At 37.6% G+C, this 72,089-nt stretch overlaps 3 protein-coding genes across 7 annotated transcripts; 2 read left to right on the forward strand and 1 right to left on the reverse strand.

Moving 5' to 3' along the window:
• Positions 1-6,398: 6,398 nt before the first annotated feature.
• Positions 6,399-14,990, forward strand: LOC110788372 (pentatricopeptide repeat-containing protein At1g06710, mitochondrial). 5 transcript variants are annotated; one of them, XM_021993041.2, is made up of 5 exons: positions 6,399-6,595; positions 7,634-10,701; positions 12,586-13,206; positions 13,963-14,195; positions 14,393-14,990. In XM_021993041.2, exons 2-3 carry the CDS (start codon positions 7,735-7,737, stop codon positions 12,619-12,621), a joined length of 3,003 nt encoding a protein of 1,000 aa, XP_021848733.1. In that variant the 5' UTR covers positions 6,399-6,595; positions 7,634-7,734; the 3' UTR covers positions 12,622-13,206; positions 13,963-14,195; positions 14,393-14,990. The 5 variants fall into 5 exon arrangements, with proteins under 5 accessions (XP_021848733.1, XP_021848739.1, XP_056697772.1 ...); XM_021993047.2 differs by having other exon boundaries at positions 14,016-14,195; XM_056841794.1 differs by having other exon boundaries at positions 6,399-6,587; positions 14,027-14,195.
• Positions 14,991-29,958: 14,968 nt separating this feature from the next.
• Positions 29,959-32,614, reverse strand: LOC110787758 (uncharacterized). The gene is made up of 2 exons (XM_056841582.1): positions 31,416-32,614; positions 29,959-31,156 (listed from the first exon to the last, which is right to left on the reverse strand). The coding sequence occupies exons 1-2, from the start codon at positions 32,612-32,614 to the stop codon at positions 29,959-29,961; spliced, it is 2,397 nt and encodes a 798-aa protein (XP_056697560.1).
• An 11,907-nt stretch (positions 32,615-44,521) lies between these two features.
• On the forward strand, positions 44,522-51,508 carry LOC110788364 (uncharacterized). The gene is made up of 6 exons (XM_021992996.2): positions 44,522-45,376; positions 46,240-46,342; positions 47,171-47,226; positions 48,845-49,009; positions 50,932-51,045; positions 51,201-51,508. The coding sequence occupies exons 1-6, from the start codon at positions 44,708-44,710 to the stop codon at positions 51,291-51,293; spliced, it is 1,200 nt and encodes a 399-aa protein (XP_021848688.1). The 5' UTR covers positions 44,522-44,707; the 3' UTR covers positions 51,294-51,508.
• The last annotated feature ends 20,581 nt before the right edge of the window (positions 51,509-72,089 follow it).

Consider the following 72,089-nt stretch of genomic DNA (forward strand, 5'->3'; position numbering starts at 1 on the left):
ATTGTCAGAATCGGAAATATTATCAGAATCGGAAAATAATTCCGGAAACGGAAATATTAAATATTTGTTCGAAACGGAAATTAATTCCGGAATCGGAAATATTAAATATTGTTCGTATCGGAAATGAATTCCGGAATCGGGAAATTAATCGGAAGCGTATCGTACGAATTAGCATCGGACGAGGCCTGCCAGACGAAGGCCCGGCACGAAGCCGGGCCATCGCCCAGCAAGCCAGCGCGCCACAAACGCACCAGCCAAGGCTGCGCCAGGCCCACCGCAAGGCAGGCCCAGCGCGCCAAGGCTGCGGCAGCGTGTGGGCTTGTGGCAGTGGGCTGCGAGCTCGCGGGCTGCGCGCGCGCGCATGGCGCCCCTCGTGGGCTGCTGTGCGTGCGTGTGTGTTTGTGTGCTATACGAATCCTAAAGCAATCAGGTTTCGACATATGATTAAATTCCTAAACCTAAAAGGATAAATTAATTAAGTAAGAATTCTATTAGGATTCTAGTTTAATTAATTCGTATCCTAATAGGATTACGATTCCCTTTCCATACCTCTATAAATAAAGGCCTAGGGTCATTATTTTGTATAGATAATTCAAGTATTCAAAGTGATTTTTTGAGAGCAAAAATTCAGTCATACAATTGCCTATATGTGCCGAAAATTCTAAGTACCTTAAGGGCGATCCTAGTTGGTCAAGCTTAAGGCGGATCCGGTCGTGCTGTGGACTATCTACGGAGGGACGACACTTGGAGTCCTAAAGAATTGTTCTTGTTCGGTTCGGGCGCAGCTAGGGAAGGCACGCAACAAAGTGTATGCATCTAAACTATGCTAAATGATTATGTGTAAATAATATGTTTTCCTGACTTTATGGTTTTTCCGCATGATTTATGAATTGTTATATGTATCATAACCTAACAGAAGTCCTACTGGACAAATGCTTATTTTCTTCACGTCAAACAAGTTTTTGAAAGTTCCTGTTACATGGTGAGTTGCCCCTGTATCTACAATCCACAAACACTCACCATTCAAACGATCACGAGGCTTAGGTAAGTTGAGAAGGTCCAATAGATTTTGCCATTGAGCTGGGGTTATGCCCGCTAAGCCTGTTGTCTCCGGAGAGTCTGGTTGTGCCTGTGAAGTACTCATCTGCCCCGAACCTGCTGTAGTTTTGTTGGCACGAACAGAAGACTCCCCCTTCCATGCATTACTCCCAACCGTTCCTCCACCACGTCCTCTTCCAGTAGAAGCTCCACCTCGGCCCCCACCACGGCCAGAAGCTGGTCCACCGCGACCATACCCCTGACAGGCTTAAGTCGTATCACCTTATCAAAGATAAACCTAAATCACTAGCTAAGTAGCCAGGGAAGTCAAGATCGAATCCACAAGGAAACAGTGTTCTTTCTACTATTAATTAACTACTCTAGACTACTGGTAACAAAGGGTTGGATTGGTTTGTATACTAAACTAAGGCGATTAATCAAATTGGAATGTAACAATATTAAGGGAATCTAGGGCAGCAGTTCACCATAAATGCAGACCGGGATTGGACAACGGACAATAACAATCAATTAACAATCATAACTAGGAAAACATGCATCTCTCGAATCTTATGAATTCCTTAGGATAGAATAACTAGTAGGCTCTCGCTATGTACTAGAAATAATTCCTATCTAATAGCCAGAGACCAAAAACATCAGATTTATACCTCTCGTCGCATAATCTAAGGTTAATCGAACTCAAATCAAAATAGTCCGGCCGAACAGAATTGACGAGCAATAATAATAAGCTATAGAAATTATAAGCAATCAATCAATAATCAAGTCCACATATAATCCCAATCATGCATTCATGGATCCCCTAAACCCTAGAAATTAAACTACTAACTCATGATGATAAATAACAAAGCAATTAATATGATTGGAAACATGATTAAAGCAATAAGATAAATTAAAGTAAGAAATATACCAAATTGAAGGGCAATGAAATAATAAAGCTTGAATTTTTGATTGGAAATAAAAACTAAGTGTTTGAACAAATTAGAGAGAAACTAAAACAAACTAAGTTGTTAATACTAGAATGAAAGATGTCTCTAAAAATAATGGGGCTTAGTATTTATAGTTTGACCAAAATAACACTCAAAACGGAAAATTAAACTCGCGAAAAACTGCAGGAGGTTGGCGTCGCCCGATCGGGCGTCGCTTCGCCAGATCGGGCGTTGTGCTCGATAGTCAGCCCGATCGAGCCAAATTTCTCCCGATCGGGCGGTCTGTGAAGGTCTCACAGCAGCTCCCAGATGGTCGCCCGATCCAGACCGGGCGACGTGTGCCCGATCGGGCGCGCACGGAAGGCTTCAAATCCCTTTTCCTTTCGCCCGATCTTCGCGTTTTGCCCTCAGCTCAAAGGGCGATTTGCAATTATCAATATCCTTCGCCCATATCACCGAGTCTAACTCTCGGGGCTCAACCATAAGCATCTAAGGCTCACGAAAGTCGACGATAATGGTCCCGAACTTCCTCGGGCTCGTGTAGTGGCCTAAATCACCATGAAATGGGTCTAAAAAGACCAATTTCTCACTAATCAAACCTGAAACTCAAGGCACACTCAATAACACATATTAGTACTAAAAACGGCTCCTAAGAGCTCATTTGATGCATAAAAGTACTAAGGGACGGGGGTAAAACTCTATATAAAACACACATACCAACCCCCTCCCACCTTTAGGTCTATCTCCCCACCATTCCGGGAAGCCATGAATTTGGAAACATGTACCCTGGTCATGACCTTCACGGTTGCAATGGGTACAAAAATTGTCAGAATTATCAACATGCTTAGATTTACCTCGTGTATCAGATTGTACCTTAAAAGTCATAATATTGTCACGATCATCTTTTTCTAATGTCGAGCTTCCACCACGCAACCTTTCTTCTTGAATCAAGCTTTGATAAGCACGATTTAATGATGGAAGTGGTTCTTGAGACAAAAGATTTCACCTTGCACACCCATATGCACCATCAAGTCCAATTAAAAATCAATGCAATTTGTCTTCTTCCACCATTTGTGTGTATTGAGCACCAAAGCCACATGTGCAGTTGCTACAACCTCCACACGTGCATGCCGGAACAACCACATAGGTAGTTAAGTCATCCCATATTTTGCTTAAGCGGCAAAATACATCGCCACAGACTCTGTTTTCCCTTGCTTACAGTCAACCAATGAAGATTTGAGTTGACAAATCCGAGTCCCATTCACCACACAATATCTCTCCTTCAAAACCTTCCATAATTCACTTGCATCTTCATAATAAGATAACGTCGAACGTAGAGTTGGTTCGACAGTGTTTGATAGCCAAGCGACCAACATAAAGTGCAATGTGTTCCAATCTTCTAATTTCTCCTCTTCTGTAGGTTTTGGGACAATCCCTTCCAAAAACCCAAACTTACGATTTGCCTTCAACGCAGTTCGTATAGGTCTCGCCCATTCATCATAATTATCTCCGTGTAATTGGACTGGTGTGATTATGTTTCCTGGGTTATCATTTGAACCCAGAAAAAATAAGTCAATATTCTTGGTTTTTCCTTCATCGTCTCCTGCCATCTCTTAGGAATTGTGATTCTTTTTTTTCTTTCTTTTTTTTTTGTGTAAAAAATAATTTTTCTAAGGTTGTAACCTTACGCTCTTGATACCATTTTAAGATTCAACTTAATCTTGTGTTTTCTTTCATTCATTATGTACAATTCCTTTTATATGCAAATACAAAGAAAGTTACAATTTCCCAAAGGCAATGAAACTACCGTACTAATACCTCCTAATTAAGTAGGTAACTTCTATAATAACACCTCCTAGTTAAGTACAAGAAACTCACCATATAACTCCCCTAATAATTTCTAATTAATCAAGGATCATAAACATCTCAATACTTTTATATATATAAATGTAACTTTTAAACATTTTGAGTCAATTTGTACTCAGGTGTAAATTTTTTATTGTACACCACTTATAAATAAGAACTTGTGATAACTAATTTACACACCTGATTATGTATGGTACATGTACTGACATTTGAAGATGGTTAATTGTATTAAGAGAATTTCTTGCTGGAACCATTCGATGGGTTGGCAAGTGTCTTAACCGGAGGTCGTCTACATCGCTGGTAATCAGCGAAATAAGTACCCCATACCCACTTTAAAAATAAAAAAATTTGGAAACATAGCCCACCTTCAAATAAATGTGTAAAAGTGTTGTGAACTTGTTATATACTGTCATTTCTAATATAAATATTGTCATTGTTGTATATATACTGTCATTGTTGTATTAAAATACTGTCACAATCACCCAAAAAAGGGAAATTATGTATACAACTGTAATGAAATATAAAAAGTAAAGAGACCATTTAAATGAATGGATAAAAGTGTTGCATATTAAATGAATGGGTAAAAGTATGTATACAAGTGTTATATAAGTTTTGTCATCGTTTGCATAAATACTGTCATTGTTGTATTAAAATACTGTCATTGTTGTACTAATTACAGTCATTTTTGCTCATATGTAGTACTTTGTTTGACTTTTCAACTCATGAGATGAAATTACCATTTTACCCCGGGTATGGAGTAATTGTGCTGCTGGTTACCAGCGATGTAGCCTCCCTCGTCTTAACTGTGATCATTCCATGGGTAGTAGACTAGTAGTAATAGTATAAAGTAAATTGATGCTACTAAAGTTGGTGTAAAGGATTGTCATACAATTTATGTTAAAGCTTAAAGAGAGTATTGGTACGCCGTAATAGCTTGATTAATGGAGAGAAAAATAACTAACCTATTTTGCTTGCAAGTACGTATAGCTAAATCTGTCAAACAAGTTGGGTGAGTCGGGTTTGGGATTGAGTTCGGTAAATACGAAATCGAGTTGAATACGGGTCAAATGTTTTTCGCGTCGGTAAATATGAGTTGAATATATTCAGGTTTCAAGTATAAGCATAAATGAACTACTTCCCCGTCTCGGAATACTCGTACCGGTTTGACCGTCACATAGTTTAAGACAATTTAATTGACTTACTCCCTCCGTTCCAGATTAGTTGTTACACTTACATTTGCACAAAGTTTTAGGTGATAAGTGGTTGTTTGGTTATCAATTGTTATTTTATTGAAAAAGTAGATGTGATAAGAGTTAGTGGGGTATTTTTTAAATTGGATGAGAGAGGGTGTGGGGACAAAAAAAATTAGTGGGAAGAAAGAGACAATATAATAATTGTGGGGTCATTTCCTAATTTAGAAGTGTAACAACTAATCTGTGACGGACGAAAAAATAAAGTGTAACAACTAATCTGAGACGGATGGAGTATTATTTAATTAGGTGGTAGTTGATAGTGGGTATACTTTTTGAATATAGTTATTGGGAACGTGTCAACTTTTTGAGGGTGGTGGGGGTGGGACTGTGGGAGTGATTTTTTTGATGTTCTTTTAGATATTAGGAATACAAGTGGAGACTTAGGTAAGTGAGAGAAACAATATAAAATTAGAAAAAACATGTCATTTATAGAAACGATGCAAGTGTTTCGGGACGGATTTATAAGGAAAGCGGGGCGAAAATTCCAGGACGGTGTGAGTAATACAAGTTGGTGGAGTTGGCGGGAAACTCACATTTGAGGTCACAATTAAGGTCGAGCTTCATCAACTGGGAAATGCTTGGGACTTGAGAGTCACTCAAGCGAAGATATGCGTAACTGGGATGACTAACCTATGATGGGTGCTGGTTCAGTAGGATTTTTCTCTTTTACTTAAAACATAGGTGTAAAAGCTTTCATTTAACTACTAAGTAGCAGAAAGTCATCAACTAATTAATTTAACAATACTTTATTTGTCCCTTATTACTCGCACCGGTTTGACTGGTGCGGAGTTTAACACACTTTATTTGACTTTCTAATTTAGTGGATGTTCGTTGATAATATAATTAGTGGGAAATGGGTAAGGGGTGGAGAATGTGAATTTTTAAATGATTTTTTATAGGAAGTATGGGTGTAGGTGGGTTAGTAGGTAAGTGTAAGAAATAATATAATATTGGTAAAATATTTTCATTTATTGAATCGGTGCAAATATTAAGGGACAACGCGAAAAAAAAAGCGGTGCAAATATTAAAGGAGAACCCGAAAAAAAAAGGGACGCAAGTATTAAGAGACGGAGAAAGTATATTTTCAAATTATAAAAAAATTGTAAATCACAAAATTGTTATAACCTTATGTTACACGGGCACTAATCCAGTAGTCATATATACAAAAATCTAAATATTACAGCAGAGCTTTATGTAATTCGTTTAATGGATACGAGTAGTTTATAGTGATTTATCAAAATTGTATATGTATACTCAATGTAACTTTTACGATAAGCAATAAAGTGCGAAAATGGAAATCGTGGAGAGTAGTGTTAAGTTGTTAACCCAAGCACCGAACTAACCCTTTTCCTATACTTCGTAGTAGAAATTTAGAACACGAGCCTAAAGCCCAAAGGGCGTCCTTCCTCCTTTCCCCAAATTGAGGATGAATTTGGGGCAAAAATGTTCAAACTTTTTCCCAGAAATTCAATTAACTCGCTCTTAGGTAATTATGTATGTCTCATATTCTCTCATCCATTGCTTAACTCGTTTGAATTCATTTTTACATTGTCGAGCTCAAATCAATTATGAGTTTTACATTGTTCAAATCTGTTGCTGTTGAATTTGTTGAATTTCATGGTTATCAAGTAGTTATTGTTGATTTTGACTTGTTTTTGTTTCAATTCTGACTATTAATGTCTGCAAGAATGAACCCGACCTGTGTACGCCCCTAGCTCTAGATTTATCCAGGTGCATAGTAGAGGTCTTGCTAGTTATTGTGCTAGATTATCAGTTTTTAGGTGAGGTGATTGATTGGTGAGCTCTGTTCAATGTTCTGTTGAGGCGTTTTGACTGTCAAGTGTCAAGTCGGAGTTTTGTATGTTGGGCAGATTTGCACCTTGACAATGTCATGAGGACTTGATATTATTCTGGCGGCAAAATGCCAGAATAGTTCTTTGAACTTTGATATTTTAGGTTTTAGTTTGAAGTTGCAGACTTTGGAGCTGTAAATAGTAACCTTGTTGGGATAATTACAGATAGAAAGCTTGCGTATTTGGGTTGAGCTAATTATTATCAAAAGTGGTGATCCACATGAAAATGTTGACCTTGCTCCAAATACTGTCTACACTTAATATCATCATGATTCATGCCATTTGTAGCCTCGACGAATTGTAAAAAAGTTGATATGGAACCATGTTTTAGTTTAAGATGTACTTACAATATGCAAAATCTAATGCACTTAGATTCATATGTGCTTACAGTATGCAATCTGAATCAAAGGAAAGAAAAGTAGAACACATGTATGTCTAACGGGCCTTGGACTTGCATAGGTTTAAAGCGATTGTAGTTCAATTGAAACTGAAACACAACATTACAAACACAAGCTTGTGGAGATCAGCATAGCAAAAGTAGAACAATGAGAATTGTGCTATTGTTAATGGGATTTCAATGTCTAATATTGGGGAAGAAGGGAAATCAGCCATATTTGTGATGATTGCAACTTAGTTTTATTTGTTGTATTAATGATCCTCTGATTTTAAATTTTTCCAGCTCTGCCCCAATTGTAAAAGTCTTGGGTCCGACACCAAGGAAAACAAAGAATTTCAAGCATAATTTTGATAACATCATCTTGAAAAATCATCCTCTAAAGAATGAGCAAAAAATTGCTGGGATTGACTCTAAACAGGTCATCTCTGCTGTTTTCGACATTTTCTTCAAACCCTTATTCATTTGTCTCCGATCAAGTTCGATTTATTCACCTTTTCTACACACACTTCAAGTTCTTCAGTAGTAGCAACCATTCTTCAAAGGGTACCCTTGGGGGATTGATTGATTCTGATTATCTGCCGACATCAAGCAGCTACCTTGAAGAGACACATTCCAGCGAAGAATTTTCACTCTTACGTGACTGCTTTATCTGCTCCTCAGATTCTTCATTGCTGGAAGTAGAGCAAGGTAAATTCTCAGCTGATGCTGTATTGATTTCAAGTGCAATAAATGAGAGTAACAATGTGTTTGAGTTTAAAACCCAAAACTGTCTTCGGAAGTTTAGGGACAAGCTCAGTGAACTTTTAGTGACTGATGTATTGAAGCTTGTTAAGAACCCTCAGTTGAGTGTTCAGTTTTTCTTATGGGTTGGTCAGCAAGTTGGGTATAATCATACTACTCGAGTTTATGATGCACTGTTGGATGTAATTGGGTGTGATCAGAATGACAGAATACCCAAACATTTTCTCCATGAGATTCAGGATGATGATAAGGAGGTTCTTGGAAAACTGCTTAACTTTTTGGTTAGGAAGTGCTGTCGAGATGGGAGGTGGAACGTGGCCTTGGAGGAGCTTGGGAGGCTGAAGGATCTTGGTTACAAACCATCCAGGTTAACGTATAACGCTCTTGTTCAGGTATTTTTGGAAGCTGATAGGTTAGACACTGCCCATTTACTTCATATAGAGATGTCAAATGTTGGGTTTAAAATGGAAATCTCTACGTTGAATTGTTTTGCACATGCTTTGTGTAAGGCTGGAAAGTGGAGTGAAGCCCTTGATTTGGTAGAGAAGGAAAACTTTGTCCCTGACACTAAACTTTATACGACGATGATATCTGGTTTATGTGAAGCTTCTCTTTTTGATGAAGCCATGGATTTTTTGAACAAAATGAGATGCAGCTCTTCATTGCCCAATGTATTAACATACAGGGTTTTGCTTTGTGGGTGTTTGAGGAAAAAGCAACTCGGTAGGTGTAAGAGAATATTAACCATGATGATTGCTGAAGGCTGTTACCCTAATCGCAGAATATTTAATTCACTTGTTCATACATATTGCACTTCAAGAGACTATTTTTATGCTTATAACTTGCTAGGAAAAATGGCAATTTGTGGTTGTCAGCCTGGCTATCTGGTGTATAACATATTTATTGGTGGAATTTGTTGTAAGGAGGAGCTACCTAGCGCATATGAGTTAGAATTGGCAGAGCAAGCTTATGCTGAGATGATTGACCGGGGGTTGGTGTTAAACAAGGTCAATATCAGCAGCTTTTCCAGATGCCTTTGTGAGGCTGGAAAGTTTGACAAAGCATATAATGTTATTCGAGAAATGATGAGTAAGGGTTTTGTGCCAGATTGCAGTACATACTCAAAGGTTATTGAATTCCTCTGCAATAACTCACAGATTCAGAAGGCTTTTCTGCTTTTTGAAGAGATGAAAAGATCCAGCATTGCTCCTGATGTATATACTTACACTGTTCTGATAGATGGTTTCTGTAAGGCTGGTCTTATGGCCCAAGCACATAAGTGGTTCAATGAAATGATTTTGGATGGTTGTTCCCCTAATGTGGTGACCTACACCACATTAATTCATTCGTACCTTAAAGCACGCAGGATAGGTGAAGCCAATGAGCTTTTTGAGATGATGTTGTCAGATGGATGTATACCAACTGTCGTGACTTATACTTCTTTAATAGATGGTTATTGCAAAGCAGGAAACATTGACAAAGCTTGCCAAATTTATGATAGGATGAGAGGGCAAGATAATTTACCGGATGTAGATATGTATTTTAAGGTAAAATCATCTGAGATGAGTGTGCCTAATGTTTTCACTTATGGAGCTTTGGTAGATGGTTTGTGCAAAGCACACAAGGTAAAAGATGCTCACAACTTACTGGATGCAATGTTTTCTGATAGTTGTGAGCCAAATCACATTGTCTATGACGCGTTGATTGATGGATTTTGCAAGGCTGGAGAGCTTGATAAAGCACAAGAGATATTTGTTAATATGTCTGAACGTGGATACAGTCCTAACATATACACCTATGCCTCTTTTATTGACAAGATGTTCAAAGATAAAAGGCTGGATCTTGCTTTGAAGATCTTATCGAAAATGCTGGAAAGTAATTGTGCTCCTAATGTTGTAATTTATACTGAGATGATTGATGGGTTGTGTAAATCACAAAAGACAGATGAGGCTTATAAACTTATGCTGATGATGGATGAAAAAGGTTGCCCTCCGAATGTTGTGACTTATACTGCAATGATTGATGGATTTGGGAAAGCTGGTGAAATTGAAAGATGCCTTGAACTATTCAACTTGATGACTGAGAAGGGCTGTGCTCCAAACTATGTGACCTATAGGGTTTTGATAAACCACTGTTGCTCTTTTGGCCTTCTAGATAAGGCTCACCACCTTCTGGAGGAGATGAAACAAACATATTGGCCTATGCATATTGCAAGCTATCAGAAAGTCATTGAAGGATTCAGCCAAGAATTCATTGCCTCACTGGGCCTCCGGGATGTTTTAAGTGATAACGAGTTCGTGCCTATTGTTCCCGTTTACAAAGTTCTAGTTGATAGCTTTTGTAAGGCAGGAAGACTGGAAATAGCTGTACAATTGTGTAAAGATATGTCATCATTTGCCTCCTTTCATACAGTGACTCGTGTTTATTCCTCTCTGATTGAGAGTTTGTGTCTTGCATCCAAAGTTGATGAAGGTTTTGAGTTGTTTGGTGACCTGATAACGAATGGAGGAGTTCCAGAGCCAAGCATATTTTTCCACCTTATCTTAGGGCTCATTAAACTAAATCGCTGGGAAGAAGCTCTTCAAATTTCACATAGCACATGCCTGCTGGTTCGTATCTGTTCTCTTCTCTTTCGTTTCCCTGTGCATGTTTTAGTATCTCTTAGTGCTTCAAGAATGTTGGAAATGTTGCTATTTACCTGATCCTTGTTTTAAAGTACCATCATTGGTTAGGTTTCTCAAAGTAACCTAAAAGACCACAAATATACAGTATCCTTGCTTGAAGTTATTGCCTAAATTTGTTACTGTTAAGAGGCAAGACATGTCTAGGATGGAACACAAATTATTGTCAATTTAGACTAGATTTGCTTAGTTTTTACCTGTCAATTTAGGAATGGTTTTTGAGTGGCTACATCAAAATGGTAGCCACTACAACTAATTGAATCTCAACCATCCATTATTATTGACTAATCTTGTCCATTAATTATTTTGACTATTAACATATTGGAAATAAGTTAAAATATCAATTATACAATAAAATAAATAAATTAAAATTACTCAATACTATCCCATGATCTACCTATCTGATTTTATTTCTCTTTCCTGTAGTCTCTTATTAAACTTATTGTATTATTTAGGGTTCTCTTTTCCATTCTTTGCTCTGATAAAATTTTAATTCTTGTCGAAATTGAGTCCGTCATTAAATTTAGCTTTCCATATTACGAGAAGAACTTTACTTGTGTAATATATCATGCAATACCTAAAAACATTTAAGTCTTACAAGTATACTGCAGTAATGGTTCTAAGTCATCTTTTCTTTTTTGACAGGGATATTCTAAGCTATCAATTATTAAACAAACTCCAAAAGAATAGAAATGATTGAAATGCTTGAAAAATCATATAGCAACTCTTAAGTTTTATTTATTATACAAGTGTACACCATTAAATCTCTTAACTGCTTCTCCAATTACATACTTCGTACTATACATGAATGGTTGAATTGTTGTGTAATATCTAATTCTCTGTTTCAAAATTTGAAAAGAGTTAATTTGACGAACTCCAAATTCGCTCCCGTAGACGTAATTGAGAACTCTAAATCCTCAACTTTCCAAATTAAAAGTTTAGTAGGTAGCAGAGGCAGAGCTAAGAATGGAAATAGAGAGAGATGAGAGATGAGAGTACTAGAAAGATGGATCGGGGGATTAATGTGGATACACTTTTTATGATAAAACTATTTTAATTTTGTCAATAACGGAAATGATTTCTAATTTATTTAAAAGTCAATTAAATGGATGGTCTAGATTAATCTTATATACTAGACAGTTGAGATTCAATCAATTACAGTGGCTATCATTTTATTGTGGCTATTGTAAAACTGTCCATCAATTTAGATTCACAATGCAGAATCAGCTCTAGTTATCAATCACACCCAATGGATCAATCACACCCAATGAAGCGTATGTCACATGTACATTTTATCAGTTTAATTGAGTGCTAATGTCAGATACTCAATAAGGGTATGACCATGTGGAAGTTTCAGCTTAGGGTCAACAATTTAAAATTTCTTGAAAATGACTAAAGCCGATGCCTGGCCATTTTGCCATTTTGGATAAAACTTAGTCCATGTAGTGTAAGCTCTTGCGGCTTAAATCTCTTATGTCTTACTTCCTCAGTTTTCTTAGATGGAATACTTTGGTTTCTACTTTCTTTATTTTTGGTGTTTTATACCTTGGGAAAAATATTATCATGTGGGATCTAGTTAGAATCTTCCCAATGTATATTTTCAAAATGTCCATTTTTAATATAAATTGCACTTGGTGATAATTAGAGATATTAATAGTTTAACTGTTTAAGTTATGCATTGCAATCGTGAAAATGAAAGTGTTACATCTAAAGACAACAGAGGAAGTATGTCTTGTCCTCTAATTTTTCTGCTCAAATCTTAGTTCATCAGACCGTTTTTGTGACAATTATTGGTTCTAATATCTTATCCAGGGTATGAAGTGGCTCCCTTCTGAGGAAAAGGTTTAAAAGGAGTAACAACTGGTACTTGTATTTTAGGCTTGATGATACTCAAATGGCAACTCTTGGTCAACTTTGTTAATTCCAGGTTGTGCTGCTATTTATTGGAGTTTTCACCATTATGGTAATGGGTACTGTAAAGGATGTGTGGTTTATTCCAACGAAAGCAAACTAGTAAAAAGTTCTTTGAGTATTAGTTCAATCGAAGGGTACCAGGGAGGCAGGGACTGTTAGTCTCCACAGTGGAAATCCACCATCATAAGAAGCAACGAATTCTTGACTGAAGCTGGAAATGATGTGTTGACATCAAGTATCCTTATTGACCGAGCACTCGAGGGGATCTATAGCTTGCTGTAGGAGTGGGATGCTACTCCTCTCTCTTTCCTCCATTTTCTTTTAGCTTCATCAGGACTTATGTAGAGCATTATCCTGGATTGAGGGAAGAAGAGCAAGAATGGCCTTTCTTGTCGTTGCTCCCTTTGGTACCAAAATCAGGCTCCACACACCTCAAGTAGTTCCCTTGAGTTCATTCACTGATAGATGTCAGCGGTGTTGATCAGACTCTTCACAAGCTGTACTTGAGGCATGAAGGAGGTATGTTTAATTTATCCTCTAACAAGTAACAACTGGAAGCACAGCCTTCAATATGCTAAACCTTCTGACCCCGTTTTCACTCATAAATTATTCACATTGTTTGTATGTTTGACTTCTGTATGCTTGTCAACATGATTATGTTACACAGATTGTTTATAGATAGAATGTTTCCTACCTGACCATTGCATTTTATGGATGTCCGCTTCCTCATTATATTGTGTATGAAATCAAGAAATTCATATCAGCCTAAACTATTCAACCATTTTCTCCCTTTTCGTTATTTTTTCCATTATGTCAATGTTCTAGTGCTGTTTCTCTACCAACTGCATTTATATGTTTTCCCTCCGTTCTCTACTCACATCATTTTTTGAATGTTTTATTTTTAACCTACTGCCTTTTACTTACTATTTTTAGACAATGGACCCACCATTTTACTCTCGCATAGTCACATACATCACTTTATGCATGGCACATCACAAGTTGCCTTTTATCTCTGCTAAACTTGTATGGGAGCATTAGTATGGATGAAAAAGCAAGTGAGTAAATTGGAAAAAAATGGAGGGATTGTCAGCACAAAAGGTATGGTCAAGATTATGTATGTGAATAGTGTAAAAGTCAAAATGTTGAAGTTAAAGAGAACAGAAGAAGTACATTTTAGCAATAACATCTCCTACTTTTCAAATTATGAGACTGGTTTGATTTTATTTTTGGCTGGTATGTGAATGTTGATATAATCAAAATGATCTGTTAATTAAGGAAATTCTGATAAAGACCCTCCTGATATGGAGGACGATAACTAAGGATAATAGGGAACATGCAGGGATTTGGCTATTTTCTGGTGGACTTGTCAAAATAGACTGACCAGAATCCCTTGATTAGTAGAGAAGATCACATACAGCCAGCACGTACAGCTACAGCTGTTCATCCGAGCCGATATATTCTGCCATTGGGAGTCTTCCAGTCCAGAAAGTTGGAACTTGGAACTTGAGGTAGTTTTATTTCCTCTCTATCTATTTATCTTACAAATGTGATATGCATTAGCTCTAAAATCTAAATACAAACTTTCGGCACAACAATTTTTGCAGACCTTTTAGCCAGATATTCTATTTATCCAGTCAACTTCCTGTACCTATGTTCAATGCAGTTAAGGAAGAATTATATTCGTTTTTTTTCCCGTCATGTCTAGTGCAGGAATCTTTCAAAGATATGTAAATTGTACTTTGTACATGAAGCTGGCAACATAACCAGCGCGTGAATCACATTCTGTGGTACTCCGTACTAGTCTATTTTCACAATTTCACAGGCAAACTGAAAAGATTGGGTATCATCCAGTCATTCATGTGTTGGTGATACTGGTGGGTTTTAGACTTGCATTGTTCATTAGCATGCACAACTTTCTTGTCAAAAGCGAGGATGAAGCAGTCTCAAAAATGGTTACATTTTTCATGTCAAATCACCAAGGTCAAGATGGTTTTGTCTATGCCCTAGAAGCTTTCGGAATGCGTTTATCTCCGATCATGTGGCATAAAACAGTGTTTTGTCGAATTTCGGAAACCTATTCTGGATGCTCTTTCTTTCTTTTTTTTCCGAAATTCAGTCCATTCTTATCCTGTGGCTTGTTTTTTAGTCTGAAAGATCAATCCACCTTACTCCAATACTCCTGCAGAAGTAGTGCTGCTAGGGAGGAAAATCAAGAAACACTGTCTTCACCTTTATGAAGAGATGTGAAATGCAATATTTGGAGGAACACTGTCAGTTAAATTGTAAATGTTTTCCTCCAAGCATTTTCCTGCTTTCATTTTTTTTTTTTTTTTGAGCTTTTTCATCATATACTCTCAATATTTTCAAACTTACAATGTGCCTCTAATGTTCGCAAAAATGTATCAGATATCCTTAATGACTAACTAATATCAAACCCGTCAGCTGACTCTCATGAATTCATATATTCCACTGGTTGGTTTTAATTTAGTTGATCCACCAAGAGTTAGCATTATCAACATTAAAAAAAAAAAAAAAAAAGTTCCTTTTTCTACGGTGTACTGAACTACTGTATTTTTTTAAGGCTTTTGAATTTTGATATAGAAAGCTTTTAGGGCTGCATATAAGCATTACTAACACCTAATACACTCTTATATTTTCAATGTAAAATTAGAATCTATAAACTTCCCGTAAAATAAAGTAATGATTGAATTTGTATCATTAAATGAATTCATTTAAATAGTGTCATAATTAGTGCATGCTAGCTAATTTGGCACCATTTGATGTATTATATTGCCAATCCAATTTCAATGTGTCATACATTTACAACAACTTTTTTTTTTTTTTGAGGGGGGACATTTACAACAACTTAATTACTGCATTTTACACTAATCTACATTTAAAAGGTTTATAATTTTTTCACTCTTTTAAAGATTTCTTTTGAAGCCTCACCCACATATCAAACCTAAATACAAAATACACCAATGTTTTCACATAACAACGCTTCCTAACGTACAAGTATGCTTGATTTTGACTTGAATGAACCTCCAATTGAGGAGGTGTTTCAAGCTCCTATAGACAGGGAAGATGGTGAACCTTTAATAGGTCAAACCTTTGAAAATCAAGAAGAGGCATATTTTTTCTATAACATTTATGCAGAACGACATGGTTTTGTGGCCTCTAAATATCGTACATATACTAAACAGGGAAAGACGGTCCGACAATATTTTATTTGATGTGGTGGTGGAAAACCACGTCTAAGGTAATTGACTTGTCAAAATCTCAAAGAAATAAGGGTTCTGCGAAGTATGGTTGCCCTGCTCATATGCGTATTACTCTTAAGCGGTGCTTTGATATATTTCCGGAAAAATGGCATGTCACATTAGTTAAGAGCACAATTATGATATGTTGTCACATGAAGTTATGTTTTTTTCCCGCAAATAGCACAATCACTCCCAAAGATGAACAACAAATTATGTTATATAAAGAAACGGGATTGACAATTAGACAAATTAAGTGGTTAATGAAGGCATGTCTTTGAACATTAAACTTCGAATTTAAAATTAGTTTACACAATTTTTTTTAATGATTTAATTACTTACACATTATACTGCCTTTTATTATTTTGAAATACCAGACTTTTTTTAGTATTATGAAGAAACCGCCAAAGACTATTATTGCTGATCAAGATCCTTTGCCAACTACAAAACATAGCTTCGGTATATGGCATATTACTTCACAGTTTAGTTGTTGGTTTGCTGCACTTCTATGCAATGACTACCAAAAGTGGTGTGTTGATTTTTATATGTTATACAAGATGACTATATCCGAGGAGTTTGAATACAATTGGTCTTTAATGGTTGAGAAATATAATTGCCAAGACAATAAGCATGTCAAAGGCCTACATAACGTGAGACATTTTTGGGCACCGGCTTATCTTCGTGATTTTTTTTTTCTGGGATGATAACTACCGGAAGATGAGAAAGCATGAATGCATTTATAAAAAGATTTTTTTCTTCTCAGACATGTTTGACATACTTTGTGAACCATGTTAATTTCTTTAAACTTAAACTTTCATTAATTATTACCTTTTGTTATATTGTGACTGTATGATAAATTTACTTAATGTTTTTTTTTTTTGTAATTATAAATTTAAAATTGTTGCTGACTATAATAATCTATGAAAGTTAAACAATATCTTATATTTTCTGTTATGCGTGTGATTTACATATTTTCTAGGTGTGCTTATCCTTAATTATATTGATAGTTGTACATATCTCCGTTTAGTTATTTTCTCAACCGTGATAACAACAACAAATTTGGTGGCTAATCTCATAGCGGGAGGTTCTCAAGATATACAGGTTCAATGGACAATATTTACTATTCTTCAACGAAGAAACAGTTTCACGCACTGTGACATTCGAAAGGTTGATCGAGAACAAGTCAGTAATGCACATGCGTTGGCACAAAAAGCTATCAACGGAGGCATTTCGTACGCCACCTTTTCACTAGAACCTGATTAGTTTTATTTCATGTCTTTAGTTTTGTACATTTATTGTATGTCAAAAAAAAAAAAAAAAGATAACAACAAATATCTTTATAAATGCCTCTCTTATCTTTAGTCACTAATTGATTATCTTTTTATGTAAAATTCAGATTTTTTTTTTTTTTGATGGAGGATTAAGATGTAGTTGTGATGTACCTTTTAATTATTGTTTTTATCAAGCTAATTATTTTCTACTACAAAATTTAGGCGGATATGACAGTTCAAGAAATTAGTCAATGACGTTTACATAACGAAGTGGTTGCCACACTCAGACCCGTGTCCTTGAAAACAAAGTCGCCTCTGAAAAAACAAGCTTTTGAAGTCCTTACACCATTTGCGTTCAAAAAATTTCAAGAAGAATTTGCAAGAGGTAGTTTATTCAAGTTGACAACAATGTTTTTATGCTAAGATATTTTGAAGGGGGGACTGCTAGATATCATAAAGTCCTTTAGATGGACAAACAACATTGTACAGTTGCAAAAGATTTGAGTTTTGGGGCATACTTTGTCGCCATATATTACGAGTATTTTTTTTCATGGTGATTGTTTCAAAATTCCACCTTCTACTTACCTCCAAGGTGGCATTGTGATACATTGTTAGAAGTTGCAAATAGCATTCAAGAAGTGGAGGAGGAGGAGGATGTATTGTTGGAGGAAGTATTTACTCCTATAGAGAGTTCACTTGAAGGTCAAGATATTGTGTTGTGTCCTACCCATTTAAAGAGAAAATAAAAAGAAGCGAGATGAAGGTAAAAAAGAATTGGGAATGAAGCAGGCTAAGTGTTGTTCCATATGCAAACAACCCACTCACACAAAAACCTACTTGTGCAAACAGAGAAATTATTTTCACCTCAAACACTATGGATGAAGGTATGGAATCTACATCAAAGAAGAAACAAAAGAAAATCGCAGAAGAAATAGGATTAAATCCCGTCTTTACGTTGAAGTTTTAGATAATGCTTCACACTATTAAGTCAGGTTATTAGAATACGTAATCTTGTAGGAACATATAGATGCATAAAGCGGAATTTCAGGAAACAATTTCCTAACATCTATCACAGGATCTCATGCATAACAATAGTATAGATCAGATTAAGTCAAAAGAATAATCACCTTTGAAGCGTGTTCTCCCGTTCGTATGCAAGCTTCGAAGATCTTAGAGCCCCACTTGTTGCTCCTCTACTCAGTCCACAAGCACGAATTGAATCCCACGTATGCTAATACGGAAGAGAACGATCACAATCTGTCTCTTGCTTTGTTTGGGATGTACGGCGTTTAGAGAATTAGAATTAGGGTTTTTGTGTTTTTCCTTTTGTCAGATATTGAAATGAACGTGATTTCTAAATCCCTGACATTATAACTATTATAATGTGAGAGTTTTAGGTTAACACAAAACCAAAGCCCAACATTCTTTCCCTTAATAGACCGGTTGCCATCGGGCCTTTTGGGCCCATTCCAATTAGTGCTTATATGTGTGACCTTATAGGATTAAATTATTTTAGTTGTAGGTCCAATCAATATTGTCCTACTAATCACATTTATTCTCTAGCAAGCAAATATGATTACTAAAATAATTAACTTATTATCTTCATAATTAATTCCTATTTGTATTTAGTAATTGCCGGAAATGTCTAAGGACATAATTCCTTCAATCTCCCACTTGTCCGAAGACAAGAAAGCAATGCTAAATTCCTTAAGTCTCTTAATGCCAAAATTTGATAACACACTGTTATTCTCAAATTCTAGTTTCTTGATCGCCGAGTTCGAACTGTTCAAATAAAGATTAACATTTTAATCCCATTCCGCATGGCCATGCAATTTTTCAGTTCTCGCTCATCAAGAGGCCCAGACACCATTCCTATCAAATAGGAGGACTTATTCACTCTTGTATGACCATAACTCCCACTCAATTCTTAGCCCACCTGATCACTGCTTTTATAACCTCCTTTTACGGCGCGGCGTTTAACAGAGTCAAGGTTAAACTAATTGTCTCATGGTTATTAAGACATACTCATGTCTAAGGAATCCACTAAATATAGAATTTTGATTCTACTTTTAGAATCTAGTTAGGTCAAGTCTCAATGCATCAAGTACACATCCATATAATCAATTAGACATCCCTATGTCTCCATAGCCCATGGAACTGCACTATCAATTAATTAGATGCTAGTCTTCTCATAAATCACTTATGTCCAATTTGGTGATTCAGACTAGGGACTTAATAAGTTGTGATTTCAGTTCACTTTATAGGGTTCCATTATCAAAACGTTTTCGATAATCCTATTTGAAAACACAAGTTATTTGGACATTTTATTTAATACTAAACCAAACAATTAAATAAGAATGAACTTTTATTGATAAACATTCAAAACATAATAAATGTCTTTACAATTGTAAACATAAAGTAAACAAACTAAATCCATTCTCCCATATGCCTAAGCCCCATAGACCTAGTATGACTCTCATGCTTAGGTTGAGCAAGCGGTTTAGTCAGAGGACCAGCCACGTTATCCTCAGTATGAACCTTGCTTACTTTCACATCCCCTCTTTCAACGATCTCTCGAATAAGATGGAATCTCCTGAGCACATGTTTGGATTTTTAGTGCGATCTGGGTTCCTTGGACTGGAAAATGGCACCATTGTTGTCACAATACAACTCAATGCCATTTTCAGTGCTAGGAACTACACCAAGTTCACTAATGAACTTTTTGATCCAAACAGCTTCTTTTGCTGCATCACTTGCTGCAATATACTCAGCCTCTATTGTAGAATCTGCGATGGTACTCTGCTTAGAACTCTTCCAGCTCACAGCCCCTCCATTTAGACAAAAAATGAAACCAGATTGTGATCGGAAATCATCTTTGTCACTTTGGAAGCTTGCATCGGTGTATCCAGTGGCAACCAACTCATTATCTCCACCATAGACCAAGAAATCATCCTTAGTCCTTCTTAAGTACTTAAGGATATTCTTTGCTGCCATCCAGTGCGCCTCTCCTGGGTTTGACTGGTATCTGCTGCACATACTCAAAGCATATGCAACATCCGGTCGAGTGCATACCATGGCATACATAATGGACCCTACTGCAGAGGCATAAGGAACATTACTCATGCGCTTGACCTCATCAGGTGTCGAAGGACACTGAGTCTTGCCAAGTGAAATGCCATGTTGCATGGGAATGAAACCTCTTTTGGAGTTTTCCAGCTTGAACCTTGCAAGAACCTTATCAATATACGTCTCTTGGCTAAGTCCAATCAGCCTTTTGGATCTATCTCTATGGATCCTTATTCCCAAGATGTATTCAGCTTCTCCTAGGTCTTTCATGGAAAAACAACTTTTAAGCCATTCCTTGACTGACTCAAGCATGGTCTTGTCGTTTCCTATGAGAAGTATGTCATCCACATACAAGACTAGGAAAGCAATACTACTCCCACTCAACTTCTTGTATATACAAGATTCCTCTTCATTTCTGAGGAAGCCAAAAGATTTGACTGCCTCATCAAATCTGAGGTTCCAACTTCGGGATGCTTGCTTAAGCCCATAAATGGACTTCTTAAGCTTGCAAACTTTTCTTGGACTGTTTGGATCTTCAAAACCTTGTGGTTGTGTCATGTACACATCCTCTTTCAAGAACCCATTCAAGAAAGCGGTTTTGACGTCCATCTGCCAGATCTCATAGTCATGAAAGGCAGCAATCGCAAGAATTATCCTAATGGATTTCAGCATGGCTACTGGTGAGAAGGTTTCATCATAGTCAATACCATGAATTTGTCTAAAACCTTTTGCCACTAGTCTTGCCTTAAAGACATCAATGTTTCCATCTTTGTCCTTTTTCAGTTTGAAAATCCATTTGCAGCCTATGGGTTTAACCCGATCAGGCAAAGCAACCAAGTCCCATACTTGATTTTCAAACATCGAATCCATTTCGGATCTCATGGCTTCAAGCCATTTCTCGGAGTCTTGACTCGTCAAAGCATTTGTGTAGCTAGTAGGTTCCTCATGTTCTAAAATCTCTATTTCAGAACTTTCAGTCAAAAGGAAATCAATATATCTCTTTTACGGAATGACAGTCCTACTAGACCTACGTTGGGGTACAACAGGAGAAGTTTCCACCTCATTAGGTTGAGGGACTTCGCATGGATTATCTCCAAGTGGGACGGTAGAAGGCGCATGAATGGAATGCACCGCCTCCTGAGCATTTTCATGCTGGGTCGTCTCTGACGAGGTGTGAACCTCATCCATTTGTTGCTCATCTGGAATTTCTTCGAGATATACATTACTCCCACTTGTTTTTCTGGAAATAAACTCCTTTTCCAGAAAGACACCATCGCGAGCAACAAACACTTTGTTTTCGCTTTGATTGTAGAAGTAGTATCCCTTAGTCTGTTTTGGGTAACCCACAAAAAGACACTTATCGGACTTGGGTGAAAGCTTATCAGAAAGTAAACGTTTTACATAAACTTCACAACCCCATGTCCTTAGAAAAGACAATTTCAGAACTTTTCCAGTCCACATCTCATATGGCGTCTTTTCTACTGCTTTGGACGGAGCTCTGTTGAGTGTGAATGCCGCTGTTTCAAGCGCAAATCCCCAAAATGAGGCAGGAAGGTTAGCAAGACTCATCATGGACCGAACCATATCTAATAAAGTTCGATTCCTTCTTTCGGAAACCCCATTCAACTGTGGTGTCCCTGGTGGAGTCAATTGCGAAAGTATTCCACAATCTTTCAAATGATCACCAAACTCTTGAGATAAATATTCACCACCACGATCGGATCGCAATGCTTTAATTTTCTTTCCAAGTTGGTTTTGTACTTCATTTTGGAATTCCTTGAACTTTTCAAAGGATTCCGACTTATGTCTCATGAGGTAAACATATCCAAATCTGCTCACATCATCAGTAAAAGTAATGAAATACCCGTACCCTCCCCTAGCCAAAGTACTCATAGGTCCGCACACATCAGTATGTATGAGGGCTAAAAGATCATTGGCCCTTTCACTTGAGCCTGTGAAAGGAGATTTTGTCATTTTCCCCATTAAGCAAAACTCACATACTTCAAATGATTCAAAATCAAATGATTTGAGAATTCCATCCTTATGAAGTTTCTCTATGCGCTTTGAGCTTATGTGGCCTAATCGACAATGCCATAGGTAAGTAGGGTTCAAATCATTTGGTTTGTGTTTCTTGTTTTCTATGTGATAGATATGGTTTTGTAAGTCTAGTACATACAAACCATTTGATAATTTAGCAGAGACATAGAACATACCATTCAAATATGCTGAACAACAATTATTCATAATTTGAAATGAAAAACCTTCCGAATCCAAAATCGGAATAGAAATTATGTTCTTGGTAATAACTGGAACGTAATAACAATTATAAAGTTCTAATATTAAACCAGAAGGCAAGCGTAAACTATAATCTCCTACAGCTAAAGCAGCAACACTTGCTACATTGCCTACTCGGAGATCCACTTCGCCTTTGCTCAAGCTCCTACTTCTTTTTAGTCCCTGCACATTACCAATAATGTGAGATCCACAAGCGGTATCAAATACCCAAGAAGCAGTTGTAGCTAAATTAACTTCTATGACATAGATACCTGAAGTTAAAGCACCAGTCTTCTTATCCTCCAGATATTTGGGGCAGTTCCTCTTCCAATGACCAATCTTGTGGCAGTGGTAGCACTCATGTTGAGCAGCTACCTTAGCCTTGGGAGTGGCCTTTGGCTTGGTTGAAGAGTTCTCATTGGCAACTACCTTGCCCTTGTTCTTCTTCATGGGAGCCCTTTTCTTCTTGAACTTCTTACCTTTACTAACCATTAGAACATCCTTATGTTTAGGTTTACTTGGTAAGTTTCTCTCAGCCTGAATTAGTGAACCATGCAACTCTTGCAGGGTAGCCTCCCCTCCTTGCATGTAGAAGTTCAACTTAAAGTTATGAAAATCTTCAGGCAAGGATCTGATGACTATGTCAGTTGCCAGGTCCTTAGGATAAGGGAAACCCAATTTCTCCATGGTCTGAAAATGTCCAATCAAATCGAACACATGCGGACCAACGGGCTTCCCCTCTTCCAACTTGGAATCCAGAAGTTTGCAGTTTGCTTCAAATCTCTCCAATCTAGCATTTTTCTGAAACAAAGTTTTCAGTTGCTGGATTATGCTGTAGGCATCCAGACCATCAAAACGTTTTTGATACTCTGGTTCCATGCAAGCAAGCATCAAGCATGTTACTTGCAAGGAGTTATCCTCTAGAGTTTGTCTAGCTCGCTTTTGAGCTGCAGTAGCATTTTCTGGCAAGGGTTCAGGTAGAGGATTGTCAAGAACACTTTCTTTTCCTTCCTCTCTGAGAACAATTCTCACAGCCATTTGCCATTGTAGGAAGTTGGTAGCATTCAGTTTGTCTTTTTCAATTAGAGGGCGCAAGTTAAAAGTAGAGTTGTTTGCACCAGACATGATAACTACAATAAAAAGTAAAGCAAGATTGAATATAATGTTTATCAAAAGTAGCAATTAAACAAATTCAATTCACTACTACCCTTTATTCAAAATTAGAAGTCCCCATTGAATAAAGAATTAACCAAGATCCCCTCCCACTACAATTAAACGGACTTTGGCCCTGCTACTTTAATTTATAGTATTCGAGGTAAGTAAACATTTTACTAATTATAACTGATTATAACTCTTGGTAGACAGGTTAACAACTCTTTGTATTTTCCTATCTCTTAGCTTCAAAACCCAAAACTTTGTCTTTTGATAGTTTTGTTGAGTTAAACCAAACATTAACATGTAAGTTTCAAAAAACCTACCCTACTATCCCCGGAATTATAAGCAACACCCTGCTTTGGCAGAACCTATTACTCATGATCTAAAGCTTTATAGGTGTTGTATGGAAAAGCACTTAAACTCAATATTATTTTGGGACCTAAGTTTACTATGTTGGTTAATTAAAAGTGAACACATTGCTTTAAATAACCACATACATAAACTCAATAAGCATTTTAAGGCAATATAAAATGCATAAAAATAAATGTGATCCTAGTATGGCCCCTAAAAAATAAGCTCAAATCTTCTTGGGTTCCTGTTCATCTTTCTTGGATCTCCATCCTTGAATTTTTTATTGAACCTTCTTACTTCATCGAACTCATAATACGAACTTTATAATCTAATTTAAACTTTTAAATTAAATTACAACAATACAGAACGATGCGCAGATCGTATTTCAAAATTTACAAGAATACAAAACGATACGCAGATCGTATTTTCTATCCTATTTTGGGCCATACTAGTCACTTGCCTGTAACAAAATATCATAATATTCCATACACGCATATAATATTAAAATATATTAGACAAAAATTATTTACTTATTAACTATTAATAAGCAAATAACATTTCCAAAATAATACTAAAAAACTTAAACAATTTAAGTTTAACGTTATTTGGGAAACTTTATTATTTTAATTCAATTACTATTTAAATATGGCTAGAATAATCTTATTAATCAAAAATTTGCATTTGAAAGGAAATTTATGGATTTATGCTCAACATTGAAAATATGTTTTTCAAAAAAAAATATTTTCAAGTTACTCAAAATATATTTTGGAAATTATTTTTAATTTAGAAGAACTAAACCCAAGTTAATTTCCAACTCTTCTTATCAATTTCAATTAATAAATGAGAATCGAACCAAAACACCAAATTTCCAAAACCTTCAACCCAGACTATTTCCCAAAACCTTTTGGAAAACAATCTTTAATTTGAGAAAATTTCTAACTTTTCCAAAAAATTAGGAGATCTTATTTCCAATTTTTAATTCCCTTTTCCTGCCGGAACGCCGCCCTAATTATCTTCCACCGTGGCTCCACCGTCGCGGGTGGTGGCCACCCAGCCATGGAGGTTGTTATTTTAATTTGGGTAACAATTACCTAAATTAAATTAATCTTTATTCAACTTTTGTTAAAGATTAACAATTTAATTAGGGTTTAATTATCCGAAAATAATGGCAAAAAATTTGAATAAATTAAGAATTCTTAAACTGAATTTTAGGGTTGTTAGAAGTTAGATTTCAATTTAAACTCTTTATTAAAATTAAATCTAACAAGAATTCAAAATTTAAGGCATAATTATCTCATTTTATTCAAATAATTCAAGAAAATAACAATTATTGTCCGAAAAATTCGAATTAAATTACCAGGCAGATCTATTGAATTTTCTTAACAAATAAAATCAAAAATTTTAATTGTTATCCTTAAATTTTATGATTAATCGAATTAAACATAAAAATTAACCAAATTCAATAATTAATATACAAAAATTCCTAAAATTAGTTAAAAAATTACCAAAAAATTTCGGCTATTGTATAAAAATTAGGGGATAATCAGTAGATTTATTTAACAAATTAAAAATTAAATCTTTAATTGTTAACAAATTATTTCCATGATTAATCTTATTAACCATTAAATAATTTAAAATCTGACTAATTTAATTTTAAAAAATCCGAAAATTTTTATGTGATATTAACTGTTAATTTCGACCCTATGATAAAAATTTCGGAATTTTATAAATTTATTTTGAGCAAAAATTAATTAAATCACGATTTAATGATTCCAATCAATTAATATCATATATTAATTGTGCAAATTCAAGCCATAAATAAATCTTCCCTTAATTGAATCAAAATAATAATGTTGCATACAATCATGATCATAAAATATTATGCAAGAGGCTAAAACTGATACCACTGTAGGAACATATAGATGCATAAAGCGGAATTTCAGGAAACAATTTCCTAACATCTATCACAGGATCTCATGCATAACAATAGTATAGATCAGATTAAGTCGAAAGAATAATCACCTTTGAAGCGTGTTCTCCCGTTCGTATGCAAGCTTCGAAGATCTTAGAGCCCCACTTGTTGCTCCTCTACTCAGTCCACAAGCACGAATTGAATCCCACGTATGCTAGTACGGAAGAGAACGATCACAATCTGTCTCTTGCTTTGTTTGGGATGTACGGCGTTTAGAGAATTAGAATTAGGGTTTTTGTGTTTTTCCTTTTGTCAGATATTGAAATGAACGTGATTTCTAAATCCCTGACATTATAACTATTATAATGTGAGAGTTTTAGGTTAACACAAAACCAAAGCCCAACATTCTTTCCCTTAATAGACCGGTTGCCATCGGGCCTTTTGGGCCCATTCCAATTAGTGCTTATATGTGTGACCTTATAGGATTAAATTATTTTAGTTGTAGGTCCAATCAATATTGTCCTACTAATCACATTATTCTCTAGCAAGCAAATATGATTACTAAAATAATTAACTTATTATCTTCATAATTAATTCCTATTTGTATTTAGTAATTGCCGGAAATGTCTAAGGACATAATTCCTTCAAATCTAACTACACGGTATAACTTTTTGAGATATCATTTCTATTTTTATTTTGTACGGAGTATTATAGTGCAAAGTAGGTAGTATAACTTTTGGATTATAAACATGAAAATATTTTTGTGCGAATGAAAATGACAAACCATTGTTTGCAGGTTTAGTAGCAATCAAATAATGAACATGAAAATATAGGATACAAAGATCACTTTTGCTTAATAGAGATAATAAAAGCGGTTAGTAGTACGTAGCATTTAACGAGCAGTTAGTAGAAGTATTAAACGTAAACATTAATTATTTATATTCACATGTTTTAGATTCCTTTGGAAACCACAATCTGCATTAATAATAGAGAGTTGCTGATTTTTGTGTACTTCCCTAAGGTTATAAATATCGGAACCCCTTTTTTTTTAAGGTGAGGAGAATAATTAGAGCTGGCAATGGGTTGGGTTGGGTCGAAATCAGGTCGACCCATTTATAAACGGGTTGAGATTTTCCCAACCCAACCCGACCTGTTTAATTAAACGGGTTGAGATTTTCAACCCAACCCAACCCAACTATAAACGGGTTGACCTGAAGTTGACCCGTTTAATTTTTTTTTCCCACTTTTAATTGTAAATTGATTTGACTATAGAATTGCGAGGTGATTTTGTTATGGCATATCTCATTGCAAAAAGTAATTTTTCAATATGTATTTGACATGAATCAAAACGTCAAATAATTATTCAATGTTGAAGGGAAAATGAGAAATAAAATATTTCAAATCACATTATACATATATATATATTACATACTTGCTTGCACTTAAACGGGTTAGACGGGTTGTTTTCGGGTTGAAAATTTCAACCTGACCCAACCCATTTAATTAAACGGGTTGGGTTGGGTTGACCCATTTAATTAAACGGGTTGAAAATCTTGACCCAACCCTTTATTATTGGGTTGGGTTCGGGTTGGGTTGGTGGGTTGGGTCAATTTTTGCCAGCTCTAAGAATAATGCATTAAAAGTGACCCCGTTCGAGGGTTAGTATTAAGTAATCACTACAGAGAATAGAAAGTAATTGTGGGCTATTACAAGAGTATAAGTGTTGCTTTGTTTGTTTCTCTAGAAATGTGTTTAATGTTCCATATATCGACAAAGAAAAGGAGAATTTTGGTATCATTGATGATGCTGTGTAGTTTTGAAGGATAGACCAAATTTCTTTGACCGAGTTGATAATGAGAAGGTTGTCACCTTCGTCGAGGAGTGTTCTAATGTTAAGCCGCTTGGCTTCCTAAATTCCGTTGAATCACTTGCCTCTTCCTTAAAAGCTTGGGAGTTTCCAAGGTTGTAGGTGTAAGCAGTGAGAGCTTGTCATTGCTATTTCTGATAATGATTCATGCTGCTGCTGCTACTAAGGTAGCTTTACAAGACCCGTTAAAGTTGATGTTAGAAATCACCATCTATGATTATTGTCTACTTGAGATTGAATGTCAGCAAGCATAGAGGGAGAGAGAATTCAGAGAATAAAAGCTTATTCTTATTGATAGAATGAATGGATTGAATTATTACAGCAATATCACTATATACACATGAAGAAAGGCTAGGTGTTCCAACCAATAAGGTTGCTAGAAACCAACACCTCAGCAACTACAGCTGACAGAGGCGGGCCTATATGTCCCTGGAGGGGTCTAAAGGGTCCTCCATTATTTGAAAAAAATATCTGTTAAATTGATATTGAGGTAATTAATTGCACTTGAATATTTAATACAGTATATTAGTAATTAACTTGTGATGTAGATAGTGAAATGTATTTTTAGCTTAGTGGTTCCTTGATTTCTATGCTTCATGGGTTACCTAGGTTCGAATCCTAGTAAGAGAGAATGTATAATTTTTTTTTTTACCACTTTTTGCCTTTTACTTGTCCTTCTATTGATCCACTAAATTCTTCATCTTTTTTATCACCCTTTTGTTGGTCGTTTTTTCTTCATCATTTTTCTTTATTCATTTTTTTTATAAGATTCATGATTTTGCTTTTACAAAAATATAAAATATTAGTGGTGTTACTTTTTTCTTCAAAATAATTTTGTAATTGCCATAGTATATATAAGTAAATTTATTTTATACTCTAGCTATTTTTATATACTTGCATGTTTTTTGAACTTTTAAGAGGCCTAGTTATATAATAACATAATGCCCCATACATTGAAAATGATATTCCTATTTTTTTTGTTAGTGTCGTTTTGTGCAATTTTTTTAACGATAATTGTAATAAGAAAAACTCCTTCAAAGTATGAAAACTAGTCGTATACACTATTTTTTCCAATTTTATTTGAAATCGCGCCAAGTTAACCCTGTAATTTGGATTAGGTGTTGATTTTTATTATTATGAAAACCAAAAGTTAAAGTTCTTAAATCTTCCACATATTTTATTATAGCGTTTATAATATTTTAACTACTTAACTTTCAACTTTAACTCCCTAAAATAAGCATATACGAGAATTATAAAGCAAATTATAAATTTTTTTGGACCCCCATTTGTAAATTCCTGGATCCGCCCCTGACAGCTGACTAGGTTATCATTACTGAGAGATTGCATAACACATTCTCTATCAAAGTCCCTAGAATATAGGAGAAGTTGTGAGTGACATTCCTTCTAGAAAATCAGTTTTTGTATTCCAGAAGGAACGCCACTTAACAACTGTGTTGCTTCTGAGTTCGTGAACTGTTGCACATTGCTTTGCTGTTGCAGTGTGGTAAAGAGGAGATTATAATGTTAAGAGTAACAAGACATCGTACATCAATAGTTAAGTTTGAAGGTATTTGAGGGAGGAGGAAACCAATGAACCATAAATCACTGATGGGGTTGCAGAATCATCTTTTATAATTTTTATTTGCACAATCGGTTGTACGGTATACCAATGATATATATTTTTTAGTTTACTTACTCATTTGGGGAACTTCAAACTAATACATGAGTCGAAATATAATATTTAGTGTAACTTACATGATACAACCGTTGAATCAATAACACGTTATGATAGTTTCCCAGTCAAAAGTCTCATAACTTTTTTTTACGTAAAACGACGATATATTACTTAATAATTAGAGATAGTCGGATACAATCCTCAACTTATGAGGCAAAAACAACCACATCCCTACCCGAACAGATCCCTAAGAAACCTAAATCCCCCTCGTACGCAAAAACTTGTCAAAAAGGGATACATCAAGTTTAGATATCCATAACTAGTATTACTACCCCGAGATTTAAGTAAACTATATATAAACATAGAAAACAAAAGATACGAACGCCAATGGACTAGCTTGAAATTCATGCGCTGCTCCAAAAGATGAACTGCTACTATGTATTTTAGTTGTTGGAAACTTCACCCTCCTCCAGTTCAACAATCTCAATTGGGTTAGAGACTGTTGAACCTCCAACAACAAAAGGCTCGAACACTTTACCCTTTCCTTTCCCCTGAGCTTCATGTTCCTTTCTTTTAGTCACCTCTAATGTTTGCTTGATGTTTGACACAATTGTTCCAAAAACAATTTCAGATGCTGAAGAAGAGGAAGCAAGCGTATTCATAGTCTGAGTTGTATTGCTCGCAGCCTGTATCAAATTCCTGTCAACAGCAGCATGCCTTTGGTTGCAAGATTCAAATTCTTTGAAATAATGCTCTTTAGCACAAGCCGGAATGATGTAGTGAAGCTTATGGCCCACTGCCATAACCATAGAATGAGCAGCTAAATCATGAGCCACCTTGTTGCAGAAACGAGGAATGTGAGAGAATAGAACTGTCCAGTTCTGACCTAATAACTGGGCAACTTCTCTAAGCACTGGGCCTAACTCATGATGCGCCTGATCTTGAATATTGCTCAGAAGTAACTTCAATTGAATTGCATCAGTTTCCACTTCCAATTTATCAAACTTGAGGTCTTTGGCAATCATCAATCCTTCACGCAAAGCATACAACTCAGCAGCCAATGGTGAATTGACATTAAATTTGCTGGAAAAACCAACAAACCATGAACCATTAGGTCTTCTGAAGACACCCCCTCCACCAGCTTCAGTTGCAGACTTCCAGGCACTATCCACATTGAGTTTCATAAAGTCTTGTTTTGGTGGAATCCATTGAAATTTGAAAACTCCAACCTCCTGTACCTGACACATTTCTTTTCCTTGCAAAATGAAGTTAGTGCTTTTCCAATCCACAAAGAAATTGTTATAAAGTGAGAAGCAATTCTTCATCTTAAATTCAAAAACAGTGGAATTTCTTGAAATCCAAATGTGCCAGATGCCAACAGCAAATATCACTTTCCAATCCATGGAACAAGATAAATTAAAATCAATCCATCTTTTCCAATCCGAATTATAAAAAGCATTAAAATCAAACTTTTCATTCTTCCATATCCTTTGAAAAATGAAAGACCATAGGATGCTGGATTGGGTACAATCCCTAAATAGATGTAGATGAGATTCAGGTTCTGATAGACATCTAGAGCAATTTGGACTAATTTCCTTTATGAACCTATTCAGTTTTTGTGCTACTGGGAGGATTTCATGCCTGCAATTCCATAATAACATCTTATATTTGTAAGGCACTTTGATTTTCCAAATAGAACTCCAAAGTTTATTGTTCTGAGTATTTTTGAGGTATTTGAGTATGTATTTGAGAAAAATAAGCTGATTTGATGTTGAAAATCCAATTTTTCGAGTAATTCCATCTAATAAAATCTTCTTCCTTATCATTAGTAGAAAGAGGATAAGCTAGAATTTGATGCTATATATGAGTGGGAAGGAGATGCTCTATATCTTTCAAATACCACTTCCCATTTTGAATGATTTTGTTGACAAACCAATGAGCTTTGGAATCTGGAATTCTAACCTCTTTAATAGTGTAAAAAGGTGTTTCCCCAATCCAATGATGAAACCATAATGAAGTATTCTTACCATTCCCAATATTTATGATTAGACCCTTTTGGAGAACACTACGTCCCTTAAGAATATCTCTCCAAAGGGGAGAATGATTTCCATTACTAATGCAGTCCATAAAGTTTGATTTCTTAATATATTTTTCTTTAAACACTTTGACCCACAACTTGTTCGGTTTTGTAAGAATGGCCCAACCTAATTTTGCTATAAAAGCTAAGTTCCATTCTTTTAAACGCCTTATCCCAAGTCCTCCGCACGTAACATAAGAAGTGATTTTGTCCCAAGAAAGACGGGACATGTATCTATTTTGGTCTGGTTTATTCCACAAAAATTTCCTAGTACATTTTTCCAAATCATGAATAGTAGAAGCAGGTATCAGATTGGTTTGCATGACATAGAGGAGATGAGAATTAAGGACAGATTTGATTAGGGTACATCTTCCCGCCATGTTTAGAAGTTTGGCTTGCCAACCTCTAACTTTACTAGTAGATTTATCAAGTAATTGAAGGTAATTACTAATTCTTAACTTATTAGGGCGAATGTCCACACTCAAGTACTTTCCAAAACATGAATAAAATTTAAAACCATAAGTGGAGGCAATGTCCTGTCTAATGGACTTATGAAGGGAACGTGGGAAAATCAAAGTAGATTTGCTCATACTAATTTTGAGACCAGACATTTCTCCAAAGGAATCAAGAATATTCATAATACTATGCATATTGTCAATGGAAGCTGTACTAAAAAGAAACACATCATCCGCATAAAATACATGAGACATCTTAATGGTCTTAGTAAGAGCAATCGGTTTCCAAGATCCACACTGAACTTTTTCTTCAATCATAGAAGATAATCTATCGAGACATAATACAAAAATATAAGACGAAAGTGGGTCCCCTTGACGTATACCCCTTGTTGGTTTAAACTTATCACAAATTTCTCCGTTCCAAAGTACTGAAATCATGGAAGAAATAATGCAAGACATTATTAAATCGATAATTTTATCAGGGAAATCAAAATGAATTAAAGTGTCTCGTATAAAATCCCATTCCAAACTATCATAGGCCTTTGAAATATCCAATTTTAACGCCATAATTTTATTTCTTTTTTTGGCCTTGTGGAAATGGTGAGCCATTTCCTTGACCAAAATCACATTGTCCTCTATCCCCCTACCTTTGATAAAACTTGATTGCAAAGGGCTTACTATTCGATTTAAGACTTGCTTTAACCTAGAAGAAATAATCTTAGTAATAATCTTATAAATGGTGTTACACAGCCCTATAGGTCTGAATTCAGTAATAAAAGAGGGGGCAGAAATCTTTGGAATTAAAGCAATATATGAGTAATTGATCTCCGTAGGAATACAACCATTGTTAAAGCAATCCTTACAAAACTTAAAAATAGTGAGTCCTAAATCATTCCAATGTTTTTGGAAAAAAATTGGTTGAATTCCATCCGGTCCCGAAGACTTCATTGGAGCTATATTAAAAAGATTATTTCGGACTTCTTCTATTGAAATACAAGACCCCAGGGCCATCTTTTTGTCATCTAGTAATTTGAACACACTTTTATTCCGATTATTTAGCATACCATAATTATGAGTAGTAGTGAATAATTTAGTAAAGTAAGTAGTGGCTAAGACTTTCAATTCATTATTATCTGTAATCCAACATCCTAAATCATTTTTTAAAGTTAAGATCTTTCCAGAAGATTTTTTAATTTTTGCTATGGTATGGAAATATTTGGTATTAAAATCCCCAAATTTCCTCCAATTAATTCCTGCTTTCTGAGCCCAAATAATTCTTTCCTTTTTATAAATATCATTAAGTTCGTCAATGAGGTCAGATTCTAATTGAACCAGAAAATGGGAATGATGATTACTCAAAGCTATTTGAATTCCATTGATTCGCGCCAAAGATTATTTTTCTTCTTCCTAAGATTACCAAAGATATTATAATTCCAATTCCCTATAGTTCTGTTGAAATTGTCTCTTCCTTTTAAAAAATCCTCATCAGGAGGCATCTGTTAGGTTATAATACATATGACAATATATAAATCATGCGGAAAAACCATAAAGCCAGGAAAACATATTATTTACACATAATCATTTAGCATAGTATAGATGCATACACTTTGTAGCGTGCCTTCCCTAGCTGCGCCCGAACCGAACAAGAACAAGTCTTTAGGACTCCAAGTGTCGTCCCTCCGTAGATAGTCCACAGTACGTCCGGATCCGCCTCAAGATTGACCAACTAGAATCGCCCTTAAGGTGCTTAGGAATTTTCGGCTATTATTGTGCAAGAGTGGCTGAATTTTCTTTCAAAAACTTATCCTTTGAATACTTCAATCGTGTCTATAAATTATGACCCTAGGCCCTTATTTATAGAGGTTTGGAAAGGGAATTGGAATCCTAGTAGGATACGATTTAATTAAACTTAGAATCCTACAAGGACTCTAATTAATTAAATAATCCTAATAGGAATAGGAATTTAATCACACACCAAAACCTAATAGATTTAGGAATTGTGCATGGACACAAACACACACACGCACGGAGCCACGAGGGCGCCCGCACGCGTGCGCTCGGCCCACGCAGCCCACGCTGGGCAGCCTTGCCTTGGCGCGCTGGGCCTGCCTTGCGGTGGGCCTGGCGCTGCCTTGGGCTGGGCGTTGGCGCGCGTCCTTGCTTGTTGGGCGATGGCCTGGCTTCGTGCTGGGCCTTCGTCCGGCAGGCCTCGTCCGATGCTTATTCGTACGATAGGCTTCCGATTAAATTCCCGGTTCCGGAATTCATTTTCGATACGAACAATATTTAATATTTCCGATTCCTGATCTGATATGTTGTCATCAGTTCCAATCTTGCTTATCTCGACTTCTTTTCTTTCAACGAACTCTCGTAGAAGGTGAAATCTACGAAGTACATGCTTGACTCTTTGGTGGTGTCTAGGCTCCTTTGCCTGTGCAATAGCTCCGTTGTTATCACAATACCGGGCTATTGGTCCTTTAATGGAGGGGACTACACCTAGTTCACCTATGAACTTCCTTAGCCATATAGCTTCCTTTGCTGCTTCATGTGCAGCAATGTACTCCGCTTCAGTTGTAGAATCCGCAATCGTGCTTTGCTTAGCACTTTTCCAGCTTACTGCACCTCCGTTGAGGCAGAAGACAAACCCAGACTGTGATCTGAAATCATCTTTGCCGGTTTGAAAACTTGCGTCCGTATAGCCTTTAACAATTAATTCATCATCTCCACCATAGACCAGGAAGTCATCTTTGTGCCTTTTCAGGTACTTCAGAATATTCTTGGCAGCAGTCCAATGTGCCTCTCCTGGGTCTGAATGGTATCTGCTCGTAGCACTGAGTGCGTACGCAACATCCGGGCGTGTACATATCATAGCATACATTATTGAACCAATCAATGATGCATATGGAATCCCATTCATTCGTCTAAGCTCATCAAGTGTTTTTGGGCACTGAGTCTTGCTTTGAGTTATTCCATGAGACATGGGTAGGTAGCCTCGCTTGGAGTCTGCCATCTTGAACCTATCAAGCACCTTATTGATATAAGTGCTTTGACTAAGTCCAATCATCTTTTTAGATCTATCTCTGTAAATCTTGATGCCCAATATGTACTGTGCTTCTCCTAGATCCTTCATCGAAAAACATTTCCCAAGCCAAATCTTGACAAAGTTCAACATAGGAATGTCATTTCCGATAAGTAATATGTCGTCGACATATAATACTAGGAAAGCAATTTTGCTCCCACTGACCTTCTTGTATACACAAGATTCGTCTGCTTTCTTGATGAAACCAAAGTCACTGACTGCTTCATCAAAACGTATATTCCAGCTCCTGGATGCCTGCTTCAATTCGTAGATTGATTTCTTTAGCTTGCATACCTTTTTAGCATTCTTTGGATCCTCAAAACCTTCAGGCTGTGTCATGAACACAGTTTCTGTTAAAACGCCGTTTAAGAAAGCGGTTTTGACATCCATCTGCCATATTTCGTAATCGTAATATGCAGCGATTGCTAACACTATTCGAATAGACTTTAGCAATGCAACTGGTGAAAAGGTTTCATCGTAATCCACACCGTGGACTTGCCTGTAACCTTTTGCAACCAATCTAGCTTTGAAAACTTCAAGTTTCCCATCCTTGTCCTTTTTCAGTTTGAAAACCCATTTGCTTCCAATGGCTTGGTAGCCATCTGCAAATCGACCAAATCCCATACTTGGTTTTCAGACATGGAGTCTAATTCAGATTGCATGGCTTCTTGCCAATGCTTGGAGCTAGGGCTCGTCATAGCTTGTTTGTAAGTCGCGGGTTCATCACTTTCAAGTAATAGAACGTCATAGCTCTCGTTCGTCAAAATACCTAAGTACCTTTCCGGTTGAGATCTATATCTTTGCGATCTACGCGGAGTAACATTTCTAGATTGACCATGATTCTCACCAGATTCTTCTAAAGATCTCTAAGTTTCATCCTGAATGTCATCTTGAGCATTCTCTAGAGTTTGTTGTTCGACTCGAATTTCTTCAAGGTCTACTTTTCTCCCACTTGTCATTTTGGAAATGTGATCTTTCTCCAAAAAGACACCATCTCGAGCAACAAACACCTTGTTCTCAGATGTATTGTAGAAGTAATACCCCTTTGTTTCCTTTGGATAGCCCACAAGGATACATTTGTCAGATTTGGGATGAAGTTTGTCTGAAATTAATCGTTTGACGTATACTTCACATCTCCAAATCTTAAGAAAAGACACATTTGGAGGTTTTCCAAACCATAACTCATATGGAGTCTTTTCGACAGCTTTAGACGGAGCTCTATTTATAGTGAGTGCAGCTGTATTTAGTGCATGTCCCCAAAATTCTATTGGAAGTTCGGCCTGACCCATCATTGACCTGACCATGTCTAGCAAGGTTCTGTTCCTCCGTTCCGACACACCGTTCCATTGTGGTGTTCCAGGAGGGGTCAATTCTGATAGAATTCCACATTCTTTCAGATGGTCATCAAATTCATAGCTCAGATATTCACCGCCTCTATCAGACCGCAGTGCCTTAATCTTCTTGCCTAATTGATTCTCTACTTCACTCTGAAATTCCTTGAATTTATCAAAGGATTCAGACTTATGCTTCATTAGGTAGACATAACCATATCTACTGAAGTCATCAGTGAAAGTGATAAAGTAGCTGAAACCACCTCTAGCATTTGTACTCATTGGTCCACATACATCTGTATGGATTAAACCCAATAGTTCAGTTGCTCTTTCTCCAACTTTAGAGAAAGGTTGCTTTGTCATTTTTCCAAGTAAACATGATTCGCATTTACCATAATCCTCTAAGTCAAATGTTTCTAGAATTCCTTCCTTTTGAAGTCTTTCTAAGCGTTTCAAGTTTATATGGCCTAATCGACAATGCCACAGATAGGTGAGATCTTAATCATCCCTTTTGGCCTTTTTGGTATTTATGTTATAAACTTGTTTGTCGTGATCTAATAAATAAAGTCCATTGACTAATCTAGCAGATCCATAAAACATCTCTTTAAAATAAAACGAACAACTATTGTCTTTTATTAAAAAGGAAAATCCCTTAGCATCTAAGCAAGAAACTAAAATAATGTTTTTAGTAAGACTTGGAACATGGAAACATTCTTCCAGTTCCAAAACTAGCCCAGAGGGCAACGACAAATAATAAGTTCCTACAGCTAATGCAGCAATCCGTGCTCCATTTCCCACTCGTAGGTCGACTTCACCCTTGCTTAACTTTCTACTTCTTCTTAGTCCCTGTGGATTGAAACATAAGTGTGAGCCACAACCTGTATCTAATACCCAAGAAGTTGAATTAGCAAGTATACAGTCTATAACGAAAGTACCTGAAGATGGAACGACTGTTCCGTTCTTCTGATCTTCCTTTAGCTTCAAGCAATCTCTCTTCCAATGCCCCTTCTTCTTGCAGTAGAAGCATTCGGATTCAGAAGTGGGTTGACTGACCTTCCTCTTTTCAGACTTGGCGCCAGTTTGCTTTGTTGGGCTAGCCTTGTTGCCACCTTTCTTAGCATTCCTCTTCTTTCCAGATTTCTTGAAGTTGCCCCCACGCACCATAAGCACATCTTGCTTATCACTTTTGAGCGTCTTTTCAGCGGTCTTCAGCATACCGTGAAGCTTAGTGAGCGTTTTGTCCAGACTATTCATAGTGTAGTTCAGTTTGAACTGATCATACCCGTTATGAAGAGAATGGAGGATGGTGTCTACAGCCATTTCCTGAGAGAATTGCTGATCCAGCCGACTCATATTCTCAATGAGTCCAATCATTTTGAGAACATGTGGACTTACGGGCTCGCCTTTCTTAAGCTTGGTCTCAAGAATTTGCCTATGAGTCTCGAATCTTTCGACTCGAGCCAGATCTTGGAACATGTTCTTTAACTCACTGATGATCGTGAAAGCATCTGAGTTGATGAACGTTTTCTGCAGATCTGCACTCATGGCGGCGAGCATTAGACATTTCACATCCTTGTTGGCATCAATCCAACGATTGAGGCTGCCTGAGTGACCCCGTCGCCTGCGGCTTCGGGCATCGCCTCTTCCAGGACATACTCCTTTTCTTCCTGCATAAGAACTATTTGCAAGTTCCTTTGCCAGTCAAGGAAGTTTTTCCCGCTCAACTTCTCCTTTTCGAGAATTGATCGAATGTTGAATGAATTGTTGTTTCCCATAATTAAAACTACAATTGAAAAGAATAAACAAATAAATAACCATTCACAGTTTCTCTTAATAAACTTAAATTCTAGCATACATGCATAATTCAATGTTCATTAAGCATTTTATTCAAGTTATGTGTTCCGGCAGGTGTGAATAAAATGATTCCAAGATCCTAAAATCCATTGAAGAATTAAGCACAGTTTGTCGACTCAATCCTAAAACATCTTAGGTAAGCAAAAACCTTTTGCTAATAGTCTAGAAACTATTCTTGGTTGATAGGTAAACCTATCGATTTTGCCACGACATAAAAGGACTCCTTACTTATATCGTTGAGTTTCACCAAAACTAACATGTACTCACAATTATTTGTGTACCTTGCCCCTTTAGGACCAATAAGTAACACCTCGCTGAGCGAAAACTATTACTAGATTGATGTAAAGGATATCCAAGCAAGTGTATATTTTGGCATGGCACCTTTTAACTCAATTTTTAAGTTTGGAACTTAAGGCTCTTACTATGTTGGTTAGATTTTAAGTGAACTAAAATCCTTAATCATGCAACATAATCAAGCCACAATCTCATGCATGATTAAGACATATTTAAAGCAAAAAATAACTTAAAGCATGTATAAGATAAATGTGATCTAGTATGGCCCGACTTCATCTTGAAGCTTCAACTTCAAAGTCCGTCTCGAAAATCTCCGAGGGAGGCACCATTTTCTTCAAATAGGATAAGCTATAATTAAACTAATTACAACTATTTGATGGTACGCAGACCATATTTGAATTGAAAAACAATTTTGGTACTTTAGACCAATTACATTCAAATTAATGGTACCCAGACCATATTTTCTATCCTATTTGGGACATAATAGTCACTTCATAACCTGCAAAACAGTACATATACAATATATACCATTCACCCATTCATTATCATGAATGGCCCACATAGCTGGTTAGTAAAAAACACGTTATGCATCATATAAATATTTGCAGCAATTAATCAAGGGCACCAATAATCTACAAATTATTCAGTCCTTATTAATTCTAATCAAGTTGTTTTAACCTTAAGGATTTGTAGACCTAATCAAGAGTTTATGACTAAAAGAGCTCCCACTTAAACCAATAAATTCATATGCTTTACTAATTTTAAACATAAAAATGTATTTCTAGTCTAACCGGAAACATACAAATTTAATTAAAATTTAAAGCTCATATAAATTTATAATTGAATCCGCTTATTTAATTTATTTTTCAGTCGTATTTAAATTAATTCATAATTTTAATTTTAGTAAAATAATTAGAATAAATGAAATTTATTATAATTATAATATTCAAAATTAAAATCCAAGAAAAATATTTAAATTGTTAATTTTAAAATTAATTAAAATTACGTAAACTGAAAATTTCAAATTAAAATTTTAAAACTCGACAATCGTGACATGACGAGCACTTGGGTTTGCGCCCAAGCCCCGTCGAGTGCACGACCCATCGATGTCCATGGCACAACGTCGCAGCAGCCACGCGCAAGGCAGCAAGATAAGCCACGCTTGCGCGCAGCCTGCCTGCCCATAGCATCGCAGCAGCTACGATGCTCCTCGTTCGCTCGCTCGCTCGATCGCTCGCTCGAGGCCACGCGTTGTGGTGCGCAGAGCAGCGATCGCTGGGCGACCAGCTCTCGCTCGCTCGCGCGCCCACATCGTACCATTGCTTCGCCCATCGCCCATCGCGCACAGCGCTCGACACAAGGCATGGCTGCTGCCTTGTGCTCGCGCGCCATCGCCTTGCTCGCTGCATTCGTACCGCGTGGGCGACGAGCTTCCTTGTTCGTCTTCGCACGCCCGCACTATACAACACCCCTTAAGGGTAACACGTAGCGTCCATTGCTTTGTGCGTGCAAGTTTTATGAGCAATTGCATAAAATTAAAAATTTTATTTTCCAGGAAAACATATTATTTACACATAATCATTTAGCATAGTATAGATGCATACACTTTGTAGCGTGCCTTCCCTAGCTGCGCCCGAACCGAACAAGAACAAGTCTTTAGGACTCCAAGTGTCGTCCCTCCGTAGATAGTCCACAGTACGTCCGGATCCGCCTCAAGATTGACCAACTAGAATCGCCCTTAAGGTGCTTAGGAATTTTCGGCTATTATTGTGCAAGAGTGGCTGAATTTTCTTTCAAAAACTTACCCTTTGAATACTTCAATCGTGTCTATAAATTATGACCCTAGGCCCTTATTTATAGAGGTTTGGAAAGGGAATTGGAATCCTAGTAGGATACGATTTAATTAAACTTAGAATCCTACAAGGACTCTAATTAATTAAATAATCCTAATAGGAATAGGAATTTAATCACACACCAAAACCTAATAGATTTAGGAATTGTGCATGGACACAAACACACACACGCACGGAGCCACGAGGGCGCCCGCACGCGTGCGCTCGGCCCACGCAGCCCACGCTGGGCAGCCTTGCCTTGGCGCGCTGGGCCTGCCTTGCGGTGGGCCTGGCGCTGCCTTGGGCTGGGCGTTGGCGCGCGTCCTTGCTTGCTGGGCGATGGCCTGGCTTCGTGTTGGGCCTTCGTCCAGCAGGCCTCGTCCGATGTTTATTCGTACGATACGCTTCCGATTAAATTCCCGGTTCCGTAATTCATTTCCGATACGAACAATATTTAATATTTCCGATTCCAGAATTAATTTCCGTTTCGAACAAATATTTAATATTTCCGTTTTCGGAATTATTTTCCGATTCCGATAATATTTCCGATTCTGACAATATTTCTGTTTCCGGCAATAATTCCGATTCCGACAATATTTCCATTTCCGATAATATTTTCCGATACGTACCATGTTTCCGTTTCCGGCAACATCTACGACTTGGATAATATTTATATTTCCGATACGATCCATATTTCCGTTTCCGGCAATATCATCGTTTTCGGAGTATTCATTTCTTGCTTGTGACGATCTCAGCTCCCACTGAAACCAAGATCCGTCGATTCCGAATATCCATAGATAGAGTATTTAATGCCATTAAATACTTGATCTGTTTACGTACTATTTGTGTGACCCTACGGGTTCAGTCAAGAGTAAGCTGTGGATTAATATCATTAATTCCACTTGAACTGAAGCGGCCTCTAGCTAGGCATTCAGCTCACTTGATCTCACTGAATTATTAACTTGTTAATTAATACTGAACCGCATTTATTAGACTTAACATTGAATGCATACTTGGACCAAGGGCATTATTTCCTTCAGCATCCAATTATTAACAAAATAATTAGAGAAATCAGGATGTGTTAACCAAACCTCTTTGCACCTAAACGGGTAATTACCATTAGTTAAAGAATTCGTAAGCATAATTAAAATAGGGGAATGATCAGAATATGTACGAGGAAGGTGATGAACTTTAGTAAAAGGGAAAGATTCTAGCCATACCGAATTAACCAGAGCACGATCCAAGCTCCTCGAACATTCCACATACAGATTTTCATCTTCAAATCAGGACGCTGAAGTAAGAGGTTCTTTCGAAAAGGATTAATTGGGTCTAGTGGACAATGGACCCAATAGTTCTCCCAATCCTTCCAAAACTGGGGTTTGCATGTCATTGGAATGTCTTCCACCTTGATCGGCGGAGATAAGTGAAGATCTGTCGCTGGCTGAGCACCAGATTCCAGTATTTCGCCTGAATTTGCACCCCCACCACCTCCTCCCTGGTGATGTACATAGCTGTAAGGCGTTCTGTGTGACCCATATCTTGACCTTGAGTTTCGAACCGCAAGGGAATGATTGGAACTCCTCTTGGAATTGGAGGGAGGGGTTGTCGACTCGTCACAGGTGCTTGAGTTGGAGGTCCGAATACCCAGTTTCTGTTGCTCGAACTCTGCCTTGGTCCTACCTCTATCGGCGAATTTGGGCTCTTCTCCCAACTCCGATTCCGGGCTATATTTGGAGCTGTGTAAGGTGGTCCTCTGTAATTGAGAGAGTTGAGAGTTCTCAAGCTGCTTCGAAGTTCCCCCATTGTTGCTGGTGGAATTCTCTTTGTCATGCATGTCAACGTCGGTGAAGTGGGAAACAAATTCAGTGTTCTGGGAGGTCTCAATTCCCATGGATCCTCTGGTAATGTCGCCTGGATAGTCATTGGAATTCTGCAAAATTCCTTCCTTTTCCTGATTTCTTGGGGACTCCTTTGATAAGTGGTTATTACTGGTATTTTGTTCCCCATGATCGGTGGATTCTGTGAATGATCCGACTCCATTGGAAGGGAGAAGAAGAGAAGATGAAGAATGGTTTTTGAAAGAGGAGAGAGAAAAAACAGAAGAAGAAGTGGAGTGAGAGTTATGTTCTGAATCCTTTTGGATACTTAAAGAGTTTTTAGAAAGGGAAGCTGAAGGGTCTAAAGGGGAGCTGACCAATTGTGGTGCATCCAACTGTTTCGAGCCGCGAACCACGTGTTGGGAACTACTGTTCTCTTCATTTTTATTTCTTGTTAAAGTGGACAATAAATTTTCTTCAGTATTCAAGGCAGCGAAGTTGTTATTGGTCGAATGCAGGGGGGGTTTTGATTGGGCAATTGGAAAAGAAGAAAGGTTTATATCATTTTTATGAGTTAGAATAGTATTTGGTTTAGATTTATTTGCCGTAGAATTGGTTTTCTTCCCATAATCATTTATTCTTGAGTTATTCGAGGTAACTCCAATAAATTTTCCATTAGAATTATCTGCCCTTTGCTTTGTAGTTCTTCTATTGGTTACCAAGGTCCAAGGACCATAACTATATTCTTCCTTATCTTCCAAATTACCTTCTTTATTTTTATTTTTGATGTTGATTTTATTTCCGTACTTGGAATTTGTTGAGTGTTAAGGGTTTTTTCTAAATTCTGAATGTTGATACCAGCGTTTTGTTCCATACCACTCAAATGCTTATTATTTAAGCAATTTTGCTTAATATGACCTATCCTGCCGCATTCAAAACATAAGGTGTCTATATTTTCATAGACGATCATTTGCCTGTTTCCTCCCACCCAAATCTTAGTAATTAATGGTTTGTCTAAATTAACTTCAATGCACACTCTGGCATACCTAGCTCGGGTTAATTTATCAGTTGCATAATCCACCCGGATAGGGTTACCTACTAACTTAGCAATGCAAAAGAGTGCTTCCTTATCATAATATTCAATTGGTAATTCCGCAAATCTTGCCCATACCGTGATTTTATCAAAATCATTAATCGAAGGTCTGAAATTTGGTTTCCAAGTAGTTAACATTAGATAATGGTCTAATATGAACCAAGGTCCACCAAATAAAGCTTTTTCGTAATCCTCCTCAGTGGAAAATCTGTAAAAATAAACTCCTTTTCCTACATCAATTACTTCCAATGAACCTCTAATTCTCCACATGGCTCTAACCCTAGCTTCCATAAAAGATAGTCTAACATTTAAACCTAAACACTTACCCATTAAAGTATATTTCCATGGATGTCTTAGCCTAGATATGGTTTCTTTATCAAATTAAACAACCAACTTACCTTCTGGAGCTATATCCTCGTTGCCCTGATTCCATTCCTTTGAGTGCATCACTATATTTTTTGCTTCATCAAACCATTGGGTTGATTGTTGGACGGCTTCTCTAAAAGAAACTATGGGTCTTGTGAGTTGTGGAGACTTACCTTTGTTGATTGATTGATTCTTGAGTTGTTGTTCGTTAATCCGCGCATCTCCTTCAATCCTTGCATCTTCCATAAGATCATCCATTAAAACTTTCGTATGTTGGTCTTGATTAGAAATATGATCAATAGGATTAGGAGACGACGTCTCCTCCTCCATGTTGATCTAGGGTTTTGAGAAGGTTAACAAGTTAACTTTTGCTTCTTTTCTCTCAAGCTTCTCTCTACCTCTTCTCAACAAATTGAGCAATCAAAAGTCTCATAACACTAAGCACATGCCCTAAGGAAAGTCACGTGTAAATATTATACTTACTCCATTCCGGAAATATCGCACCATTTGTTTTTTACACTATTCACACTACGACTTTGACCATTTATTGTGATTTGTACGTAAGAAAATTTTAGTCATGTGTGATCATGTTAGATTCGCATCGATATATATTTTCTAAAATTAATTTTTTATAATTTTTACTTGCACACAATTTGAGATATTAAGAGTCAAAGTAATGGTTAGAGAAGCAAAAATCAACCATGTTACGATATTTGCGAAACGGATGAATTATCAGTTTTTATTAATTTTTAATCTAAAATCCAAAATACAAAAAGGATGAGTTTTTTTTTTTTGCTGCTTGCATGGCCACCACAACTTCATTCCCACTCTTTCAACCTCAAGTCAGTTTCTCTGGTTCTTCTCCCTCAATTCAACTCAAAATATCTCCCCCTATCCAAAAATTAAAAATTAAAAATTAAAAATTAAAAATTAAAAATTAAAAATTAAAATAAAAATAAAACTTCACCTTGAAAATTCCAAGCTTTTTTTATCAATGGCGAATTCCCTGCTTCTCGACCCGTCAGCATTAACCACCACTAAACATCCTAGTTTTCTCTCTCCTCAATCCACCCCTCTTTTGCGCCCTTATCCAATTCGATTAACCTCCTTAACCACATTTTCCTCCCCTTTTATAAACCCTAAATCTTCCCAAAAACCCTTCAAATTATCCCCAAAATGCAACGCCAAAACCCCGAATTCTTCCGATTCCGAACTGGGTATCAAAGAGAAGACCCTGAGTTCAATTGGGTTTATTTTAGATAAGATTTCCGAGGCCTTAAATGTCCTTAAGAAGCCGGCGGTTGCGGCTTTGTTGGTGGGTGTTTTGTTGATGTATGACCCGAATTCTGCTTTTGCGGCGTCTGGGGGGAGAATGGGAGGGCGGTCATTTGCTCCGAGATCGTCGATGTCGTCTGGTTCTCGGAGCTACTCTGTTCAGCCCTCGAGCCCGGGGCTTTCACGTTCGGTGCCGTATTTCGCTCCTTCCCCGTTTGGGGGTGCTGGGATTTATGTTGGACCGGCTTTTGGAATTGGAGCTGGCTCGAGTTTGTTTTTGATTATGATGGGTTTTGCTGCGTTTATTTTGGTTTCTGGTTTCCTTTCTGATCGGGATGATGGTGGGTTGTTGACGGCTACTGAGAGAACTAGTGTGATCAAACTTCAGGTAATGTGCCAATAGTTGGATGTATGGTTGCTCATTTCCCTTTTTTCATTTGGTAATCATAAAGTTAGGCAACAATATAGTAGGATGTTAACTTATTACTCTATTCGTGCCACTTCAAGGCCACATCTGACTATAAGTTTTTCTTCAGAAATCGGTTTGAAATAACGTAATTTCCCATATAATTGTTGAAAACAAACATCTTGTTATGCGTGGCAGATCACAATTGGTGTATGACTACCTTAAATGTTTTATTGCTTTTTCATTTTTCTTTCAAAAAAATGGTTGTATGTGGTTGTTAACTTTTTCTTGAAACAACCTCTGAGACGTTTAGGTTGGCTAGGGGCGAAATCTTAAGGCTATGAGCATCTGTTATGATAAAAGGATACTCATCTGAGTCATCTCTCATCTATAGGCTTAACATGGGTTTGTGTATGTTTGACCAAGTGTAACCAATCCCAACAGGACAACACCCCCCTCCCACGCTCCCTGATGCATGCTATGGGACATATTTTTGGAACATAACATGGTAGCATGGACGTGTAGTACACTAGTTGTATGAGCTAGTTTTAAAAAAATACGTGTTGGTTATGCTTCCATGTCCATTCAATGCTCCTGTTAAAAATGGTCTGACCATTTGTTAAGGTGTTTAACCATGTTTCTAAGTATTGTAACAGACGAACAGGGCCCTTCTTGCATGTGTTTTTAATTGTTTGTAGACTGGCTTGACTAGTTGTTGAAGTATTGAACCATGTGTCTAAGCCTTATGTAGTATTGTAATAGAGCCCTTCTTGCATGTGTAATTTTCATTTTCTAGTCCTAGTTATGGTTGTTGCTTTTTAATCGAAAGTTCTGGTGCATTATAGGTCGGACTTTTGGGCATGGCACGGTCACTTCAAAGTGATCTCAATCAGATTGCTGAAACTGCTGATACATCAACCCCAGAGGGTCTAAATTATGTTTTAACTGGTGGGTCTTTCTTTCTAGTGTCTTTTTACATTAATTTGTGTCTCCTCAAAGTACTATGTCAATTTCTGTTCTTTCATTTTATTGGAGGGCATGAATAGCTATGTGCCATGTGACTTCTTATTACTGTTGTATTAAAATGCTATATCTAGTATTTTGTCTCCCGAAATGAGTCCAGGGAATGAAGTTAGCAGTGGGTAATCTCTAATTTATGGATATTGCTTGAGGCCATGATGTTTCCAGACTTTCTGGATTGGTTTTATATTCTCCTGTCACTTTCATGGCGATATTGATACATTGTATTGGCATTTTGGAGGATAATATCAGTGTAATTTTTTGTTGGTTTTGGCTTGATTAGCATAGGAATGTTGTTAAGGGTGACTTCTATAAGTCAGATTCTGACTGTTGGTAAAGAAGGTACTTGTTATTGCAACTAGCAATTGCTGGCTTTAGGAGAAGCAGGTCATGATAGGTTTAAACTAAGAATTGGTGGTTTAGTGTAATGGTTGGAGACTATCATAAAATAATCATGGGATATTTCCAAACAATAATTAACTTTTTGTAGTTAAGAGTTACTAATCTAGGTTGTGAATAGTTGCTGCTTTCTTTCAGGCCTGGTGGTATTATATAATCACTACTTTTAAGCCTTATAGAAGTTATTACTTATATGAAGTATTTGATCATTATGATCTCTTGTGTGGGTGAGTGAGTGATTGAGTGTGCGCTAAAGAAGGAAGGGGTTCACTTTTGTTTAAAGTTCTTAATCCTTCTTATTCTTCTTTATTGATTTTGTATTACTGATGCAAAATTTGTTCCATTTTAATCTTCCAGAATCGATGCTGGCTTTGCTTCGGCACCCTGATTATTGCATATCAGCCTATTCATCTGTGAGTTGAAAATATCTCTTACCATTTCACTAGCAACAATTTCTGTTAGAGAAATTAAAGCTTCTATCATTATTGTAGCTGTATTGAGTGGAACCTTTTAAGATATAGTTGTGTAAATCTTAATTGCTGCGATGATTTGACATCATTTTCAGGAAGAATCTTATATGATTGTTCTCATTCTTGAAGCTGTGACATATATGTTTTTTCCTATGTGCATTTTTTTGGAGATAGATTTTTATGTATATTATTCAATTTTTGAATTTATTATAACGAGGGAGCCCCATGTTGGTTGATACTTGATTCAAAACGGAACATGAGAGTCCCACCTCCCAATTCTCCCCTAACGAAAAGTAACATGAGAGTGCTAAGCTAGTAGACCTGATAAGTATACAGTTGAAAAACATCCATGTGTACCGGTTTTTCTGAGATAGTATTTTAGATATGAGGAATAGTTACTTTCTTGAACATGCCACAGTTGGGGTTGTTAAGGACTTAAGGTATTACACCATCAACCCCCTTCCCCTTTAGCATGATGATGAGGTAACAAGGTTGTGCGTGACCTAGATAACCAACGCTTACTGGGAGGCAACTCGTACTTTATGGCTTTTTAGTGTCAATATTTATTGCTTTACTTTAATTTTTACTTAGAGAGGTGAGGAGAGCATATTTTACCACTGCCAACACTACAGCTTTTCCAGCTTCAGCAAAGTGATTTTTTGTTTCTGACTGATTTTCCGGATGTAGTGCCATAACTGTGATCCACTTATTATTTTGTTTTGACAATTAAGGGGGTACAACTTCCCGTGTCCCCAAGTCCATAACCAAAATTTGGATACACAGTACTTCTGAAACTTGTCACCGGGTCCTTGATTTTAGAATTTTCCGTGTCCGACTCTCGGATCCATACATGAGTCAGATACTTGTGTCCAAGTTCCAACATTGTATTATTTTCAATGTTCACCAAAAGTTATGATGATTTAATCAAATAGAGATTCATTAGGACTGTTAACATGCCAACTTATATGCAATTAGAAAACTCTCCAGAGCAGGAAGAAAATCAGAATCAAAGCTCTTTAAATGTGTTCCATAGTATGAATTAGCACTTCGGTAATGGCTCTTGGAATCAAGATATGTTCTTATTTTAACCTAATGCCTTCCAGACCTTTGAACAGTGATCGTGCTTGCTGCCAGTCCATACCCCCTACCATCAACCCTGAATAAGTGGGTAGTCAATGGATGCTAACACCTAGAGTTGTTGGATAAAATATGTCATCCATTTTGACACGCATTGGATAACATTATGTCTTTCCCTTTAATGTTAGAGCCCTGTGTGTGGTAATTTATCTTTTTTGCCAAGGAAGGATAAAATTAAAAACAAAGATATTAGATTTAGCCACCTACCCACTGCTAATTAGTAATTATCGATATGTTTTTCTATTTAATGTTGAGATAGTAATTTGTAGTACTTGGTTTTGCTTTAGCACCATGTTTCGTGACCTCATCAGTTGATGTTACTTTGAGCTTTTTTGTCTGTTAGTTGTGTTGTTCCAAGTTTTAAAGCTCTTTATTAACTGTTATCTTGCAGTCCAATTGATATGTTCGTTTTGACAATCATCAGGTCGACATCAAAAAGAGTATAGAGGAGGGAGAAAAGAGGTTCAATCAACTTTCAATCGAGGAACGAGGGAAATTTGATGAAGAAACTCTTGTTAATGTGAATAACATAAAGAGACAGAGCAATAAAAGCTCAAGAGCCACTGGATATAGCAACGAGTACATAGTGGTAATCATGAGTTAAACCTCTTATAAATCATTTAATAATTGCTTGCTCATCTAATTTTGAGCAACACTTCCCCTTTGCCTAATTTCACTATTCTGCCTTGTTCGCATCTCTATTAATTGCTTTTCCCTGTGTCCGGGGGTGTTATACGAAAGGGGTTAACATTTTCTCTGCGTGGCATTAGGGTCTTGCAGACGAGTAGTTGCAGTACTGTCTACGGAAGTTCTAGGATATCACCCACCCTTGACCTCACATAGGCTTTGGCTTTGTTTGGAAATTGGCTTGTGCCCAGCTTTTTGTTTGGTTATTGATGTAAGCAAACAGTTGAAAAATATGTTTGGTAAATGGCTTTTCAACTAGCCAAAATTGAAAAGCTTTCGGAGTAGATTTTTGGCTACCTTTCCTAGCTTAAAATGAAAAAGTCGGTCATTATTAGTTATTAACAGCTAGCAGCAACAACTGATTCGAGCATCGAGTAGGCCATCCAAACAAGCCAAGTGAACTATCCAACATGGTCTTCGGCTGTTTGTATTAGTTGTTGAAGTTTGTTAAGATGTTTGATAAAATAAGTTGTGAGGTGGTGGTTGTTAATGTAAAAATGAATACTTTTTAGGCAAAAAGATCATTCAAGTTATACGAAAGCTGAAAAAACCATTTACCAAACATATTTTTTCGATTGTTTGACCACATTAATTTGCCTAATTCAACCGAAATGCTTACTAGAAGCCATATTCCAAACAAGCACGTAGATTATGGGCCTCTCTTTTAGACAATATTTTGGGTGGTTGGGGTGGGTTGAGGGGTATTTAATGGTCAAAGGAGGTTCTTTATATTGTCTGTGGTGTGTGTGTGTGTGTTGGGGGGGGGGGGGGGGGGTGGAGGGGGTGCTTTATTGGTGTGAGGAGGTCTGATCATCCACAGACTATATCAAGAACATGGAATTGTTGATGAATGAGGCATAAATTTGGGTTTCTGAAGGCCAATTATACGATCTTTTCGTATATAAAAAGATTTCATATAATTGCTCATTGTGAATGTTACAACAAATTTGATTGGGTAGTCTAACGGCCGGAAAGAGATTAATTAGGTTGTTAGCAATTTGGCGTGATGGAACATATCCTAAAAGGTCTTATTCTGATTCATTAGTAAAAAGCCAGATGTCTATGCTGTAGGCGAGTTTAGCTATTAGCTGTTAGTGTCAGCAGGTCTTCTCCCAGTGCTACTAGTCTACTACGTATAAGTTAAATAAGAGGTTTTATTTAGGAATTCTTTTTCTTGATGTACTAAGATGTGCATGAATATTTTGTTGTTTTTAAGCCAATGCAATTGCATTCCTTTAAGTATTGTGCTTGGACTCTTTTCTATAAGGCACATTCCTTTGCTTCTGATGCTAATTTTTGCCAGCTTGGAGCATTTCAGCTGTTTGACATTCTTGTTCAGCATGGCTGTTAGTTTCTGCATTGTTTCCATTTGCCAAATGAAATTGTTTCCACTTAGGCGGTGTTCTTTTCACTTGAGTTTCACTTATCTGATGGAAATTATTTATAGCCCCGAACTTATATTATCTCAAATTCTCAACTTATCTGAACTTGCTTAGTCCCCTAGACCTGAACTTGTTAAATCGGAAATAAGTGAAAATAAGGTGGGGGAAAATAGAGCCCTGAATTTATCGTAACTTATTTATCTAAACATGCCCCTGTACTTATCTTTTCAACCCTGAACTTATATTATCTGAACATAGATTTTATTAGCATGAACGTATCTGAACTGAAATAAGTGAAATTAAGGCGAGGAGAGCAGAACCTTAGTCACCCTTCCCCAGCCCAAATAGGAAAGGCACTTGCTGGGGACTACTGAAGCTACAATTTGAATTACTGTTGTACTCTATTTTCGTCCTTGTGATGGCGATGTTTATATTTGTTCAGATTACCATTTTGGTGGCTGCTGAAGGACTACATAAACTGCCTACCATTAACGGGAGCATGGATTTGAAAGAAGCGATGCAAAAACTTGGGTCAATTCCTTCAAGTAAAACTATGGTAAGAAGTTGTACTTGGATTTCCTTCATTTCTTTTATTTCTGTTGACAAGTAAAGAACTCGCCAAAACAGAAAGTAAAAGCAAGAGTAAGACCACAGGGAAAACAAAATAAGGCCAATTTGATTTATCCTCAGCATGTCTTTATATATTTGCAGGCAGTGGAGGTGCTTTGGACTCCTCAGAATGAAAATGATACATTGTCAGAGAGAGAACTACTTGAAGACTACCCCCTTTTGAAGCCTCTATGAGTACAATCTTTTTTGCTTTTACCTGTATATACCAGGACTATAAAGCTAAACTGATAGGATTTCTTATACCGAGTGTTGAATGGTTTTTTTTTTTTTTGGAACTGTTTCTCTTTTCATAACAGGTTATATAACCATAAGCATTTGTAATTAATACATAATCTTTTTCAGCTCAGGAACTCTTATACAAACATAATAACAGATGATGGTTTATTACAGATTTCTTGTTGAGAAGTTTAAAACAAATGGAGTGTTGTTACCATAAGGTTATTAGCCGGAAACTCCGATATGAATTGTGTTTTGGAGGGAACAGCAGACAGATGGGATTACACCGTTGCCTTGGTTGAAAAGGCGATGAGAGATTAGAACATACAGTTATAGTGGTGTAACCAGAATTTTACCTATAGAGTTGGAAGGGGTTTATCTGGTTTTCAAAATCGTTTTTTAGGTTTGAATGGTTGGTCTTCAAAGTACATTCCTTTCAATCATTTACAAGTAATTTCTCACTTTAGATATTATTGTTGATGGTATCATTGGTAATTTGTAGAGGTGGTAAATGGACTGTTTGGGCCGGTTATATATTTAACGGATATTTCATGAAATACCCCCGAGTTTTAGCGTAATTCACCAAACGCCCATCAAGTTTCAGAAATACGTAAAATACCCCTCACAAATGACTTAATACCCCAAATATCCCTTAATGACGTCATCAACCTTAATTAATCCGATTAACACCTAATGAACCGACTAACTCCTAATTAACCCCCTAATCGACCCACCCATTAACCCCTAATCAACCCACCCATTAATCCACCCATTTTTCCTTCCTCTTCTTCTCTCTTCCTTTCCTCCTCACCCCTTCTCTTCCTCATCACCACCACACACCGCCACCGCCACACCCCTTCTCTTCCTCACCACCCCACACACCGCCACAGCCACCTACAGAAAACCCCAAATTGAAATTTTAATTAATTACCAATTACATATTAAATTGAATTGAATTGCTAGTTCATCAATTTAGGGAAAATGGAAAGCAAGGGGCTGAGTAAAAATCGAATTTGCCTCTGATTTTTCGAAGCAAATCGTTGGGTGTTGGAGCATTCTTTGATGCCGCTTCTTCGAATTTCTGTTTGAATCGATGCTTGAATAAAACTCGGGAATGCTTGATTTTTTGAAGTAAAAATCAGGAATGCTTGAATTGAAGAAATAACATCAATTCAAGCATTCCTGATTTTTCAATCTGAAATCAATTTGATAATCCGACCACGCTCAACCGTCGGCGCTTGCCAAGACTTACCCCCGCCGAGAACACCACTCTCCGAGAAAGCGCTGAGAACACCACTTGCAGTCAAAATTAAAAAGATGGAGGAGTGAGAAATCTAGCTTTAATGGTGGTGTCGTGGTGGAGGTTGCTTTGCCTCCATTGTTGAACAGCGATGGATGTTCTCGTAAAGCAAGTCAACGTTGTTCCTCCACTATTGGTGGTGCTGCGGTAGGTTGGCTCAACGACGACGACGGGGATCTGGTTCAGCGGGGATTACGGCAACGAGAAGACAATGGAGGAGGAGAGATTCCGGTGGCTCATGGATGTCAGTTGAGGTGGGTTAATGGAAGAAAGAAGGGGGAGAGAAAAAAGAAAAAAGAAAAAGAAATGGGTGGGTTAGTAGGTGGGTTAATTATGGGGTTAATTAGCGATTAGTGGGTTAATTAGACGTTAATAGGTTGATTATGGGGTTGATGACGTCATTAAGGGTATTTGGGGGTATGAAGTCATTTGTGAGGGGTATTTTATGTATTTCTGAAACTTGATGGGCGTTTGGTGAATTATGCTAAAACTCGGGGGTATTTCATGAAATATCCGTATATTTAATGTATTTTGTCGGGTCTAGTAATTTGGTAAATGTCCATGCTTTACAGGTAAGGTCTTTGTACGTGCGAGTCTTCTTTTAACGAGCTTTAGTATTTGTTCAAGCTAAGCACATCCGAGTTTTATTCAACGAAATTCAATTAGTGTTCATAATCGTCTCATTAGTATGATAAGAGGCAGTGAAAGAGTTTCGTCCAAGTCGATCAAGGTAATAAGGAACATGATGTGTTCAAGCTAGGCTCATTCAGTATAAGATGGGTCCTAATTATCCATTGAATTTTGTATAATACAAATATTTGTATTAGATACGAGTTGCATGTGTCACAATAGCCAAATAAAAATCATATGTGACTTGATGTCAAGTTCTTTTACAACTTCTCTACCTTATTCAAGCATTGAGATGTAAGAAACAACGTACCAATAAGTTGTAACGTACGTTGTTAGCAATGGCAAATAATCTCAGTTCAAGCTAGGCTTAGACCTTACAATTACCAATATGTCCAATATTTCACGCTTCTACATAATTTTATTATCAAGTTTCGATATGTGTTCAAGCCCGTCTAATTAATTAAATAAATGAACATAAACGAGCTTGTTCACGATCTTGTAACATGAACGGGCATATTTGTATTCAAATCATGTTCAAACTGATTTGTTTAACGAGCCTCATTTTGTGTTCTATCTCGTCTCTTAAACGAACATAAACAAGCTTCAATTTGTACGTGCGAGTATTCTTTTAACGAGCTTCGCTCATCAGAGTACTATTTAACGAAATTCAATTGGTGGTCATACTCGTCTCATTAGTTAGATAAGAGGACGTAAAAGAGCTTTGTCCGAGTCAAGGTAATGAACCTTAATACGGAGTATGTGTTCAAACTAGGCTCATTCAATATAAGATGGGTCTTAACTCTTAACTATCCATTGTTTTGAAAATTAAAACATTGGTATTAGATACAAGTTGCATTTCAGACGCACTATATTTAATTTGGTCTTCCTTGGTCTACTAACTACTCCTAAGTATTGAATGAGGAGCATTGAGATGTGAGAAACAGCCTATCTTCCTTGACTATATAAACACAAGGGGTTGGCTTAAAGCGTTACAACAATATCCATCTCTTATATCTTGGTTTGTATTCAATACTCCCATATTTCTTCTTCTACTCAACAACCCGGTTTTTTTTTCTTCCAATTCATCACAACACAATGAATATCTTCTTAACCATGGAAGATTTCGTATACAAATATCACCCCCCATATCAGAAAATAAAAATTACTCATAACAAAAACACGACCGTAGTTTCTCTGTCTAAATAGCCTTCAATGTCACGCTTCCATGACCCCTTGTTGAGTCATTCTCAAAGGGGTTGCGGAATGTTGGAGAATCCTGAAAAGAAGATCTTGGAAACAAGATTTAAAGGAGAGGCAATCAATGATCCAAGAAGTGAAGCTCGGGTTCTCCTTGCTTCAACAAAGGCTTGATGTTGTGTGGAATCCACCTCGTGGGGGCCTCATCTCGAGAGTGGTGTTGCTTGATGTTGTGTGGAATCCTTCGGTGGAAAGGCAAGCTATAAGTAGATCTTGGCGTATTCGCGGGAATTTATATATGTTGTGATTTTGTGTTTAATAAATTAAGTGTATGAACTATTTGTAAGTGTGTCTCCTACTGTTTTCCATGATATTTTATTTTGGTTTTGAACTACTTGATAGAGAAAAAGAAATTTCTTAGGATTTTGCCTTAGGATATTTGGTGTATATTAGACTTCTAATCCTATTAATGATCGAATTAGGACTCATATTGTAATCCTTATATCATTGATCAATGGAATACACTACAATTCAAGGAGTTTCTCCTAATCTAGCATTACTCCGTAATCATTAATAGGTGGTTGTGCACTTGTGATTTTACATAAAGCATTCTTCATATTTTGGTTACTTGTCTTTAATAAATATCGTGTCACATAAGCTAAAATAGTAACTATATAGTGTAAAATTTTGTTACACAAAGAACATTCGGTATACTTCACAATCAAATACGAAGTAATATTAGGCTATTGAAGGCCAATGCATGAAGGAATTGAATTGAAGGTTTCATCATTCTCTTTGTGGGATCATCCACCTCGCCAAACCTTGCTGCTCAAGAGTCAAGACGACTCATATAAGATTGTTTTTGTTACGTTATATCTTATGCCAAGTTGCGCTAAACCTATCACTGTTTTCTTGTTTTAGGTCTTTGTTTCCATTAATTAAGAAGCTAGTTCCATAATGCTTATGATGTACAATATTGTAAAGGTGGAAAATAAGGCAATAATCTAATACAATTAGTTAATAAATGTAATATATGAGCTATTAATTATGGGACCCCATTCCACTCAAGCTAGGGTAATCAAATATAAGTTGCATGTCAGACGCAATATATTTTAATTTGGTCTTCTAAGCATTGAATGAGGAGCATTGAGATGTGAGAAACAACGTATCTCGACCTTATTCAATTTAAGAAAATAATTTAACCGACGTAAACTAGCTTCTTTCGAGTCTGTTTAATGAGCTTAAATCTTGTTACAGCTTACAAGCATGGCAAAATAAAACTAGTGTCCTTGAGTGCTGCCAGACAAACTTGAATAAAGATCACCTCCCAGTGACCTGTGTTGGGCCATGTTTCTTTGAGAGGAAGAAGAGGGAGTGTAGTTGCTTTGAGTGAACCCTTGACTTCCACCGTAGTTGGTTTGATTGAATCCTTGACGTCCATCGTAGTTGATTTGATTGATTCCTTGACTTCCAACGTATTTGGTTTGATTGAACCCTTGACTTCCACCATAGTTGCCTGTACTCAACCCTTGACTTCCAACGTTGGGGCTTTGATTTCTTAAAGGATAAGGATTGAATGCTTGAGGTGCATCTGTTCCTACGATGTTGCTTTGATTTAACCCTTGACTTCTTAAATGATAAGAATTGGAGCCACGAGGAGGTGCAGTCATGTCAGGGTTGTTGCTGGTATGTAACACGACATTGATTGGAAGGTGTTTGTGATTATTTCCTACACGAGTGTCCACGTTTTATTGTAGTATTTTTCCTTTCACAAACAATAATCGTAAGGAAAAATATAAAGAAGTACTCCCTCCGTCCCAGATTAGTTGTTACACTTTCCTTTTTCGTCCGTCCCAGATTAGTTGTTACACTTCTAAATTAGGAATGACCCCACAATTATTATATTGTCTCTCTCTTCCCACTAATTATTTTTTTGTCCCCACACCCTCTCTCATTCAATTAAAAACATACCCCACTAACTCATATCACATCTACTTTTTCAATAAAATAACAATTGATAACCAAACAACCACTTATCACCTAAAACATTGTGCAATGGTAAGTGTAACAACTAATCTGGGACGGAGGGAGTAAAATTGAGATGGTAAATTACCTCATTAGCTACCATTTCTTCTATGGTCTTATATTTGGTTTTCTTGGCGGTGCTCCCTTTCTTGCAATTACGTTTTTCCATGGGGGTCTTTGATGCAATCAGTATCAACAGGTTCTGCATTCCTCATTAAGTCCGCTGGTTGTATTCCTTTGGCCTAATCCTCCTACGGCCATACACCCTGCGTGTGGAATCATCCCACCAACCTCCAGACGTGCCAACAGTAGGCGTGATGTCTATTGTCTCCTCCAATAGCACTCGAATATTATCAGTTGCTTCCTTGTAAATGTTTAATGTCTCCTAATTGAGCATTGCCAAGGAGGCAAGGATGACAAGTATTAGTGCCTTAATGATATCTCTGCCTTGGTTTGAACACGTGTTGATACCCTCGGGTCATAGTATGATGCATTTTGTTAGGTTATGATACATATGACATTACATAGATCATGCGGAAACAACCATTAACCCAGGACAACATATTATTTACACATAATCATATAGCATAATTTAGATGCATACTCTTTGTTGCGTGCCCTCCCTAGCTGCGCCCGAACCGAACAAGAACAAGTCTTTAGGACTCCAAGTGTCGTCCCTCCGTAGATAGTCCACAGCACGTCCGGATCCGCCTTAAGATTGACCAACTAGAATCGCCCTTAAGGTACTAGAAAATTTCGGCACTTTTATGAGCAAGATGTGTGTTTTAATTTTCTCTCAAAAACTCACTTTTTGAATACTTTTAAACTTGTTATAAATTGTGAGCCCTAGCCTCATATTTATAGGGGTATGGAAAGGGAATCGAAATCCTATTCAGATACAAATTAATTAAACCTAGAATCCTACAAGAACTCTAATTTAATTAATTTATCAAATAGAATTAGGAATTTAATCATTAACCGAACTCTGCATGTTTTAGGAAACGTGCACGAACACAAACACTTGCACACACACGCACGGCAGCCACGATGGGCCCCCATGCGTGCGCGCGAGCAGCAGCCCACGCAGCGCCCGCGCGCGCTGCGCGCTGCGCGTGCTGTGCGCGCTGTGCGCGCTGCGCAGCCTGCTGGGCCTGGCCTTGCGCTGGGCCTGGCGTGGCTGTTTGTGCGGCGCGCTTGGCTTGCTGGGCGATGGCCTGGCTTCGTGCTGGGCCTCGTCCGGCAGGCCTCGTCCGATGCTTATTCGTACGATGCGCTTCCGATTAAATTTTCCGATTCCGGAATTTATTTCCGATACGAACAATATTTAATATTTCCGATTCCGGAATTAATTTCCGTTTCGAACAAATATTTAATATTTCCGTTTCCGGAATTATTTTCCGATTCCGGTAATATTTCCGATTCTGACAATATTTCCGTTTCCGGCAATATTTCCGATTCTGGCAATATTTCCATTTCCGATAATATTTTCCGATACGTACCATGTTTCCGTTTCCGGCAACATCTACGACTTGGATAATATTTATATTTCCGATACGATCCATATTTCCGTTTCCGGCAATATCATCGTTTCCGGAGTATTCATTTCTTGCCTGTGACGATCTTAGCTCCCACTGAAACCAAGATCCGTCGGTTCCGAATATTCATAGATGGAGTATTTAATGCCATTAAATACTTGATCCGTTTACGTACTATTTGTGTGACCCTACGGGTTCAGTCAAGAGTAAGCTGTGGATTAATATCATTAATTCCACTTGAACTGAAGCGGCCTCTAGCTAGGCATTCAGCTCACTTGATCTCACTGAATTATTAACTTGTTAATTAATACTGAACCGCATTTATTAGACTTAACATAGAATGCATACTTGGACCAAGGGCATTATTTCCTTCACATTTATGCCCTCGTAGTCCCTCACCACGCCTTTCCTCCATCGTCTCAGCACGTATTTCTCAAGGATGAAATATATGCCCCCCACCTCAATAACGCACATCATGTGCCTGCACAAAATCCCAGCAAAGTCAAAAAGTTTGCACTCGCAACTTAGTTCTCCTTTCGTTTTGTCTACCATCACCACATACTTCTTCCACCTTTTCTTCCATATGGGGGATACCAACTTTTCTACACCTGAGTAATTATTAACTGTTCCTAGGCTGCCGTTCCTGTGGACATTAGTGTGTATCATGCCGTTAACCTCTTCCTTCACCCGCGAAAACTTCTTAGTCGTGTAAGCCTTATGAAATACATACTCGGCAAGTACTTTCTTGTTAACAGGAAGACATTTGTGGACTGATTTATAGTCTAATTTCGCCTCTTTTTCAGCTTTAATATTCATGGCGAACTCGTACTTATTAATGAAATTTTGCAGTCTTGTTCGACGGTGAACAATGCCCTTGAAAAATCGATTAGTTCCTTCACTATGTTGTGTCGAAGACATACCAGCCTAAAATGTTCTACGACAATAAGCTGGTGCCCAATGCTCCCTTAAAGAGAATGCTTCATTTATCCAAGTGTTCTCTTGCAACCAGTATTCACTAATAATTAGATTCCAAGCCTCATCAAACTCATCTGGGTCGATTAAGTCGTGAACGACTACTGCAATATATGCTTCTATTTTTTCCCAACTTGAATACATGCCTAAATTCCTCGTCGCATTCTGCATCATGTGCCACAAGCAAAGCCTATGACGGACACCTGGAAAAACATTCTGAAGTGCCCTCCCAATCGCTGTTAGGTTATGATACATATGAAAAACATAAATCATGCGGAAAAACCTAGATGCCAGGATACATATTAATTGCACATAATCATATAGCATAATTTAGATGCATACACTTTGTAGCGTGCCCTCCCGAGCTGCGCCCGAACCGAACAAGAACAAGTCTTTAGGACTCCAAGTGTCGTCCCTCCGTAGATAGTCCACAGCACGTCCGGATCCGCCTTAAGATTGACCAACTAGAATCGCCCTTAAGGTACTATTATTTTCGGCTAATAGGGCAAGTAATATGGCTGATTTTTCTGCTTAAAAATCCTAGTTTTAAATACTTGAAACTTCGTATATAAATTAGTGACCCTAGGCACATATTTATAGGATTATGGAAAAGGACTTAGAATCCTATTACAATACCAATTTAGGATTGTATATGTGCCTAGGGTCACAAATTTATAGGATTATGGAAAAGGACTTAGAATCCTATTACAATACCAATTTAGTTTAATTAGAATCTTGTTAGGACTCTATTAAATAAATTCTATCTACTAGGATTAGGATTTAATCATAGAACAAATTCTAATAGCTTTATGATTCGTATTTCACACAACCGCACACGAGCACGAGCACGAGCACAGCCCGCGCAAGCCTCGCGGCCCACGCGAGCTGCTCTTGCTCGCAGCCCATGTCCGTCGCAGCCCACTTGTTCCGCGCACACCATGCCTTGCTGGGCCTGGCCTTGCGCTGGGCCTGGCGAGGCTTTGGCGTGTGTGTTGAAGCGTGTGGCTTGCTGGGCGAGGGCCTGGCTTCGTGCTGGGCCTTCGTCTAGCAAGTCTCGTCCGATGCTAATTCGTACGATACGCTTCCGATTAAATTCCCGATTCCGGAATTCATTTCCGATACGAACAATATTTAATATTTCCGATTCCGGAATTAATTTCCGTTTCGAACAAATATTTAATATTTCCGTTTCCGGCAATATTTCCGATTCCGGTAATATTTCCATCTCCGATAATATTTTCCGATACGTACCATGTTTCCGTTTCCGGCAACATCTACGACTTGGATAATATTTATATTTCCGATACGATCCATATTTCCGTTTCCGGCAATATCATCGTTTCCGGAGTATTCATTTACTTGCCTTTGACGATCTCAACTCCCACTGAAACCAAGATCCGTCGATTCCGAATATCCATAGATGGAGTATTTAATGCCATTAAATACTTGATCCGTTTACGTACTATTTGTGTGACCCTACGGGTTCAGTCAAGAGTAAGATGTGGATTAATATCATTAATTCCACTTGAACTGAAGCGACCTCTAGCTAGGCATTCAGCTCACTTGATTTCACTGAATTATTAACTTGTTAATTAATACTGGGCCGCATTTATTAGACTTAACATTAAATGCATACTTGGACCAAGGGCATTATTTCCTTTAGTCTCCCACTTGTCCTTAGGGACAAGTGTGCATTTCCTAATTCCTTTGTCGCTCGATGCTTGCTCCTGAACATAAGGTAAGAGTTGTCATCCTTATTATGCCCAGAGGTGTTTCTCGGTTTCAGAGTTCAACTGATCAAATAAACAGATAATCATAGCCTATGATTCATCTGACCACTGCCATGCATTTTACAGTTTCTAGCTCTCCGAGTGGCCTTGTACAACTTTTAGCATCTCATCCCGATTTGTGGGAGGACAATCCCAATCTTGCGATCTTGAGATTAGAGTTCGTTTGATAGGTGATTACCTGAGCGTTGCCTTTATGGCCTCCTTTTACGGTGCGACGGTTGACAACGTCAAAGTAATCAGTTCTCAAACAAGTAATCTCAAATCACTCAGGTATTGAGGATTAGTGTCTAATAATTTTAATGAAATTTACTTATGACAGATTTTCATCTCTTACAGTAAAGTTTCATAGGTCTGTCCGATACTAGTCTTCTCAAAGTAAGTATCTATGCAAATGATTACGACATTGCCATGTCCACATAGTTCAAAAAACATAACTACTAGTCATCTTGCATTCTAGTCGTCTAACGTTTTCTATGCGTCCATTTTTATAGAAAACTCCGACCAGGGACCATTTTCAACTTTTGACATTCAAGTTCACTTGATACACATTTCTTAGTCACAGGACTGGTCCTGACAGTCTATCTTGAATATATCGTCAAATTGAAGGGACTCATCATTTAATACTAAACCAAGATTAAATGGAATATGAAAATACATTTCATATATGATAAATGTTCAACCCCAATGTTTTACAACCATGGGCCTCGAACCCATCTTTAAAACAATTAGTGGAATTCAAAACTATGCTTGATTTCCAGTGCCACAATGTGAGTGTTGTTCTCACTTGTTGCATAGGTTTAGCTATCATGCTTTGCCAATCTTAATATCCTTTTCATCGAATAATATTCGAGATATGATGATAAGATCTTTTGAGTTTGTTTATTATGTGATCTAGTCTTTCTTACTACAATAGTGGTTCTACGCATTTCTCAATGAAGAACCATCAAGTTAGCAAACGTTTTTTTAGCTTCAAGAGTGGTTCTACGCATTTTTCAATGAAGAACCATCAAGCCAGCAGATAGGTGATCTACCCAAGTTCAGTGAAGAACTTTAAACAACCCTGTTTTATTGCTTCTTAGGCAATAATTACTTTTACTTCAACTGTATAGGTTGCTAGTGATGCTTTGGTTGGATTTACTTATCCAAGCAGTTCACAGATATGTGGAAGACTTCCCAGTTGTATCTTAGAACATAGAAATTAATATTTAATTTCCCATGCAACAACTCATGGTCTCCGATCTATGTTGCCATTTCAAAACACGATGCTCTATAGCTCATCCTTGCCAATGGTTAACTCCAAAGGGATCTTGGTTGATCCTTTACCAGTGTTTATGCGTGTAGCATTAATATTTAGCATATCTTTATTTCCTTGAATCAAGAACTATTCCTATGTACCTTTTCAAGTACCATAAGTATTCTTGATCTCAATCTAGTTGTTCTTCACTTAGATCAATAGAGATTGGTATATGTTCGTCATGCCTAAAGTCATACGACACGTTTTTGGCGATCCTCATATTATATCATACATGATAAATTCTTTTGCAGAATAATTTCCAATTGAATTCTATTCATGTAACTTTAGCTCATTTAATATAGGTTAAGAATCTCACTTAGATCCTTTGATGTTTAACTTAGTAAATGCTTATACATAGTTCAAACATTCATTACTTAGATTTATTCATATGGATCGAATATCTCCAATGGAGTCTTTCGTGTTTGATTTAGTAAATGCCATTACTTAATCCAAAACAATATTCTAAGATCTTTGTAAATAGATCTTAATACCCAGTATGTACTAAGTTTCCCCTTGGTCCATCATTGATGAATAATTTCAAATCTAAGTCATTAGCATTTGAATGTTATTTCACAATAGAGAGATATGTGTGCGATACACATAGGACCAATTGAGTTTTACGTACTCCCACTAAACTTCTTATATACCTATAAGAATCATGTACATTTTATGAAACTAAAGTACTTATTAGCTTCACTAAAATACAATTCCAATTCCCAATTGCTTGCTTAAATCTGTACTTAGATTTCATAAGCTAGCATTCATTTCAAGCATTATTTGGATCCACAAATCCTATGACATGCCATGTACATAGTTTTCTTCCAACATTTGATTGAGGAATACGTTTTGTCATCCAATTGCCATATGTACCAATATGCAATCATTGCTTGAATTATAGACTTCAGCATTACGATTTTGCATGAGGTTTCAACACAATCCACACCGTGAATTTGCTTGTAACCTTTAGCAACTAATCTAGCTTTGTGTTGTGAACACAATTTCATGTTTGATGGTTTTTATCCTTAAAACCAATTTGCAACCAATAGATATAAATCATTCTTGCAAATTAACAAAATTTCAATTTTGTCATCAGAACATTGAGTATGTTTTTATGGCCTTTAACCAATTAAACATTAAGTCTTTATACGGCCTCTAACCATTTTAGGGAATCTAGGTTTCGTCATAGCTTTCTTACAAGTCACAAACTCATCAATCTACATGATAATAGTTTGACTGCAAGTTGTAGGTTTCTTCACTATCTAATAGAAGAATCGCATAGCTTCAGTGACATGAACTCCATGTTTCTTCACTATCTAATAGAAGAATCTCATAGTTTCAGTGACTTGAACTCTATGCCTACATGGGTATAGAACATCAAATAATAGAATATCAATCGCCACTTGAAAGTCCTTTGAATATTCCGTTCTCCTTGAAGCACTTGTAAAGTCTTCTAAGAGATGTCTATTTTTAAAAGCCACTTCTAAAGTCCTTAAAGAATACGTGTTCGGATTTTCTGAAGAACTTCGAAAAGCCTCCGGAATGTCCGTTTATGTTTGTTGTTCGCCTCGAAGACTTTCGAGGTCTATTTTCTCCCACTTGTCATTTTGGAAACGAATCTCCAAAATGACATTATTTCGGGCAAACAAACATTATGTTCTAAAAAATTCGTGGTAGAAAGAATACCCTTGTGTCCCATTTGAATAAATCACAATGAAACATATATCTATACTTGGGCCTTAGTTTGTCGAATAGCAAACACTAAGCTCCCACTGAGTTTATCAACTCTATAGATATATATATTATTGAAAAGATATTCTGAAATCACTTTTCAAATAGTTTTGACGAATTTGGTTTAGTTTGGTGGTAGTTGAGCATTTTGTTTAGAAATTATAGGAAAAATCTATATGGTTCATCATTGATCGAATCAAGTACTAATTGACTTCAATCATTCCAACGTAGATATGCCATATCTTATGGAGCTAAATCGTGAAATTAAACACACAATCATTGATGATCATTTTTGTCTCAAGTAATCATCAACATGATCTAACCTAGATCTTTATGATTTCTTGCCAAGTGGATTTTTTAGTTCTGAATCTTTGAACTAGCCAAACAGATTCAAACTTATATCACATTTGAATAAATAAACCTATATTCACTCAAGTCCATGTGAAATAATAAAGTCATAAAATCTTTCTTTAGCTTTGAACTCTATCGTCTAGGCGTTCTAACAATAGTTCATATCTTTTGTTACTTTCAACAAGTAAGACTAGCTTGTCTTGAATTGATCTAGAAATCAATCAACTTTCAAAAGTCCATCAAAATAGAGCTTATGAATGTTAACTTGTTGATATGGTCTAAGCAACAATGCCAAAGATTAGTGGAACTCAAATCAAGGGTTTGATTTGAACCTAGTAAAGTTTTTATTGTTAAAGAGTTGTTTGTTTTAATCAAACATATTGACTCAACCCGTAAATGACCATTTCATTCAAATAAACAAACAAACATTGTTTTTGTTCTTTTGAATGTGAGTCTTTCTGTGTTTGAAAACAGAAATTTAGGTATGCTGATTGTGGAACAAAATAGCCATTAAGTTCCAGCCTTTGAAAGGACTTAAAACAAACTAGATGACCCTACAACTAATGTAGCATTGCCATGCTTCATTTCCCACTTGTAGGTCAATAGTGTAGCCTAGCTTCCATTGTTTGAGTTATTACCGAAGTAAAAAACTCAAGCGGTATATGATACCGAGGAAGTTTGATTGCTAGGTCACTTCTCTTTAAACATAAACTTATAGGTAGAAACGGAATCGTAAATTTCTTTCATTTGTTCCTTGTTTTCCTATTTCTTGTACCCTTTCTTATAGTCTTAAGAATTGAATTCTCTAGTGTTGACTTTTATAATTTGTTAAACATGTCCAATGTCACTCCAACAAGGTTCTTACCATTTTATGTTGAATATTAAGTTTCAACTAGATGATCTTACCAGAAGCTTCTAAAGTTCTATAAGCATCGATCTATTCGAATGTCTAGGGACTAGACTCATTCGAGAATTAAATGGACAAAGATATTAGGTTGTTAACCATTGGTAAAGCTGAGCGTTTAAACTCAATGCTTTATGATCTCAAAACTACATTGTATTTTTGGATCCACAAGCACCAATCGGTTCGCCATTCGATTTTGATATTCGAAAACAACCATAAAAGTCGCTAAAAGAAACGTACATTTTAAATTGCTCATTTTCTCTCATTTCCGTGAATCGTTCTTGGATTCATTACCAATCGAGGAAATTTACTGTTACCTTTCTAAAAGGATTTACTGCAGTGCAAGATATTTAATTATAAACAATAATTAAAACATACATTGAAGCATGAAAAGTCTAAACATTTATCATGAATAATAACTTGAAAATCAAAGCAATCATGCAATTCAAACAAGTTATTAGCATTTTATTCGAATTTATTGTTCCGGCAGGTGTGAATAAAATGATTCCAAGACCCTAAAACCATTGAAGAATTAAGCACATTATGTATTTAGACTCAATTCTAAAATCTTTTAGGTAAGCAAAAGCCTTTTGCTAATAGTCTAGAAACTACTCTTGGTTAATAGGTACGTCTAAGAACTTATTAGGTAATGTAGACACCTACTTTTGTCCCCATTCCCGAAAGGGAAGGTTCGATGATGAAAGCATAAATCTCCACTTGACAACGCATCTCCTATAAAATAAATGAATCTCAATTCCCCTTTTCATTTCACCCGAAACCTGATATTTATAGAAAACTGCTATTTAGGGAAACCTGCTAAAAATAGTAACTGCCGTAAAGGGTAGCTTCTAAAAGTGGCAAGTCATAAAAGATAGAAACCTGTCAGAATTAGGTGTTGCACTCCAACATAAATCCTAAATGAGATAGAAAACTGCGAGAATCCTATTCCTAATATGATTCGGAAATAAGAGTCACGTATTAATTAAAATCCTAACGAGCCTAGAGTTCGTAACGGGCCCAGACGCATTCCGTCATGAAATTGATACGCACTAAAAGACTCAATTAAGTCTCAAACACTACGGATTTCAGGAGTCCGAGTCTGACAAAGAAAACAGCCCAAACATCAATTTCAACGCCCACCCCTGGGCGCTGAAATTGCCTGGATCATATTTTCAACGCCCAAATCTGGGCACCGAAATCTTTGACGCCCAGCCCTGGGCGCTGAAAATACTTGGGACGTGTTTTTTCCTAATTCCTCGTGGATTAGAGCTCTACAATTCTATCTTTCCACGAAGTCTTTTCTATGAATACAGCCCCAAATTTGACGTGAAAAAAACACACAACACACAATTATATTCTGAGTATTGACTCCAACCCTTAGCCTAAGCCTCTCGCTGCGAAACTGTTCACACGTTCTGTCGCAATCGATCCATAAATCGAACAGAACGTATCCTGTCCCATAATTGAGATTCGTTAAATAAAAAGGAGAAATAGCAAAGTCAAAGTGGTTAGTTTTCTGAGAACCGTGACGCACCTCTCAAAGGTGCGTCGTAATGTGTCCCTTTTCGATGATATAACTGCTTTCCTCGCCCTTTTTATGAACTGTTAAACTAACTAAATCTGATTTTTCTATCACGCCTAACAAATATAATATTTTTGGGAAATTGGATTATCATGCTAGGTCCCTTAATACTATTTAAATCAGATAATCGCGATCGATCTAGTATTATATGTTGCATATTGCTAAAATCAACTCGGATTAGTTTAATAGTTAACGCATGTCCCTTCAATTATTTATGCTGAGCTAGTAAGGATATCCTGCCTCTGGAGTTATCGACGAGCGAAGTACTCCTCTCGGTAGTTACAGTCCCCCGAACCCTCAATCTCTACCTTGCGGGTGTATGTTGAGAGATCCCCACACCAGGGATCACAAGGGAACCTACGGCTGTCGTGGTAAAACATAATTGCACTCCCTTTATGTCACGATAACCGGGTTTTGTCAGTTTTTCTCATTGTCTTTAAAAACTGAATGACGACTCCTATATTACTAGTCAATTGGGTGTAAACTCACAGGAAATCCAATTACACTTGATTGAATAAAAAGAATCTTCACACCCACGAGGGACGGGGTCACGCATTAGCCTCGTGCTTTTTCGACCCCCTCACAGTGGCGACTCCACTGGGGATAGTGAAGGAAATACTCGTGCTTGTAGGTAATCAAAATAGCCGAAGGGTGAAACGATCCTACCCCGCGTTTATTTCCCCATCAAGTTGGGACGACCTGAAAATCAGCACATTAATGTGAACGGGCAGAACCGCATAACGAATCTCGGCTCCCTCGGGAGTTGGGACTAAGGATACCTTTTTTCGCCAATAGGGGGGTGCATACGCCGCGCATGTTGCCCACTCGGTACTTGTGCAGGTAGTACACCTATCCCGAACCCAATCGCTCGCTCATTAGGTCCCTCTCGCCTGCATGCCCCGTTGGCTTGCACTTGCGGGTTGGCCTCTTGAGCGAAATTCGTCTGTTGAAGACACTACCTCGACCGGGGCATGTGTTGGATCTACGATAGAAGCGGTACCAAGCCAGGCGCAAATAAACTACCCATAGAAGCCTATCATAAACTACGTGACATATTTAACTTTCAAATCCATGTTTGTAATGTAGTTATGTGTAGCGAAATATGTGATTGTGTGTGACAAACTATCCTAGAAAACCAACGACCTTAAAAATTGCCCAAACATTCATAGACTAATTTGCCAAAGAGTTATACCGAAACACGTGTTCCGCAAACCCGAATGATCGCTACAAAAATAAGCGACGCTCGGGATGGCCTGTAACGAATCCCACAAGCGCTGCTACGCGTAAAGGACGTTATTAGGCAAGCACGCAAATCGAAGTCGCATAAACAGAAAAACGAGAACCAGCCAGGGACGCATTTTCAACGCCCCTGGCTGGGCGCCAGAATTTCTCACGCCCCTCGCCGGGCGCTGAAGTTGCTGCTTGGCCTTCTGGTCAGGCGCAGCAGCCTCGGTGCCCGCGCAAAAGGAAAATACGTAGCGCAAAAAAAATGTTCATAAAAAGAATTGCTACGAGGGCGTAAGAAAAGCACTCGATTTCAAAAGCGACTCGTGAAAAAATTAATAACTCTTTGTGTCGTTGTTAGGCCTCCTACGACGACAATGCTCGGCACCAAAACTGAACATGCTAATAACTATGAATGTCACACGGGCAAGTGTTTCGAAAATCCAAAGAATGACCAAAAGAAAAAAAACTAAAAAGTGTACCAACAAAAGAAAGAGTGAAAAACCAATTTAGAGAGTCGAAGTCTAGACTAAGTAATGCTTGAAAGTTTGGGAACCTAAACTTTAGCTTATCTTATGCCTAGGACTGGTCCTCCCACTTGGTGCCGATCAGGGAATCAACGGTTAGTGCGTCTCGAAGGTACATCACCAACCTCAGGTTTAGTGACTCCAAGCTCCGTCCGTCATCCCTCATTTCAAGGATCTCCGCTTCCCCAACCTCGATTCGCACCTTCAAACATGTCCATCGAAGATTTGCAAGAGCAGATGGCTCAAATGACCTGACTCATGGGCCAACTGAAAATGGAAAATGAAGCTTTAGCGGCTGCGCAAGCCAAAAATGACCTCGATAAGGAGAAGAGGATTGAAACAATGGTCCTACAGCAAACCAAGGGGAGCAAATACTTCTCCCTCGATCCTGAACCTTTTCCTGGCAAACTACCAGAAAAGTTCAGTTCATATGACTTACCAAAGTTCAAGGCCACGGACAACCCCCGTGATCATCTACTGAGCTTTGTGAATGCCATGAACTTGAAAGGCGTGGAGAAATCCATGTATTTACCTGCCTTTCCTTTGTCCTTGGAACCCGTGATCATCTAATGAGCTTTGTGAATGCCATGAACTTGAAAGGCGTGGAGAAATCCATGTATTTACCTGCCTTTCCTTTGTCCTTGGAACCCGTGCCGCTCAAATGGTACTATCACCAGGACCCTAAGCTCTTCCCCTCTTGGGAAGGCTTCGTCAATTTCTTCATCAAGCAATACTCCTATAATCAATAGGCCTCCCGAAACAGAATTGGTCCAAAAATTTATTGACAACCTGGACCCGGCTTACAGACAACACCTTAGGTACCTGGGACTTGACACTTTCAAAAGAGTTTATGATGTGGGAATAAAGATCGAGGACGACCTCGCCAAAACCATATAAAGCAAAACCACATATAAGAACAACACCTATAATCGGGGTAACACATCCCAAGCCCAAGAAGTCCATGCTGTAGAAGAGACTCCCGCCCGAAGAAGCCCTAGAAGATGGGTCCGAGACCGAAAGTTTGCCCCACTCGGGTCGACTTTGGTACAAGCCTTTGAAAGACTAACCAATCAAGGAAAGTTGAGACCTATAGGCCCCACCCGTGACCCTCCTGTCAAAAGCAAATATTGGGTCGAAGGTACTTACTGCAAATTCCATCAAGGAAATGGGCATGACACTAAAAACTGCTGGAATCTAAAACATACGATCCAGGACATGATAGAGGATGAAGTGATACCTCTCCCTAACATTGGCAAACCCAACAACAACAAGAGCCCACTCGGCTCTTGTCACATCTCTCTCGACCAAACAGAGAATTTCGACCCCACGGTGTATATTACACCTCAAGGTGCACCACTCGCTGTGGTCCCTATGGATCGAATCGAGAGAGAAGTGTGCGGTGTGTGGAATGATGATGCTGAAGATATTTACCTATCTCAAGTGTCGGGCATGGACCTCTTCACTGAAACTTGGCCCGGGTATGCTCTCATTGACACTACCCCTCAGGAGCCCGAGGTAGACAACCTCACCCGATCCGAAAGAATATACCAACCGGATATTCACCCATCTCCTATGGACGACATCCCGGTTAGGCAAACTCCTGAGAATGGACGGCATGCCACCGTCGCAGAAGTCATTGAAAATCCTCTCCTGAAACAACTAAATAGAACCAAGGCCGAGATTACCATCTGGAATCTCATGTGTACTTCAAAGGAACATCGCGAAAAGCTTATTCGCTCACTCGATCTCATCTCAGTACCTACAGATATCACACCTGACTCATTGGTTAGCCATGTCACGAGAGATGCCGGAGAAAAGGCCATAGTTTTCACTGATAAAGACTTACCCAAAGAGGGGAGTGCTCACAATAAAGCCCTTTACCTAGTGGTTGGATGCAAAGGACAAAACATCCCCCTAGCGCTCGTAGATAACGGTTCGGCGGTTAATGTCTGCCCATTGCGAATCGCCCATTGATTGGGGCTAGGAAATGATGACTTCCAAACCTCCACGCAAGGGGTACGAGCTTATGATAACTTCCGAAGGCCTGTATTGGGAAAAATCAACCTTACCATACAAACCGGGCCTGTGGCACGCACCACGGAGTTTCAAATAATCGACATCAAGCCCACTTTCAACCTCCTCTTGGGGCGACCTTGGCTCCATGACTTAGGAGGTGTGGCTTCTACCTTGCACCAAATGGTTAAACTTAACCATAACGGGGTAATACTAGAAATCCGCGCCCCTCCTCTCGACGTCAGTTGCACTATGGTTGGAACGGCCGAAACTGCAGACGACCTTTACGGGTTTCAAATGGAAGAAACAATCCATTTCATCGAAGATTATGATCCAGCATTCCTAGACCCGCATGCATCCTGAGTCATCCCTAGAATGCTGTTAGCTAAAGGTTATTTCCCAGGAACCCCATTGGGCATAAGGAAGAAGGAATACACATTCCATCCCTTTCCCAACAAATCTACTCCCTTTGGCTTAGGCTATGAACCAACAGAGGAAGATATTGCTGACCGCCTGTCCAGGCTACGCCTTAACAAAGCCAAACAAACCACCCTCCTTCCCCCGTATCAAAGGACCCTTAACGGGATGTTCGTTCGGGAAGGAGAAGAACACCCATGCTGTGATTTCCCTGAACCCTTCGTTCAGGATGGCTTGCTAAAACCCAGATTTGAAATTTTCCATGACTGCCACACCTTGGATGAGGCACCCCACCTCACCAAGACTAAAAAAGCTGAAATATTGGACAACCAGGCTCTATGGACATTGTTTAACGAATCGAGGCCTATGGAGAACGAGACTGTGATGACTACCCTAGCTTTACAAGATGAAGGTTTCGATCCAACCCGGTTAATCTCTCCTACATCAACACTAGAAGAGGTCGAGAACGGATGGGTGAAGACATATCAGTGGGTCAATGCAAAAGGAATGGCATTCAAGATGAGTACCGGTGAAGGACCGAAGTTTTATGAGACTAAACCCTAGGCTTGAGCCATATAGAGCACCATTAGTAAAAAAGCGCCTAGTAGTTCTTTAGATTGATAGAAAAAAATAATAGAGACTTTAGATGGTCCTAAGGCCCCTTAGAATATGGGTCAGTTTTATTTCAGTGTGTTTTCCTTACTTTCCGAATCAATAAAGGGGTAATATTTCTCCTAAAAATTTTCTCTAACACTAAATAAACACCAAATGTACTTGCAAAATACAGAGGCGGCCCACTCTAGGCCCAATAAACAAGGCCCACTCGGTCTTGAATCGTGACATCGAAATTCATCAAACCCCAAAAAAAGAACTACATTATCATATTACCAAAACATAAGGGTCTAACCCATGCAACCCAAAGAAAGCAAAAGAAACCATGCAAATGTTGCTCAAGAAAAAAACTCATAAAAATAAACGCCGCCCCCGGCATCAACACGCACCTCAGCCCACTCAAAAGCCTACACAAAGATCTTCATATCTTCCACACACTAACCCAATTCCCAAAACCGTTTCGAGTCACGAATAGAAAAAATTAATCCGGACAAAAATGCGTCTCACGTTAACAGTCAAAAGGCCTCCGAAATAGCCTTAAAATTGGCTTTAAATACGAGCAAAAAATCAAGGCACAAAAAAAAAGAAAAAAAGAAAAAAAAGAAATAAATGCAAGAACATGTGAAGCAATGCGTCAAAAATTGACTGCCCAA

Source organism: Spinacia oleracea, chromosome 4 (assembly GCF_020520425.1).
Source record: "Spinacia oleracea cultivar Varoflay chromosome 4, BTI_SOV_V1, whole genome shotgun sequence".
NCBI classification, from domain to species: Eukaryota; Viridiplantae; Streptophyta; class Magnoliopsida; order Caryophyllales; family Amaranthaceae; genus Spinacia; species Spinacia oleracea.

Coding starts and splice junctions, on each gene's coding strand:
- LOC110788372 (XM_021993007.2), top strand. CDS start 7,735: ATGAGCAAAAAATTGCTGGGATTGACTCTAAACAGGTCATCTCTGCTG. Junction 10,702..12,585: donor CACATAGCACATGCCTGCTG/GTTCGTATCTGT, acceptor TATCTTATCCAG/GGTATGAAGTGGCTCCCTTC.
- LOC110787758 (XM_056841582.1), bottom strand. CDS start 32,614: ATGGCGTTAAAATTGGATATTTCAAAGGCCTATGATAGTTTGGAATGG. Junction 31,157..31,415: donor ATCATTCAAAATGGGAAGTG/GTATTTGAAAGA, acceptor ATGGAATTGCAG/GCATGAAATCCTCCCAGTAG.
- LOC110788364 (XM_021992996.2), top strand. CDS start 44,708: ATGGCGAATTCCCTGCTTCTCGACCCGTCAGCATTAACCACCACTAAA. Junction 47,227..48,844: donor GCATATCAGCCTATTCATCT/GTGAGTTGAAAA, acceptor GACAATCATCAG/GTCGACATCAAAAAGAGTAT. Junction 49,010..50,931: donor ATAGCAACGAGTACATAGTG/GTAATCATGAGT, acceptor ATATTTGTTCAG/ATTACCATTTTGGTGGCTGC.